General features: G+C 37.0%; 2 protein-coding genes and 1 long non-coding RNA gene across 3 annotated transcripts; all 3 read left to right on the top strand.

The window, feature by feature from the left end:
- The first annotated feature begins 7,961 nt into the window (after positions 1 to 7,961).
- On the top strand, positions 7,962 to 22,131 carry LOC105445025. The gene is made up of 9 exons (XM_030988341.1): positions 7,962 to 7,994; positions 11,800 to 11,945; positions 12,602 to 12,918; positions 13,900 to 15,497; positions 16,144 to 16,344; positions 16,674 to 16,844; positions 20,095 to 20,252; positions 21,046 to 21,270; positions 22,017 to 22,131. The coding sequence occupies exons 1-9, from the start codon at positions 7,962 to 7,964 to the stop codon at positions 22,129 to 22,131; spliced, it is 2,964 nt and encodes a 987-aa protein (XP_030844201.1).
- A 19,759-nt stretch (positions 22,132 to 41,890) lies between these two features.
- Positions 41,891 to 47,613, top strand: LOC115925065. Its single transcript, XR_004064546.1, has 3 exons — positions 41,891 to 42,275; positions 46,602 to 46,750; positions 47,265 to 47,613. It is a non-coding gene; the product is annotated as an uncharacterized LOC115925065 (long non-coding RNA).
- A 7,510-nt stretch (positions 47,614 to 55,123) lies between these two features.
- LOC105439094 (secreted acidic protein 1A-like) lies at positions 55,124 to 60,476 on the top strand. Its single transcript, XM_030988026.1, has 4 exons — positions 55,124 to 55,271; positions 57,427 to 57,648; positions 58,933 to 59,034; positions 59,394 to 60,476. The coding sequence occupies exons 1-4, from the start codon at positions 55,177 to 55,179 to the stop codon at positions 59,842 to 59,844; spliced, it is 870 nt and encodes a 289-aa protein (XP_030843886.1). The 5' UTR covers positions 55,124 to 55,176; the 3' UTR covers positions 59,845 to 60,476.
- Positions 60,477 to 68,558: the final 8,082 nt, after the last annotated feature.

The raw sequence follows: 68,558 nt of genomic DNA, 5'->3' as shown, positions 1-68,558 counted from the left end.
AATGTCCTTAGTGTAATATAATTGTGGTCTCTATGACGTCTTTACTCTGACTGTACTATAGCACGTTAATTTGTTATATTGTGAAAATAATGTGGTAAAACCATGCCATTATACTGATGGTGATTTTGCTGTAGCATTATCTTGGCCTGTTTTTTTATTTTTAAATCACTTTGACATATGTGTTATCTTTCCTTTGACGTTACTATGGTATTATCATGTCTTTATCATGTCACCGGAGTGTGGATCACAAAGTCCGTGGTTCAGGTCCCACCGCGGCACTAATGTCCTTTGGCAAGACATTGATCTACATTTGCCACTCTCCACCCAGGTGTTGAATGGGTACCCGGTAGGATGCGAAAGCTAATGTTCTTAGATTAGCAAGTGTGCGCTTGTAAAAATGACGCCTGGCTGGAATACTCCCCAGGGAGTGGAGAATGAGCATACATTGTGTGCGGGTAATCCTGAATCCGATGACCGGGGTAATAATATGATTGCAGGGCCCTCAGGAAGAACAGTATGAATACTGATGAGGCTACCCTGGGTAAACAAGACATATTATTATTATTATTATTAAAGGGACATCACTGTCAGTTGATCATGACTTTGCCATTATAGTCATGTCATATTCATGCTTTTTACTGCAATGTAATGTTGCAATACCCTAATTTTTATATTAATAATATCGTGGCATTACGTTTTTTTGTTCAAACAATGTAGTTTCCTTTTATATTATTATGTAATGCATTTTACTGGGCTTTGTTGGCTCTAACTATTGCGTGTTTTCTCTTTCCCTTTTAATGTGTCATGCACATGTATAGCTACGAAAAATTATTTGTGTAAATCTTTAATTATATACGTTTGTCATTTGTTATTCACAACCACTGTCCTTATTCTTATTTGTGATCCTAATACATGCAATCCGCGATTTCGTTTACATTAATTAATTACAAGTTTATTTCAAGTCGATGACATAGGCCTACTAGTTTATCTAGTTGTTTAATTTTTGACCTCCTATGTTCAATCACTCAACGAGTTTAACTATTTTTGATAGAAGTAAACCCTTAATAATATGCACCCCCCCCCCCCCCCAATTATTGGGACATATTCATTTCACAACCTCGTTCTTGTTGTTTTTTCTTTCTTGGCTGATGCTTGCCTAGTACAGGGTGTTGCTTTTAAGTGTAATTTTAGGATGTTGCCTTTAATACATTTTAAGGGTGAACTTAGGGTGTTACTTTTTGTACTTCAAATTTAATTGTAATATATGTATGTTTGTTTAATTATTAATTTGTGTTTAGTGACTTTCGATATCATATTTCTATATATTTGTATCATATTCTGGACCCCTTGGTGGAACAGCGCCACCATGTTGGTGTATGCTGAGTAGGGCCATCCAGCCGTTTATCCCTTTTTAGTATGTGTACATAATGTGTAATGTTTCGAATACTGTACTTCTTTTTATACGGAAATAAATTCGCTTCCAATTCAAATCAATAATGGCAATAATACATAGAGTGTATTGTATGTTTGTGCATAACCAATATATTAAACTGAAGTAAACCTGGCACGAAGCTGGTCTTTCAAAAACTACTAGTCAGCCCTGTGTTCATAATGATATTCACAGAGGTATGTGCACAATATGTATGTAATGGTTTGTCGCCCTCTAGAATTGTTGTTTATACCCGTTTGATTGCAAGCATCCAAGCAGAAGGAGCTCAATCCATGTCTGTGCACTCCCTTCTGTTGTGATCTTGATAGAATAAGTTCAATATATGTAAATTTGGTTAATGTTTAATGGGACACTACTTGAAATTGTTAGCGAATTGCAATATTGCTAATAAATAATGGCAACATTATTTAAGGAAGTACGACATCCTGCACTTCAGGTTTATATTGGAGTAGAAAGTGCGAGCTAGAGAGAAAGAGAGATAGAGAGAGTGAGAGGGAAATGGAGAGAGAGGGAGAGCAAGAGAGATATTATTATTTAAACTCAGTTTTATTTAAACAGTGGTGCTTTTTAATTTGAAAACTGCTGTCCTAGAGGGCCCTGGGTAATAACAACTGAATTAATATAAACAGAAGTAAGATACATAACATACAATCCTAATGTAGAATTTACAGTAGAGTGGAAATATTAACAATAAATGAAAGCACACATATATATTTAAAAGCAAGAGAGTAACATTCTTATAACTTATAAATAAAAAAAGTGAAATGGGGAGAGATACTGACAGCTGGAGAATATTGGGTAAGATATTTAGGAAAAATACAGAAATAAAAGGAAGAGATGAAGGTGAATGATGGTAAGGAGAATGGGAGAGGATGTAGGTAGAAAGTGAAACACGAAGCAAAGTGATTGAGAGGTAGAGGACAAATGAAAGGGAAGGATGAGGATAATTCAAGAATGAAGAATATGGAAGAAGAAAATAACTTATCAATAACAAATTTGATGTAAATTAGATAGAGAGAGAACGAAAGAGAGGGAAAGAGAGGGATATCATGGAAGACAGGGAGGAAGATAGAGAGCGCGTTTGAGAGAGTGTGCTTGAGAGAGAGAGAGGGGGGGGGGAGGAGAAAGAGGGAGGGAAAGCTTCAGGGCGAGACAAGGGAAATAAAGTAAACATAAGCATGAAGTGTGAAACGCGAAGTGCAAATCATGAAGGTTGATTGGACTAGAAACATGGTCTATAATGCTCCTCGATCATCTCTAGAGATGGATATGTTGCGCTTTATAAAATTATATTGTTATTATTATTATTATTAAATGTGAACAACGCACCTGTCACTAATCCTCCCAAGCAGTGAATGATGTGGGAGAGAGAGAGAAGGAGAAAGAGATAGAGAAGTAGAAAGAGAGAGAGAGAGAGAGAAAAGAAGAAAGAGAGAGAGAGGGGGGTGGAAGTGAAATTTGACGTTTATTTGTTCTACATTCACATAACTTTAATTCCTATTCATATGAAATTGTAGAGTAACAAAGCAAGACTGGAAGATAACCGAAGTAAAGTATTGTAAACGGTAACAAGCAGCTTGGCGTTCCGAGGGAAGTGTAGACACCCAGCCAATTCATGTGAAGTGAGGAGTTTTAATAAAAGACATATCCTGTACAAGATATATAGTGACAAGGGGAGATGAGAAAAGAAGAGAGAAACAGATAGGAGACAGGAAGATAGAAAGAGAAGAGAGGAGGAGTCGGATAAATAACAATAAAAGAAGGGCGAAGGGGGGGGGGGGGTCGTGACACGATGAAGAGGGGGAAATAACGTACAAATATAATTGCCAGAGAGACAAAGTGAGTGAGACACCACATAAATGAGAGAAAGAGGGAGGAGAGAAAATATAAAAAGCGGTAAGAAAAACAGGGAGACGAAGAAAGATGGATAGCTACATTTAGAGTTAGAGAGATAGAGGGGGTGGAGAACAAGATTTCCCGCGCAATTTAACGAGAATTAATTTATATCCATCCGAGGAATTTGTTTTAAAGAAGTGATGACAGCTCTGCGAAAACTACCCTCACCATGCATCAGTTATGTCTTTAAGGTGAGACCCTGATACTTGAGAGGTCTTTCAAAGAATATTGTTCCCTTGCTTCTCAACATATTTTCTTCTTTTCTTTTACTTTCGCGTTATATAAAATTCAAAGAGTTTGATGATTTATTACAACACAATCCCTTCACCTTCTAAAAGCCATGTGTCTGGACGTGGTGACGTGTATTTGTTCTGAATCTCACTCATTTTCTCTCTTTCGTTAACGTTAGAGATCATGGTGGGTTTCTTTAAAGTGAAATACATTTATCTCCATTTACCGATTCCCGAAATATATCCGCCCTTTAGTCTTGTGTGTGCGCGCCCTAGGATGTGGGTGTACGCGTGTGTGTGTTTTTGGTGTGCGTGTTCCGGCTGAGTGTGTGTAATTCAATATGTAACCAGGAGAGAGGTGATTCACTAGTAGGATCAATATTCTTCCTACGAGCGATTTCGGGGGTTGACATTAGTCCCGGCTTAATAATAATCCAAACTCACTGGTTCACTTAACTGCTATTAGGCTAAGGTCAATTTTACGTTCCGATGTATTAATATTCAAGTGCGCAATCCATTAACCAATCAGGAAAATGCAAGCCCGGTGCCTATAAATATCTTGAAGGCAATAAACAGTTTGTGAACGAGGATAATGTTTTTTTTTTAATTGACTTAGACTCTTTATTCGAAAGAAATTATGATCATATTATGTGATAAACCCTCCCCCTGTATACTGTACCTATATCAATTGGAAAGCACGTTTATCATATCATAAGTTCAGTTCATATTCCGGGCAGATGAGTGATCAAAAACAGGGGTTTCAATAGGCACCCCGTACGGTTACAAAGCAACAAATATGGGCTACACACAGAGATTTAAATCTGCTCTTTTAATGTTCGAGGGTGTTAAAGGTACACCTTCACAAGATTCAAAGTTGCACCGGCCATAAGGCTCGTTGAGATATGAATCGGTAAACTGCCACAAAATAAAACGCCGCGGTTTTCTTTTACGTGTAAATGAATGGGGCAATTGGGCGCAAGAAAATACGGAAATGTGAAAGGTATAACACTTTACGTCATCATGAAAAGCCGCATCGGTTTGTTCATAAAAAGCGCGGTAAACTGCCGCAAATAAAGCCGCCGCTGGTTATTTTTTAAATGTGTAAAAATAGTGCAACTGAGCCCCCCAAAAGGTCCTGCGCTTAAGTCCTTGGAGGTTAGTTGACTGGGGGTGGTTATCCGGGGGTGGATGTACAGGGGGTAGGTGTCCTAGAACACAGAAATGGGACGTATATTACACCCTACGCTATCCGAAATCGTCGCGATTTAGCCCCGTCATATCTGAACGATCGAGGCCTTATAGAAGTGTTGATATTGTTCCAGAACAAGCTACGCATTTTCACTGTGTAGGCTGCATAAAACACAACAATTTCCTTACACTAATGTATGGTAAATTCCATGATAAAGATGATACGTTGACGTGCGTGTGCTAAATATTTTACTTGTTTAAAGGTCTTAACAATACATGCGTAATGTCTGTCTTTCAGGGTGTACTTACTTCCCTTTGAATGTCCTAACTAGTTATGCCAAAAGTCTAGTTTACGACTGTTTAAAGTGTATAATTGAACTTTCAATGAGAGTGACTTCACTGAGAGTGAATTTTGTTAAAGATCTTCAAATGCTGCCATTTTCTCCATAAACAACACCACCAAAAACAATTACACAAACTATGAACATTAAACATACCCTCAGACCTCGGTTATTGGGGATGCTTGTCTGTGGCAAAGGGCAGGGGGGGAGAACAGTATAACACTAATAGGTGAACACGAAACCGAGCCTATGTGATATACAGGCGCGCCGGAAGCAGTTTGGGATGGGGGGGGGGGGGCAAACATTCCAGGGGGTTCATCGTCCAGGGGCAGTGACGTAATGAGCAAAATAAAATTGAAGTGGGGGGGGGGCAGAAGAAAAGTCTGCATCACCACCATTATTACACGTTACATGCAGGCCCCGCGGAACGTTTTTCAAAGTGGAGTATTAAAGATCAGGTAGAGCGTAAATTGGCGTGGGCTCCAGGGCCTGAGCCTCAGCAGGGGGTCAAGTAGCTGAGCCCCCGGAAGCTCAGAGGATTTAGGCATTTAATAACGGTTAGATGAGCATCCAGGGGCCGCCTTAGGGCCCTTGCTGGGTCCAGGGGGCACAGCCGGGGTTTTAGGCATTTAATTACGGTCAGATGAGCACATTTTGATACCTCATTTGTGACATTGGCAGGTCACATATTTTTTCTTTCTCTTTCTTTCTTTCTTTTTCTCTGTAACATACTTTTTCAAAAAGTGACGGGGGCTTCTAAAGGCTTCTAAATAAGCATTTTTTGTTTTGCCCGACTGTAAATTTGGACATTTCTAATTTTTCAACAAAAGCATAACAAGTTATGACTTACACAAAAATTGAGAAAAAAATACATTTGTAAATCACTGGTATCAAATAACAAATACCCCCCCCCCCCCCCCCATAAGTACGAGAGCGTTCAGGGGCTCGTGTATTCTCACCCCTATAACAAAAAACAGACACGCATTCCCATTCTATATGCGCGTATCGCTATCATAAAAAACCTACATTGATAAAATAATATAGGTGGCATGCGCAATGTTTAAGAAATTTAATTCCTGTTAACTTTCCCTTCCTTTGAATGGAATTTTATATGTGATATAATTCAGGTTTTTATTATTGTTATGTTCTTTTGGGTTAAAAAAAAAAATATATATTTTTTTTTTAGGGGGGGGGGGTCGTTCTTTTTTTTTGTTAGGGGGGGCAAAAATGCGTTTTGCCCCCCCCCCCCACTTTTTTGGTTGGGGGGGGGGGGCAACTGCCCCTCACTTCCGGTGCCTATGATGATATAAATGTTGAAATAACCTTCACAATTTATATACTCTGAAATTTGAGCTACAAAAAACCGACAAGAGAGCGCATAGGATAATTGCAGGAAATAATCATTCACAAGGTGGTTTTTCTACGAATTCTGTCCGTTTTTAAAATATTTTTTATTCTTCAAGCATTTTTGTCCTCGCCCTTTAAATATATCCCTCATAATTATAGATCACGCGACCCCCGAAAATAACACCCGTCGAAAGGGTAAGAATGAAGATTTGTGCAAATATGAATTCGAAACCCAAACTAAATAAATATACCTAACATTCAAATACTACAACTGCATAACCACAGACAATAAACCTGTACAATTGTGAGATATTTATGACATCAAATAGGTCAAATTAGTCAAATTCATGACATCAAATAGGTCAAATTATTTTTACACGTTTTTTTCCCGGGGCCGGACCCCCCCCCCCCCAGGCCCCCCCCCCCTGGATCCGCCACTGCAATATACGCTGAAATTTGAGCTACAACAAACTCACGCGACCCCCGAAAATAACACCCATCGAAAGGGTAGGAATAAAGAGTTGTGCAAATATTAATTCGAAACCCAAACTAAACAAATATATCTAACACTCAAATAATACAACTGCATAACCACAGACAATAAACCTGTACAATTGTGAGATATTTATGACATCCTTCTAGATGTTCCAAATAAAAGGCAACCTATTCTTAACCTATTCTAAAAGGCAAAGACTGTCTCTTATGTTAGCGTTGAGGGTGTGTTATTTTCTCACACGGAAACGGTCATTGTGCTACTTTTAGAGACCAATTAAAACCAATTGAATATGTTAAGTATTGGCTGAGATATTGCATATAGACAAACGGACAGAGGAATGTAGAAAACAGCCTTTCAAATCATGATTTCATGATGTGCTCTTTTGTCGGTTCAAGGCTGAACGGGGGGTGGGGGGTGGGGTGGGGAGTGAACACTCATTTTCCCCCTCAACATCCACCCCCCCCCTCCCCTTGAGCAAAAAAAAAAATGGTTTACTTTTGGGGGCAGGGAGCCATAATAAAACACAGATAAAGGGTGTCCTACAATTCTAAAACACCCCCCCCCCCCCCCTGGCAAAAGGGGGGGTGTTCTAGAATTTTAAAGACACCCTTTATAATTGTGTTCTATGTTTGAACACCCCCCCCCCCCTCCCCCCTTGATACGCCAATGTGTGAGAGTAAACAGCAACCCTTCAGATCAGCTCGAAATGGTGGTGGTCATTATTTAGGTTAATAAAGATAGGTTTTGTAAACATCAAAATATAATGTCTTACTCCTGTTGCCGGTACCGTCAGCCGACACGTGTACATTTTGATTGTACGATTTGGAGACACCATGACCCCCATTATTGGTGGCTAGCTTCATCCATATTGGTCTCGTGCTTTGAATGAAGGAGCGGAAGCTAACCAGCCAGCGCTAGCGCATTGCAATATTGGACTATGAATAGTGTATATAGCTCGGCATGTAGGCACCTGATTAATTGAGCTCCGATATCGACATTACTACAAGTAGAACATGGCGGGTTGCCGAAGGGAAGATCTTAAATGGGTAAGTTTCATGTTCTCTTTGAATCGTAAACTGCTATTCTTGTCCGTACGTCACCGACCACCTGACCATATGATGTTAGGGTCATTTGATTATTTGAAAAGGAGTGAACTGCTGATTATCTTCATAGATTAATGACATATAGGGGTTCTTCTTCGAAAGTCTAGTGCCCTAGTGGCCTATATGTTTCCCCTCCACATTTGTATTTAATGTTATCCTTTGTTTTCGAGTTGGCCTATGAATTTTTATGATTTAGCCTAATCATGTAATATAATTTTAGTATTGTTAAATGTTATAGATCTAGACCTAGTTGCATCTTTTTAGGCCACTTTTTATAATGATTGCTGCTTTTTGTGATACATTTTTTGTTATTGTGATTAGGGTTGAGGAAAATAAACTTAAACTTGAAGATACGTTTTCACAGGATCAACGCGATTTTTACCGGGGCATTTCGCTGATCCTCAATATACTTCGACTAAATCTAGACGTCATTTCGTACGTGTGCATCAACTATTTGTCAGCATCAGCAAACAGAGATTTTTCTCCATTTACTACCGGCGCGTGACCCTATTTAAATGGGGAATTCCCGAATGTACAATGTCATGCGGACGCGAGATGGCGCAAGGCCATGTGAATGAATTTATTGGACATAATGGAATTGGGACTTCTTCCGTAAATATGAAAAAAGGGTCATTTATACATTTGATCCTTGCATTATGATGTTTTCGCTGTTTTCGTTCATTGATGATTAAACCAACCAGTAAAATGTGAATATAGTCTACCCTGTATTCATTTTCATTATGGCTCTTAGGAAAGTTATTTGGTTGTCTCGTATGTTCTTGTTTTTATTGTAAAATACAGAATCATTATAATGATCACAAAACTTCAATATTCAGAGGACTCAGGCCTGACAGACATAGGAAAAAGAAAGATATACATGTACTAACTAACCTATGAGAGAGAGAGAGAGAGAGAGAGTGAGAGAAAGAGAAGGAGAGAGAAAAGGAGCTGGGAGAGGGAGGGGTATGCATACGACATATATTTTAGACACATTTAGCAATAGTAGGCTTACATTGGAAACATGCATGCATTTATAAGATTTGTTGTAAATCATCCCGGAGATTTTGTTGAGCAGACTTTTCTCTTTGAGACATATTCTGAAATATGCATAACGTGTTCCTTTTTTCAGGCATATAAATTTACGTAATGCGACATTAATTTGTTTTCTCTTATACTTGCATTTCAATATTTGTAGTATCTTGCTATTATGTACTATTTATTTTATGTCTAAAGACACATGGATTGAAGAAAAAAAAGAACGGGGTATACAGTGTATATACATGTATTTAGTTAATCTTTTGTTCCTGGCATCTATATTATTGTTGTTTTGCTTTCACTGTTTTCTTGAGTTTGTCTTTGCTAAATAAAATACTACTACTTCTACTGATGATAAGATAAATGATAATAATATTACTAATGATATAAATAATAATATAGATAATGATATCAAAAGTAATGATAGTAATAATAGTAAAGATGATAATGATAATGACTGTCACATGGTAACTTAAAATAATTGCAATTATATTCTACATACTAAGAATCTTGCTCTACGATTGGTCAAAAGTAAATCACGTGATGAAAGATAGTTCGCCCATTATTGATGGGAGAAGCAAAAAGTTCGTTACACTGTGTAGATAGTACTACTATCTACACAGTGCAATGCACTTTCACTAAAGATAGAGGTACTATCTACAGGGCAACGCACTTTCACAAGATTATCCAAAAGCGCACTAAAACAGGCGTAATTTAGCGCGCATTAGGCCTACCATTGAGCGCAATTAAAGAAAACACATGCGCGCACCGTACCCTCAAGGGGTTGGGTTAAACTTAAACTTTTTTGGTGTGAATTTGGGCATACACCCAAATTTGGGCATTAAATGCATACACGTCCTTTTCTTTGTGTAGTTAAAAAGTTTTAGATGTGGAATATAAAGCAAATAATCACCTTTTGGTTTCAGGCGATGGCAAACGATCACTTCCTCGTCGATCAGGATGTATACGCTATCTTTCCTCAGCTTCGCTTCGGAAAGATAGCTACATACAGATCGGAAGTGATAGTTTGTCCCATCACCTTCACCAACGGTAATTATTTGCTTACTACACACATGCCATTTACCATACTGCTATACCCTCACTTTATTCTGAAAATAAAACATTTACACCAGTCCCTGCTTTAAGAAAAGATAATAAGTTATGATATTTAAACACTAATACAAACAACCTTGGCACATTACATTCCTTATGAGCAATACAAACAAACTCTCAACATACATTAGGATTTTCAAACTGTCTAATATATCACTTCGCATCCTGTGTTCTTTAAACCTGTACAGACCCGAAGTAGATACACATCTCAATATCCAAAACTCTGTTCCTTCTTAGTATAATTTCTTTTCAATCCAATGCTTCTTTTGTTTCATATCAAAAGAAACCACAAATGTTGTACATTACGAAAGAAACAACAACAAAATTACCAACATCATTTTCAAAATAGAATTTAAGTCTACTCTGCTTCATGCAGAGAGCCCTCAATATAAGGCATGACTTCCATTAAATTATGTTCAATTCAGTTTCGCTTGTAGTTATAACTCATGTCGTCTTCACTGCTTTTCCAGGATTTCTTTCAAAAGTTTCTTTTGTAGTAAAAATCAATATGGTATGTCCCAAAGTCATTGCGGAAGACGCTGGAAAAAATGTCCGTTCGTATTGGTGAAAGGTAGAGCTCCACTTTACAGCCCCCTAAAACCTCTGGCTCTTGGTTCTCGAGGACGGACGTGGTTTTATAAACATCATGTGTTATCTAATCATAAGAATTCATGTATACTTTTTCTAGCCTGTGCACAAACACTTCACATTAAATTAACATGTATATACTCATTCATTTTATTCCATTAGAACGACTGAAATTAAACAAACTTTCACAATCCAGAACTACAAAATGTATATCCTTCCATTTCCATTTTTAGAGGACAAAACACTAAATCAAACTTCATTATTTTCACAGAGTTAACACTAAATTTCATAGCTTCATTTCCCTCACATATGCAATTTCACCATACAAGAATAACCAAGTGATATAATGTAAGTTGTTACTTTCAAATCACTTACCGATGGCTGCAGTAATACAAAACTAAAATATATCAGCCAATTTTGCTAACGAAAACCGCCTGGCTCTTGACTTTAAGAGAAAGTCAGCAATTTGTGTCCAGGAAGAAAATTATAAGAAAACCAGCAATGTCCGCAGAGCGAGCCAAATCCTGACCTGTATGCCTCTTGGCTTTAAAATCGAGATGTGGCAAAGTCTCAGACTGTACCCACGCTAACCCTCTAGACATCATGTACAGAACCTGAAATACGTGCTTAGTCATACTTTTCTATTTATCAACATAATACAGGGTCAACACAATAATCCCTGGCATAGCTGAATTAATCAACTCTCTACCATCAATGGCACATTTCAGACCTTCACTCTCCCTATTTCTTCACTTCAACACTCAGTACCAACTTATCTAATATATTTCTTTCTTCGATTAAACATTTATCTCTCTCAAGTGAGATACAAAGACAAATACACAAATATGAAATAAATGAAATAAATATGTATTTGCTTTTTCAAAGAGACAATGACGAAAATAATAAGAAAACAATGAAGTAGTAGGCCTTGTCGTAATAATATTAATAATTATAATGATATTTATCATAATAGTAGTAATGATAAAAATAAGAATGTTTTCTCCAATAGCAGGCAGCCATCAGAGGGGGAAATTCATCTGCCACTCAGCTTCCACAAAACCTCGACGTTAAAGAAGCCGATAAACCTCATATCACCCAAACTCTCCTAATGAGGGCTGGAGATGTGGAATCCAACCCTGGACCGAAAACCAAACATTCGTAAGTAATACTGATTATATTTCCATGTATTTGAAATATAATGATATTTTAACTTTTTATTCTTCTTATTCATGTTGATGTTGCTGATGTTCGTATTCTTGTTCTTCTGTTTTTGTTCTTGTTGATGTTGTTGTTCTTCTTCTCCTACTACTACTTCTTCTTTTTCTTCCTCATCTTCTTTGTCTTCTTGTCCGGCTTCGTCTTCTTCTGCTACGTCTTCTTCAACACCTTCCTCTTCCTCTGACTGTACTCTTCTAGTAATATTCTAAAGGCTCTGCAGCATTGTCACTAAGATGACATACGGCTACAAGTAATACAAGGATCATTAATGGAATTCGTTGAGCATCACATACAAATATAACATGTCTTCCATGTACTTCCTGAATTTTCTGAGGATTGCGGTATAAACCAAGATGATAATTATGATAACACTTTGGACCAGAATTGGTGCTTCTTGTTTGTCTTATTACATATTTGCATACATGTATCTATGTTAAAAGGCTTTTACTGTGTGTGATTCTTAGTAAGATATGGTCAATTTGTAAAATTGTAACTCGTATTGAGGCCTCTTCACTACCTAATCAACCATTAGTGTAAATAGAATAGTACAATACTCAGTTTACAAACTGAATAAAGTTATCGACATTTCTCTGAAGGAGTCATTCCGAACGGGAAGAGGATTTTGATGACATCTTGAAAGACGTTGCATGTTTCATCCGAGGCAACATGGCTATAGATACTCTCGGCAAGGCCCTTGGTTTTGATCCGGCCGAAATCGAGAGGTACATAGCCACAAACACCCGTTACCAGCATGTGACGTATGATGGTACATTGAAGATGCTCCGCGATTGGCGAGATAACCAGACAGAGGCGGAAGGACGACCAGCTCTTGCAGATGCTTTGAAGCTGGCACGGCTTGAACGACTTGCAGATATGTTCTTGGGGATTTCTAAGGTTCCAGATCTGCAAACCGGTGAGTTCTCTTAAAGAAAAATGTGTGTTATTTCGTCAAATTCTTGGGGGAAAATGGCCCCTTACAACACTTTTTCAATGCAATCATCTTGCCATACAAATGAAATTACATATAAAGTTTAACATATAATTATGTAGCCAAAATTGTAGGAGCCATTTTCCAGAATTTGGTATTTTCACTTGACATGTTAGTGAAATCATATATGTCTAAGAAAAACAGTCCATTGTTTTCCTATCAATAAGGTTTCAGGAAATTACGATCATGAGGAAGGTCAAGCATCCACCACTACTTTGATTTTCAAAAGTCTGACTTTTATAAGGAATTTAGGAAAGTAGTAAACTCTTCATTTGCCTTCAGTGCCAATTTTCACTCGTTGCAGAATGTACATTGTACAATGTGGCACTGGGAGATTATCTGTCTGGCGTGAGATATATGTTGCCACGATCAGCCATGCATCAAATCTTTCGTCTTCTTTGTGAATGTATCAAGTCTTTCATCTTCTTTGTGAATGAATGATAGTCAATGAAACGGAGTTAACTCTTTTGTCAAATTTTTTTGTTGCTACGGCAGGGAATCAAGTGGTAACGAATTCGTTTAATCAAATTATGGAAATGCAAGCATTACTTTAAACAAACAGAACTTTGTTATTCCTGGCTCACTTTTCCTGATTGAGGTGTCATGTGAAAGGGCAGAAAATAAACGTTCTAGAAATGTGATTTTCTTTTTGAAATTCAGATGCCGTCCGCCAAATGACTTTTTGGTACACTATCTTCAAATTGTTTTTAATCACTCATGCGTGAAATATGGATCGTATGATTTGCATCTAAGCTTCACAAACATGTGTCAATTATTAATTATAATTGTGATTAAGTTATGATAAAAACATCAATAATTCTCGGTTTTTATTTTTCTGAGACGCACTGCATGAAGATTCAGAGAAACAATATTCGATTTCTTTTTCTTATTTCCATTTCTTTATAGCTTCTGATGATATTTCACTAGAAGATGACCTATTGGAGAGTGTTGTGAATGACATTATGAAGTACTACATCTTCAATATGTGTACCATTCAAGCAGACCCAACCAATAATGACGTAATGTTCGAGTTCGACCATATCTACACCAATCCAACGTTGCTCGAAGAAGATAGAAATGACAAGAAGATCAGGAAACAGCTGCTCTTTCGCAACCTCCTCAAGACAAAAATCAACGGACTTTTTCCGAATCGAATACTAGTACAAGCTGAAGGTGGAGCAGGAAAGACGACGTTCTGTGCTAAGATAGCTTGGGATTGGGTTTTTGGTCTTGGCTTCCAGCAGTTCAAGTTAGTTGCTGTGATTCCCCTCCGCAAGGCTAAGGACAAGACAGTTGGTGAAGTTATCAAATCCTACCTATCTGACAACAATCCGGTTACAGCAGCGCAGATAGATAGCTACATCCTGTCCAATCCGAAACGCGTCTTGTTGGTGCTTGATAGTTTAGACGAACTTGCTGCAAAGTTTTCAGACCTTCATCAAATCGTTCAAATCATTCTCAACCGGCTGTTCATATCCGGAACGGTCTTGGTAACATCACGAAAGTCGAGGGTGGATGAAATCCGCAGCATCACTGAACTCAAGAAGGTCTATGCGTTCATATACCTAGAAGGGTTCTCAGTCGACAATGTTGCTGCGTACATCACGAAGTTCTTTAACCAAGACGCAACTCCCTCCCAAGAACTGATTGATTTCATCACCACCAACGATGTCATTGCCCAAAACATGGCACCTTTCCCGATCTACATTGCTATGCTGTGCATCATGTGGAGGGAGTACGACGGAGAAAGACGAGAGGCAATGTCTAAGTTGAAGACATTTTCGCAGCTGTTTGAAGAGATGGTCGACTTTCTGATAGACCATTGTGGATCCAAGGATGATTCCCAGACGGTTCCCACTGTGCTGGAGCTCCGTCAGATGATTCCCAATCATCTAATTGAGATTGGTGAAATTGCCTTTCAGGGGATTAAAGATAAATGTCTAGAGTTTCCTGAAGACACCTTTCAGAGTTGCAGAGAATCTATGGAAATCGGCTGCAAAGTTGGGGTCCTGACAAGAGAAAAGCATGCTACCCCGAGACGTGACAGACGGAAGAACCCTTGCTTACAAATGTCCATGGTGCAGTTTCCCCACAAGCTCTTCCAAGAATTTATGGCGGCCAAGTATGTGGCATCACTGCATTGTTCAGATGACGGCAGATATGAGAGGATCATGGCTGAAATCATTGAAAAGAAGGAGGAGTTTCGTTATCTACTGTATTTCACGTCTGCTCAAGGGAGTGAGCATGGCCTGGACATTGTGACGCGTCTCATACTGATTGTCCAAAGAGAGGTCTCCTTTGTTGGAAAACGCATTGATGAATATTCCCTAGATAGGGAATGGCGTTTCATCGTTGATGTAGCGTATGAGAGCCAACACCAATCAGTGGCCAAGAAAGTGGGGAATCAATTCATGATAAGTAAGAAAACCTTGCATATTCAGCATAGTTGGTCAGCACATACGATATCCGGATTGCTGTACATCAAGGACCATCTGGGTGAAGTGGTAATACAACTTTCCTCTCCATTCTTAGGCAAAGAGTACCTAAAACCTAATGTACATCTCATTGTATATCACAACAGTCCAAAGTTAGAATGATCTAGCTGACAAAGGCTCCAAATCTAATCACCCCCACTCCCCCAGTTTCTATATTTTCCTCATTATGTACGACAGAGGGTACTATACATGGACTACAGCATATAATGTCATCATTCTATTTTTAATCTAATTATAGGGGTGATGTTAAATGCTGAAATATGGCGCAATTTTTTTTCTCTCAATTAAATTTCTAGAATCCATTATAAAAAAATTGAATGTTATGGCGTGGTTGCAGCAAATTTCAGATGCACAAAAAACAATATTCTCTTTTTTCAAACCGCTTTAAAGTATTTCACAGTGTATTTCATTGGTGCTTAGCTACGATGATATAATAACACTCATGTGTTGAGGCCCACATCGTCATACATTTCATAATCAACAAACTATGCACTACCAGAAATGTTAACACATATCACGTTTCTTCTAAGCTGAACAAAGTCATCGAGGTCATCAGCAGCTTCGATGTCCATTATCACATATTGTATGTGTCACAGCACTGGTTCCTAATATGTCTCTATCGCGTCATAGAATTGTTTATTTCTCTACCTTGCAGGATTCCCTTGTCTTGCATAAGGAATGTGGCCGCATAGCTTCGCAGGACCTAGTAGAATTCATCCTGTCATCGGCATCACTGAGAACCATGAGGATTGGCGGACCCATTACTTCTGCCTTCTCACTTCCCATGCCTTCTGACATGATACCAAAGCATGCTGCCTTCTACTCAATCCTTGCTGATAAGGTACAGCAATGTCAGGTAGGTTCATTAATCTTATAACAAAATGCTCGTATCAATATTTTACTATGAATAGTGTGATTTTGGTGTTTGGTTGGTACAACCTACATACAATGCATTTGCCTTTAAATGTGACAGTTGAATAGAAGAGTTTAAGTATTTCCCTCCGTCCACTAGCTAGTTCATAAAAGACTAACAAAGATAAAAACAATGAAAATCCATATATTTGAATAACATTTTTATTAATGTAGAACATGAATAAATAAATAAATTTACCATATCTTTGAAGAAATATTATTTTCTGAATGGATTGTATATTTAATATTAAAATATTTTAATTTCCACGGCAGATTCAGAACCTGACGATTTACTACGCCAGCCTCCACTCCCAGCGACAGACATCACGTGACCTGGCAGAGTTCATCTGTCAGATTCCTCACTTAGAGAGTTTGGAATTGCGCGAGAATAAGCTACACAAAGACTTCTTTTCGAAATGGGCATCGACTATATCGTCGGCAAAGGTATGTCATAATAAGCCAATTCGGAGATGTTCATGGTCAGACATATGTCATTTGGACAAAACTCTAAAACCCATCGGGACGACTGCCGGATACATGTTTATAGAAGTTATTCATTTATGCACCGACGCTAAATTCTATTGGAAACAGGTGGGAGGATTTTTTTTTCAAGAGGGGATAATGAAGCACCTCGATCACTCTGGCAGTGATTATTCTAAAATGCACAACGTGAAAATATCTGTGTATATTTAGGGGTCATTAGAAGTGGCTTATAAACTACAATATCCTGAGCGAATCAAATATAACATTACAACAGTTATATTTTTAACAATCCTAACATGGCTCTCGTTTTTAATCCTTTTTCTTCTCCTTATTTCAGGATTATACTAAACACTTGGGTCACGGCCTAGCTGGACCAATTTGTTTGTAATGGTGTCTTCAAATTGGATTTATAAGGGAAAAAAGTTATTGAAGAAGAGATTTAAAATTATTTATGTATATCTTTATCTTTGATTCTTCTACCATCCATTTCTTGAATTCCTTCTGCCACAACGTCTTAATCATATTTTTGTCCTCTGTCGTAGTTTATATGTTTTTAATATTTTTTGTCCTTTCATTCCCTCTTCATTTTTAGTTTTTTTTGTATTCCATCATGTAATCTTTACGATATTCTTTCTTGGTTTCCCCTATCATCTTATGATTTATTTTGCCATTTGTTTTTATCGTTCTTCTACATCTTTAATTCTTTCACTTCCTTCAGTTTCCCCCTTCATTCCTCTCTTTTTTTTCTTTGCCTACAATGTAATTCTTTATTTTCTGCAATTCATCTTTCCCCATCTGTATGTACTTCCAACTTCTTTTTAAAGTAAATTTCCCCACGCACCCCATTGAAAATTGTTAAAAAACAGTCGCTAATTTAAAATAAGATTTTCACAGCGTGTAGGGCCGATTGAAGACACTGTTACAACAAAATGCAACAGTTATTCATCGCCTCCGCTTTGGGGTCATTGTACTTAATCAGGATCTCCTCAGATTGAGAATTCATGCTACTGGTCTTTGTAATAGATGCCATGAAATAGAGACAGTAAAACACTTTTTAGTATATTGCCCTAACTATATTATAGAAAGGGCTATGTTTTTAACAGAAATAAACGAATCTCAACCGGAAAAAATAATGGAATACTTAAAAAAAGAGTGAGTCCAGCATACAAAAAGCTGTTGTACGGTTCGTTCTCAGAACGAAACGGTTTCCTATCAGGAAGTAATACCTCCCTTGTATAGAGAACAATGAACAGTAAAACATAATACAATATTATAAATATGCTAAACCCATAAACCTATAAATGTATCCAGTACATTAAAAATATAACATCATAATGTAATAAGAAAAGAAAAAAAGAACAGTAAAACATAATACAATAATATAATATGCTAAATTACACTCATTACATTAAAAATATAGTAACATAATGTAATAAGAAATAAAATAAGAACAGTAAAACATAATACAATATTATAAATATGCTAAATTACACTCAGTACATTAAAATGTAATAACATAATGTAATAAGAAAAGAAAATAAGAAAAAGTAACAACAATGATAAATGGTAGGATAAGATTATTGAACATAGAGGCTTGTGTAGGTACTATCTTATTTATTTATGTTGTGTATGTGATATAACAAATAATCTGCACGTACTGTTAAGAAACACTAACAAAGCCCATGAATGTTTTGCTTACGATATTGTTTTTCGATACTATCTTAAAAGATAGATAAATATAAAACGAAATGAAAATATTTAACAAAATATTAAAAAACTAATACAAAAATGAGAGATATAACACGTGACGTAAAATATTTTGACGACAATAGTCAAATTACTGACTAATCGCCAATAAGCCAAAACACACCAACAACAACAACAACATTGGCCCAGCAAGCCGTGACCCGAGTGTTTTCCCGCGCGCCGCAACCCGAGTGTTTAGTTCAAGCCTTATTTAATCCTTCTTCCAACATTAATTCCTCTTTGAACATGTGGATAAGGGTATAACTCTTTCTTCCAAAAGGGTGTCAGTGTTTAGATATCCGTTATACACTGCTGCTAATAGAGTTGGAATAATTATTTCTTACCCCATTTCATGAAATGATTGTGAAAATATGATTTGTTCTTGATAGATGAATTATTCTATATTTTCTCCAGACTTAGAATGAACAATAAAGCGCTGAGGAGAGAATTTATCTACGAAAAAAAATCAAAATGTCACAAATAATTTCATGAAAATAAGTAAAACCAAAAAAAAGGTTCATAAGTTTTGTTGTATGTACATAGTATATGGATACACACATTAAACATATAGACTCATACAAAAAGACAAATTCAATAAAATAATTTCACAGAAAACAAAAACAAAAACAATAAATAATGAAACAAAGATATAGTCATTTATCAAAAACAATATACATGTATACCAAGTGAGGTAGAAAGATAATTGTTTAAAGGTAACAATAACGTATTGTAGTATTATAATTGCTTTATAGTCTCATTTATTATTATTATTAATATTATCACCATCGTTATTATATTTTATTATAGTCATCAGTATCACCCACATTCAACAACATATGTTTATCACGTCCATCGGTAACAATAATTCTAGAAGCACCAGAAATTTTCAGAACCGCTTTTCCGTGGAAAGCATTACCCATCCCTCCATCAATTACACCATGCCTGCCGTTGAAAAATGTAATAATATTAATAATAGTTGGTTCTTGTAATGCGCTCATGTCAGTCAGATTAAACCCTCCTGGCGCTCTTGGGTGGAGTGTGGCAAATGTAGATCAATGTCTTGCCAAAGGACATTAGTGCGGCGGCGGGACTCGAACCTCGGACCTTGTGATCGACAGTCCGGCGACGTATCCACTCGACCACAACACCTCTACCTATTTAAGACATAAAAACATGAATCAAGAGAGCAGCCCCTACCCCCCCCCCCCCCTCCACCCCTCCACCCCTGATTATTATTTAGGAGCGGTTTTGCCTATTGTACTATCCTAGTGTACCGTCCTATGTTTGTCATTGTACTATCCTATTTCGATATACATCTCTAAAGTTTAATTTGTGGCCTATTATCTTCTCGGCCTGTCTGATGATTCTATTCAGCATAGTGACTAGTGAGGTCTTCCAACTTTATTGACAACAGTGTGTACAATATAAATTATAAAAGGGCTTGTTCATATTTCTATTGATTTAGGGTAATATTCAGAGCACAACACCTCATACCTCTCTGCGTGAGTTGAGAGTAGACAACGACATGGTGATAGAATTGCTGTCATGTGGTGACATGTTTGACAGTGTGGAGAAGCTATCTATCTACATCTCGCGTAAATTCGGGTTTGACTTCATCAAAAGGTAATGGATTTCTTTCTTTCTTTTAGACTGATACATGTCCATTTGTTTGTGTATATTCATATTTTCATGTTATGCCCCCCCCCCCCGTCTCTGTCTCTCTGTCTCTATAATGGGTGTGTGTGTGTCAGTGAAAAGAAAATAATGAAGCAACCGTGGAGGATTTAAAATTGTACACTTATATATGCATATCTATGTGTGTGTTCATATATATATATATATATATATATGTAGAGAGACAGAGAGAGAAAGAGAGAGATACACGAACAGACGATAGTAATAACGAACACACTAATCCAGTTGCATTCTCTCCCTTATTCCCCTTTCTCTATTCAACCCATGTCGGTCCTTCTTAGCCTTCATAACATAATATTTGAATTGCCATATTGAAAGTTTTATTCAACTTTATGAATGAGATTATATGTAAATTAAATTAGTTTGGTCGTTAATGATCAAGTGGCAAGTTTAGAATTTGTGCAAGATGGATATTCAATACTTGATGATTTATTTATCTTAATTAGACAAAATTAATTAATTAAATCTTTTTCATGTAAATGGCTGCTCAGGTAGGCCAGTTTCCAGGTCATAGCCTATTGTATTGCCCCTAAAATTCCCTATTTCATGTTTTGTTTCAGGATATATGTTATAAAGCACATGTGGGACCCCAACATGTCGATATCTTTGCATGTCCACTTGTTCAAATCAACTGGTATATACATAGAGCTTCATATTTTAGATATTCTCATTACTTTCTTTTCTTATAATATCCGACACCTTCGAACATCAATAACAAAAGGATGCATGGGTTCCAAGGAGTTACAGAGCTATCCATCGATGGCAGACCCACTCACAATCCTTACCCGGTCAAAGATGTGCCCATCACAATGATCAAGAACCTCGAGAGGGTCTTTCCTCAACTAGTCAAGCTGACATTCAGAATTCCCCTGGGCATTGCAATCGTCAAACAGATCTTGGAATCACAGAGAGAGACTCGAGTCCTCAGAGAACTGAAGAGCGTAAGGTGAGGTTGTGTTTCTATTTTGTTATACCATGCTACGCATTATAATAGTCCTTTCCTACCACTAACCTATCCTCTCTCAACTGCTCTTTCATCCCAGCCCCTTTCTCTCCCTCTCTCTCTCTCTCTCTCTCTATGTCTCTCTTACACGCACACACACACACACACATACACATCTACTTTCTTTCTTTCTCTCTCTCTCTCTTTCTATTCCACTATAAACATACTGTATTTCATGCCATGCATATAAAGTATTCCCACATTTTTCTCCCCTACTCTTTTCCCCAGAATCTTATTATACCAGCTCTCACTCTATATCTTTTTTTAAAAGTGCGATGTCTTATACTTTGTCTTATGATTATCTAGATATAACATTTAAATAAATCCCCATGATTTGGTTAATTGTAGGTAAGACAAATGAATCAGAAATTTTCAACTAAAACAATGAACCATACACATGAGGAACACAATAGAAACTGAACAAAAAATGTTAGAGAGGAAGCTGGCAGCAACATACATTTCAACAAAGAGAGAGAGAAAACAAATTGATTGGGAAAGGGAGTGGATAGTGATTAAGTATCCTGCAAATGGGTAGTATTCAATTCAGTTCACTTCAACATTTACTGCTCATAGAAATCAATAGTTTGCCATTTCCATCATTCTTAAACTTATGTGAAATTGCGATGAAGACACAACAACGTCTAAGCAACTTAACTAGAATCACTTACAAGACTATATTTATCTCACAGAGTTCTGACGATTCGGTTGTCTAAGATGGATGATGACTGGGACGAACTGCTTGCCCTCAGAGACAAAATCAACAACGAGAAGGTCTTCAGAGTAGAGGTGGAGAGTGTGCTGTAAGCTATAAATATATAATATACACTCACGAAAGCTTTGGCAATGATTGGTATAATTTGAAGGGGCAGAAAGTAGATACCATTCTTAGCCCGTAAAAAAACTATAAAAGCTCGGACTGGAGTCCATGGAAAATGAATGTTGAATCTGGAAAAAGGAGAACAGCCATTAAAGAGCCCTCGAAAACCTTGGCCTGTATTTTGAAAACAATGTTTTTATATTTTATGGAACTGAAGTTGTGTTATTGTCAAAAAGGAAATTGCCCTGAATAGAGACACTTCTCATCGGTATTGACGCAGATGTGCCTTAAGTATTGATCCTGTCGTGTGTAATTGTACTGTATTCATGTTCGTGTGTACATTGACTGTATATTCAACAATGATGTGTAATCGTCCATGACCTAACATCGTTTTGCCATCCATGAATGAACCTGCATTTAATCAGTAGATGTACGAGATTTATTGTGTTATTACCAACGCTCCTTCTCTCCCCTTTCCTTTTCTTCTCTGCGAGTCAGTCTTTTCTATTTGTATTTGTTATTGTTGTTGTAAATAAGTTGAGGGCTGCGGGCACGTCAAGCTACTTTGCTTATTTCTGTAGCCCTCCTGCATCTAATGTATGTTAACTATGCATTCAATATATTTGAACTATGCATTCAATATATTTGTTTAAATTCGTTTATCTGTATAAAATTATATACACTTAAAATATTGTATCACACCATATTATGTTCATAAAAATGTATGATGAAAAAAGAAAAAAAGATGCAGAAACCAATAAATCAAATCAAATCAAATCAAATCAAATCAATAAAATAAAAACTGCATGAATACGCAGCCAGGTTTGCGCAGAAATTCACCAAGGAATTGCCATTTGTTTTTATCGTTCTTCTACATCTTTAATTCTTTCTCTTCCTTCAGTTTCCCCCTTCATTCCTCTGTTCTTTTTTTTGCCTACAATTTAATTTTTTATTTTCTGCAATTCATCTTTCCCCATCTGTATGTACTTCCAACTTCTTTTTAAAGTAAATTTCCCCACGCACCCCCATTGAAAAATTGTTAAAAAACAGTCGCTATTTTAAGATAAGATTTTCCCAGCGTGTAGGGCGGATTTAAGACACCATTACAACAAAATTGGCCCAGCAAGCCGTGACCCAAGTGTTTTCCAGCGCGCCGCAACCCGGGTGTTTAGTTCAAGCCTTATTTAATCCTTCTTCCAACATTAATCCCTCTTTGAACATGTGGATACGGATAACTCTTTCTTCTTAAATGGTGTCAGTGTTTAGATACCCGTTATATTCTGCTGCTCATAGAGTTGGAATAATTATTTCTTACCCCATTTCATGAAATGATTGTGACAATATGATTTGATCTTGATAGATGTATTATTCTATATTTTATCCGAACTTAGAATGAACAATAAAGCGCTGAGGAGATAATTTATCTACGAAAAAAAAAATCAAAATGTCACAAATAATTTCATGAAAATAAGTAAGAAAAAAAATACTCATAAGGTTCATAAGTTTCGTCGTATGTACATGGTATATGGATACACACATTAAACATATAAACTCATACAAAAAGACAAATTCAATAAAATAATTTTGGGTTGACAGAAAACAAAAACAAAAACATAATGAAACAAAGATATAGTCATTTATCAAAAACAATATACATGTATACCAAGTGAAGTAGAAAGATGATAATTGTTTACAGGTTACAATAATGAATTGTTTTATTATAATTACGTTATAGTCTCATTTATTATTATTAATATTATCATTATTATCACCATCATTATATTATTATTATTATTATTATAACTATTATTATGTACAGGTATAATCATTGTTATTTTATTATCGTCATCAGTATTAACCACATTCAACAACAAATGTTTATCACGTCCATCGGTAACAATAATTCTATCTATAATTATAGGTGAGCACCAGAACCGGTTTTCCGTGGAAAGCATTACCCATCCCTCCATCAATTACACCAGGATCGATTTTGCCTATTGTACTATCCTAGTATACTATCCTATGTGTGTCATTGTACTATCCTATTTCGATATAGATCTCTAAAGTTTAATCTGTGATCTATTATCTTCTCGGCCTGTCTGATGATTCTATTCAGCATAGTGACTATTGAGGTCTTCCAACTTTATTGACAACAGTGTGTACAATATAAATTATAAAAGGGCTTGTTCATATTTCTATTGATGTAGGGTAATAATGAGAGCACAACACATCATACCTCTCTGCGTGAGTTGATAGTAGACATCGACATGCTGATTGAATTGCAGTCATGTGGTGACATGTTTGGCAGTGTGGAGAAGCTATCTATCTACATCTCGTGTGAATTCGGGTTTGACTTCATCAAAAGGTAATGGATTTCTTTCTTTCTTTTAGACTGATACGTGTCCATTTGTTTGCGTTTATTCATATTTTCATGTTATGCCCCCCCCCCTCGTCTCTGTCTCTCTGTCTCTATAATGGGTGTGTGTCAGTGAAAAGGAAAATAATGAAACAACCGTGGGGGGTTAAAATTGTACACATATATGCATATCTATGCGTGTGTTCATATATATATATATATATATATATGTAGAGAGAGAGAGAGAGAGAAAGAGAGAGAGATACACGAACACACGATAAATAATAACGAACACACTAATCCAGTTGCATTCTCTCCCTTATTCCCCTTTCTCTATTCAACCCATGTAGGTCCTTCTTAGCCTTCATAACATAATATTCAAATTGCCATAAGATAAATAAATGGAACACACCTACACTAATGAACACGAATGCCAGATCGTTAATCCCGAAACTTGATGAGCTATCAGTTATTTTATTAAACAAGAAAGTGGATGTTTGCTGTATTACTGAAACCTGGTGTCAATCTATTATTCCAGACTGTTCGTTAACTATTGATAATTATCACCCCCCCCCCCCCGATTTATTGTAACAGGGACCATACCACTGGTGGTGGGGTCGCGTGTTATATCCATACATCTGTGCCCTTTAGTGTGCTTTCTGAATTGTCTGAAAATCAAGTAGAATCGATATGGATCAAGATGCAACCAAAGCGCTTACCAAGACGGTTTAACCCAATCATTCTAGGTACATTGTATTCTCCGCACAACTCGAAAATTGAACATGACCAAATGTTGCATCATATTTATTCTTCCTTGGACAGTGTTTTATGCAGATACCCTAACGAAGGGATCATCCTGATGGGTGATTTCAATCATATGCCTGATGTGTATTTGAAACGGAATTACAAATTAAAACAAATAGTGAAGAAGCCTACACGTCAGGGAGCAAAACTTGATCTAATCTACACCAATATGGCTGAATACTATAATGTCCCTGAAATAGAAGCTTCTCTTGGATTATCAGATCATAAGGTTGTGATTTGTTCACCTAAGCCATCATTCTCGGCACCGTCCGCAAGGAAACGGATAATGAAAATTAGATGTATTAGTGAAAATGCCAAAGCCTTGTTCGAGTCTGACCTTCAGAAGATAAATTGGAACCCATTGTACCGAGCTTTGACATGTCTTGATAAGTATGAGATATTCGATAACTTGCTTATCTCATTGATTGAAAAACATTTCCCATTCAAGACTGTTTCGAGGGTTGAAAGCGAACGACCGTGGGTAACTGACCATTTCCGTGAATTGGTCAGTAAGCGTCAACGAGCTTTGTTTTCCAATAATTTGAGTCTATACAATTTGCTGAGGAATAAAGTCAATCGCATGAGGAAAACCTTACGCAAAAAGTACTACCAAGCTAAAGTTGATCAGATAAATAATAAGCATCATCACAACTGGTGGGAAGAAATAAAGAACCTCACTGGTCAGAAATTTTCGTACGACCCCTTATCCAACCTTTTAAATGGCGTCGCAAACGGTGACAGAAGTATTTTAGCCAACATGATCAACTCCTTCTTTGCTTCGGTCTCGGAAGACCTTCCTCCGTTAGAAGCTACTGGTACGTCATCATTCCTCGAGCATAATATTTCACCTGATGCATATATCATTCCTCCCCATGACGTAGAAAGGCAGTTGAGATATATTAACGTGAGAAAAGCACCTGGTCCAGATGGGATTCCTTCCTGGATTCTCAGAGATTTCTCCCCTATTCTAGCGGAGCCGGTTTGCTCCATTTTCAACGCTTCCATTGCCGAAGGTTTTGTACCGTCTATTTGGAAATCTGCAGATATAATTGCCTTACCCAAGACAAACCCCCCTGTTTCAATTGAGAGCGATCTGAGACCGATCTCCCTAACACCAGTGTTAGCAAAAATATTAGAAAGTTATGTGTGTAAATGGGTTTGGAATGATTATCTCCCCCATGTTGATCCAAACCAGTATGGGAACATACCAGGGTCCTCAACTGTACTTGCCTTGATCAATCTCCTTAACAATTGGTCATTTGAAACAGATGCTAAGAGAAAGGCTGTGAGGATTGTGTTGGTAGATTACAAGAAAGCTTTTGATAGGATAAATCACGATTTACTTCTTAGAAATTTGCAGGTGAATCCTACACTTGTTAACTGGATAAGAGCATTCCTCTATCAAAGAAAGCAAAGAGTTAAAATCGATCAAATAAGATCTGAGTGGCTGACAGTTAATGGGGGTGTCCCACAAGGGACTAAAATGGGACCACTGTTGTTTATAATTATGATAACGGATTTGGGTTGTAATCTTCCCGTTGTCAAATATGTTGATGACACAACATTGTATGAGATATGTCCATATGGTGAAAATGGCACGATTCAGAATACCCTCAATGAACTTGCACACTGGTCTGACTTGAATGATATGCAGATAAATCCAATGAAGACCAAGGAAATGGTTGTTTGCTTCATGAAAGACGATCCAAACTTACCATATCTTACCATCGGTGGAAATCAAGTAGAGAGGGTTCAGGAAGTTAAAGTACTCGGTTTGTACCTCAATAACAGCCTTAACTGGGATACCCACGTGAAAGAAACCTACACTAAAGCAGCAAAACGCGTGTACCTTCTTGTTCAATTACGAAGGGCAGGTTTAAATCAGATTGATATGTGTAGATACTATGTGGCATGCATTAGATCGGTGTTAGAGTATGCTTGCCAAGTATTTCATGGAGGTCTGACCAAAGAACAATCCGAAATGTTAGAGTCCATCCCAAAAAGGGCAGTTAGAATTATTTCACCTGGACTATCATACTCTGACGCCCTTGTCTTTCTTAACCTCCAATCCCTTTCTGAACGTAGACAAAAACTATGCCTTAATTTGTTTACCCAAATTCGTAACCCCAGTCACATGCTAAACCATCTTCTTCCTGCTCCAAGAGAAACAAGATACTTTCTTCGGAACAGCAAAGACCTGTACCCTCCCAAATGCAAAACAAATAGATACAAAAATAGCTTCATACCCTGGTGTCTGTTTAATCTACAATGATCTTGCCAAATTTAATGTATTTTTATTGAGTATATTCTCGTTAATTAAATGTAATAAGTTTAATAAGAAGACATCAATCCTATTTTACATATTTGTGATTATCATACGACACCGTTTTATTAGTGTCTTCAAACTTTGTACAGGGTATTAAATTTAATTAATAATCATTATTGCCAATTTTATATTGAATCAAAGTACCGTTTAGACATTTTACTTAAATTACACACTTGTTCATTATATGAATTTTAAAATAATTGAGAATGTAACAAATTTGATATCAATTGAATTTGTCTGGATTAATTTTTACAAATAATGCATTATACCACCACTCAATTTGGGTTTACTGTCTTTTTTTTTTTTCTTTTTTTTCCTTCAAAATATTCCTCAATTGTAACTGTTCTGAACAATACGTTGATGTCAGTTGATATATGATTATTGGTCCTTATATTTGTTTAAATCTTATTTTACATATCTGTTATTATTATACGACACCGGTTTATTAGTATCAAACTTGGGGTACTTGTATTCAAGCTTTGTACATGGTATTACATTTAATTAATAATCATTATTGCCAATTTTATATTGAATTGAGGTGCCGTGTAGATGTTTTACTTAAAATTGCACACTTGTTTATTATATTTATTTTATAATAATTTAGAATGTAACAAATTTAATACCAATTGAATTTGACTGGATATATATATATATATATATTTACGGATAATGCATTATACCACCACTCAATTTGGGTTAACTCTCTCTCTCTTTCTTTCTCAAATTTAAATACTACCAGTTATTTGCCGTCTGATCATTCTGCTGTGATATGTAATTTGAATATTGCGCGACCAAAACCTGCAAAAATTAAAATCTCTTTTCGTAAATTTCGCGATATTGATATTAATGTCTTTCGCACTGATATATTAAATTCACCTCTGTATAAATCTCCCGCATCTGAATTGGACAACCTCGTTTGTCAATATGACTCTGTTTTAAATGACCTTAAAGACAAGCACGCACCTTTAATAACTCGCACAATCAGGTGTCGTCCTAACGCACCTTGGTTCAATGAAAAATTACATGAAATGAAACGGATCTTACGACGCCTTGAGCGACGTTGGATTGCTTCTAAATTAGAAGTTGACAGACAAATTTTCAAAAACCAATGTTATGAATATAATCGCATGATCAAAGAATTTAAACAAAACCATCATTCAAAACAATTTGAAGGCTGTAATTCAAAGCAGCTATTTCAAAAATTCAATAAATTGTGCACACCAAAAGTATCAAAGGTGTTACCTTCTGACGATTCTGATCTTTCACTTGCTGAACGTTTTTCTGACTTTTTTACAGACAAAATTCGGAGTATCAAAAATGTTCTTAAGGATTCATCAAAAACGGATGTTTCCATATCCATGCTTGATTCATGCAATTCTTCATTTCCTGAATTTTCTCCAGTATCAGAGGATACTGTCAGAGTTATAATAATGAAATCTCCATCAACTTCATGTAGTCTCGATCCAATGCCGACATGGCTGCTTAAAAACTGTTTAGATGAGCTTTTACCAGTCATTACCAAAATTATAAACATGTCTATTCAAAGTGGTCAATTTCCTGATGTTTTGAAATCGGCACAAATCACCCCTCTTTTGAAGAAACCAAATTTGGATTGTGAAATTTTGAAAAACTATCGGCCTGTTGCCAACCTTAAGTTTCTTGCTAAAACAATTGAACGTGCTTGTGCTTCTCAAATTCAGGGCTATCTATCATCAAACAATCTGTGTAGTAAAATGCAATCTGCTTATAGATCTTCTCATAGTGTTGAAACTGCTCTTTTACGTGTATATAATGATTTGTTGTTAGCTGTGGACCAAGGTGATGAAGCTGTTTTAATACTTTTAGACTATTCTGCGGCTTTCGATACTATCAGTCATGATGTTTTTCTTGATCGCTTACGTAATAGATATGGTGTATCAGGTACTGCCTTGAATTGGTTTAAAACATACTTTATGAATCGTTCACAATCTATTGTCATTAATGACTCATTATCCAAACCTCATGTTCCACTTGAAGGTGTTCCTCAAGGTTCCGTCATCGGACCTTTATCATTTACTCTGTACACTGCACCACTTGAAGATATTATTGAAGCGCATGGTTTGGGCCGAATGATATATGCAGATGATACCCAAGTTTATGTTGTTTTGAAACGTGATTCTGACCATTCTGTTATTACTAAACTTGAAAGATGTATAAATGATATCAAAGCTTGGTCCACTGATAATGATTTGAAGTTAAATGAGGATAAAACTGAGGTTATACATGTAACATCTCGATTCAGAAAGTCCTCCCATTTACCATCTGTCGAAATTGCTAATGTTCCGATACAACCTGTCAAAAGTGCACGTAACCTTGGTGTCATCTTTGAAAATGATCTTAGGATGGATGATTATATTAAAAATATTTGTCGCTCAGCTTCATATGCCTTGTACAAGATAGGTCGTATTAGAAATTTTCTTGATCAAAAATCTACCGAAACGCTTATACATGCATTTATTACATGCCGTCTTGATCAATGCAACAGCCTTCTTTATGGCCTTCCGGACTCGCACATTGCAAGACTCCAGAGAATCCAAAACTCTGCTGCCAGGCTTGTAACACGCATGCGTTCTAGTGAACACATCACCCCAGTACTTCGCGAATTGCATTGGTTGCCGGTGAGGTACCGCATTATGTACAAAATCTTAGTTTTAACTTATAAATGCATTCATGAATTGGCACCAATTTAACTGCAAGAATTAATCCAGGAATACAAACCCTCACGCAGTTTACGGTCATCTTCACAATTAAACCTCGTATCTACTTCTGTGTCAACTCTTTCTTATGGTAATCGCTCCTTTCGCAAAGCTTCTGCTGATCTTTGGAACAGATTACCTTTAAATGTAAAAAACTGTCAAACTGTTAACCTATTCAAAACTAGTCTCAAGACACATTTATTCAAAATTGCGTTTGATGATTAATTAACTCTGTTCACTTTGACGTGTATTCCATATGTATTGTAATTTTTATGTCTATTTGCATTTTTAGTTTTGTATAAGATGTAATTGTATATCATTCTATTTTGTGTGTATAGTGCTTAGAGACTTCGGTGGTAAGCGCTTTATAAGTAACGTTTTATTATTATTATTATTTTAAAATCTTTCTCAATTTTAATTGTTGGACAATACGTTGATGTCAGTTGATATATGATTATCGGTCCTGTGAAGTCCTATGTACCTTTTAATTATGTTTAAATGCGATTGCTCTTGAGTGTTTTTTTTTTCTTCTTTTCATATCTATGTATTTAAAGTGTCAATTTATACAGTTTTATTGTACAAAGTATATATACATATAACTATATTGTGAATCATTTATATGCCTGCCTTTTTTACTGTATGAAATCCAACTTATGGTTGCAATAAATGAATGATTTAATATATTGAAAGTTTTAATCAACTTTATGAATGAGATTATATGTAAATTAAATTAGTTTGGTCGTTTATGATCAAGTGGCAAGTTTAGAATTTGTGCAAGATGGATATTCACTACTTGATGATTTATTTATCTTAATTAGGCAAAATTAATTAATTCAATCTTTTTCATGTAAATGGCTGCTCAGGTAGGCCAGTTTCCAGGTCATAGCCTATTGTATTGCCCCTAAAATTCCCTATTTCATGTTTTGTTTCAGGATATATGTTATAAAGCACATGTGGGACCCCAACATGTCGATATCTTTGCATGTCCACTTGTTTAAATCAACTGGTACATACATAGAGCTTCATATTTTAGATATTCTCATTACTTTCTTTTCTTATAATATCCGACACCTTCGAACATCAATAACAAAAGGATGCATGGGTTCCAAGGAGTTACAGAGCTATCCATCAATAGCAGACCCATTCTCGAGCCTTACCCGGTCAAAGATGTGCCCATCACAATGATCAAGAACCTCGAGAGGGTCTTTCCTCAACTAGTCAAGCTGACATTCAGAATTCTCTTCGGCAATGCAATCGTCAAACAGATCTTGGAATCACTGAGAGAGACTCGAGTCCTCAGAGAATTGAAGAGCGTAAGGTGAGGTTGTGTTTCTATTTGTTTTACCATGTCACGCATTAATAGTCCTTTCCTACCACTAACCTATCCTCTCTCAACTGCTCTTTCACCCGAGCCCCTTTCTCTCTCTCTCTCTCTCTCTGTCTCTCTTACACTCACACACAAGCACACGCGCACGTACACACACACACACACACACATACACATCTATTTTCTTTCTTTTTCTCTCTCTTTCTATTCTACTATAAACATACTGTATTTCATGCCATGCATATAAAGTATTCCCACATTTTTCTCCCCTACTCTTTTCCCCAGAATCTTATTATACCAGCTCTCACTCTATATCTTTTTGAAAAAGTGCGATGTCTTATACTTTGTCTTATGATTATCTAGATATAACATTTAAATAAATCCCCATGATTTGGTTAATTGTATGTAAGACAAATGCATCAGAAGATTTCAACTAAAACAATGAACCATACACATGAGGAACACAATAGAAACTGGACAAAAAATGTTAGAGAGGAAGCTGGCAGCAACATACATTTCAACAAAGAGTGAGAGAAAACAAATTGATTGGGGAAGGGAGTGGATAGTGATTAAGTATCCTGCAAATGGGTAGTATTCAATTCAGTTCACTTCAACATTTACTGCCCATAGAAATGAATAGTTTGCCATTTCCATCATTCTTAAACTTATGTGAAATTGCGATGAAGACACAACAACGTCTAAGCAACTTAACTAGAATCACTTACAAGACTATATTTATCTCACAGAGTAGTGACGTGGGGGATGTTTACGATGGATGATGACTGGGACGAACTGCTTGCCGTCAGAGACAAAATCAACAACGAGAAGGTCTTCAGAGTAGAGGTGGAGAAGTTGTCGTAAGCTATATATAATATACACTCATGAAAGCTTTGGCAATGATTGGTATAATTTGAAGGGGCAGAAAGTAGATTCCATTCTTAGCCCGTAAAAAACTATAAAAGCTCGGACTGGAGTCCATGGAAAATGAATGTTGAATCTGGAAAAAGGAAAACAGCCCCTAAAGAGCCCTCGAACACCTTGGCCTGTATTTTGAAAACGATGTTTTTATATTTTATGGAACTGTAGTTATGTTATTGTCAAAAAGGAAATTGCCCTGAATAGAGACACTTCTCATCGGTATTGACGCAGATGTGCCTTAAGTATTGATCATGTCGTGTGTAATTGTACTGTATTCATGTTCGTGTGTACATTGACAGTATATTCAACAATGATGTGTAATCGTCCATCAGTGGCGGATCCAGAAGGGGGGGTGGCCGGGGGGTCCGCCCCCCCCCCAACCTTGAGAAAAAAAATCATGTAAAATCACGGCGCTCAAAGGGGGGGGGGGTGCAAGTGAATTTTTTTCCGAGGACCAAAAAAAAAATGTGCTCACTACCACAGAAAAAAAAGATGCAGAAACCAATAAATCAAATCAAATAAAAACTGCGTGAATACGCAGCCAGTTTTGCGCAGAAATTCACCAAGGAATTGCCCTATACTCATATTTGTTATGCTAGTTAACATAACTTCACCAACCTATTGAATAGTTTTCACGATACCACCACAGTCTTTTACAAGAAAAAAAATCATGATTGTCGTATTGAATTTTGAGGTTTTTCCTGTCGTTGTTTAATAAAAACCGACTTTCTTTTCTCCTTCTCTTTATGTACACTTTCTTACAGATTTGACCCAAACGAATTCTTCAACATTTGAAATTCAGACGAAGAGTCAGATGAGACACCAGAAGAGGAACCAGGCGATCTAAACCTGTCTGACTACGATGAAGGCGAAGATTGACATAAGGATGAAGAGCTTGGCGAAGATTCAGATTATGAAACATATAGTTGGATGAATATGGATGTCGGCACTATTAGGCTTGAGGGAGATGATGGCTCCGATGACGATGCCGAGTCTGAGGATGAAGGCAATATATGACTCTGATATCGAGTCAAATGAGCATTCAGTTGATGAATCTGGAGATGATTGCGATAAGGATTTCCACGACGATTCTCATAACGAGTCTGATGAGCATTCATTTCTTGAGTCAGGTGACGGGTTGGATGATGAGTCAGGTGACGGGTTGGATGGTGAGTCAGGTGACGCGTCGAAGAGCGAGATTTATGATAAATTCAATGACCAGCCTGGAATCCAAGGAATATTAACATATCATGTTTGATGATGAGTTCGATTATTATGATTTTATTTTTATTTTTCATTTCATTTATTTGTTACCAAAAGATGAAGATACATTATATTTCAAAGAATATATATATATATATTTGGTGCATGGTGCCAACAAATATCAAGAGCTACTCAATGTTTACTTCATTCTGTTCCATATATGACAATAAATCAATCATTAATAGTAATTATTGAACCATAGGAATATTATGGGGGGTTTGCATTAACGTTGAAGCAATTATGTTGTTATCGTATATGATATACAAAATATTTATATGGTAAGCTGAATGAATGTAGAATGCCAATATACAGGAATTACAAATATTTTCCCTTTCAGTATTGCATACAAGCAAATTAAAACCTAATTTGCCGCAGCTACGGTGACGACATAAAGTGTCATGTGGACCCCCATCTGCTCGCCTATATAGGCAATGAAGCTTTATTAATGCAAAATGATCGTTAATATGTTTACCCCACATACGATTATGTCATCAAGTCGATAGCTAGTGTTAGGTCGACAACTTCCGATTTTCAAAGCTTTAGATTTGTAGTTTTCAGAGAGCTGTTACTCCTCCGACAGATATCTAATAGGGGAATAACTCGTCAAGACCGCCTTGGTCTGTTATGGTTCACTTGATTCCATGTATAATGGTTTGTATATGTGCTGTATTTCTAATGTGTATGTGTACATACAATTGAACTTGAACTTGAACTATTACATGATACCCATGATTCCATGTATAATGGTTAGTATCTGTGCTGTATTTCTGATGTGTGTGTGTGTATGTGTACATACAATTGAACTTGAACTTGAACTTGAACAACTACATGATACCCATTATTCCATGTATAATGGTTTGTATCTGTGCTGTATTTATGATGTATATGTGTACATATAATTGAACTTGAACTTGAACTACTACATGATACCCATGATTCCATGTATAATGGTTTGTATCTGTGCTGTATTGCTGTTGTATATGTGTACATACAATTGAACTTGAACTTGAACTTGAACTACTACATGATACCCATGATTCGATGTATAATGATTTTCGCCTGTGCTGTATATATGTATTTATTGAAAATAAATTAAATTGAACTTGAACTTGAACTTGAATGTTAGGCTAAGGGTTACGTACATGTATAGTGTTAGATGGAGGGTTGACGAATTCAGTTAGTGTGGGATATTATCGTGGAGCCATTGTTGCAGGAGCATGTGTCTAGCAACTGCACATGTACTACGCATATAAATCACCACAGCCCATTACTTATGAAACACCTGCAACATTTGGGAATGATGATCATTTAGTATTATGTCTGTAGTAAGACAATACTGGGACACAACAACGTTCTTACTTTGATATCACGTTGGCATCTATAACATCTTTTCTGTGACAGTACTATAGCGCGGGGGTAAGAGGACACATTTTTTTTTTTTTTTGGTCTCGAAATTTGAAAATTTGACATTTTGCTCCGTTGGGGGGGGGGGTAAGGTCAGCTTTTATAGGTCAACCATGCGAATATTTTTTTTTTTTTTTTTTTAATTAAAAAAAAAAAAAAAAAAAAATCCCAAAGGGGGGGGGGGGGGTTTTAGGGGAATTTAGGGGGGGGGGGGGTTTACATACAAAAAATTACCAAAGGGGGGTTTGACCCCCAACACACCCCCCCCCCCCCTGTGTACGCGCCTGCATCACTGTAACGTATTTTTAAAATTTTCCTTGACAGTACTATGTCATTATTTCTTCATGTGGACATCACTGTCGATTGATCATGACTTTACCATTATAGTCGTGACATATTCATGCTTGTTACTGTAATGTAGGGTTGCAATTCACTAAGTTTATATTGATACAATATTGCGTATGTTTTGTGTAAACAATGTGGTTTCCTTTTCTGTGTAATGCATTCAACTGGGCTTTGTTGTCTCTAATTGTGGCGTTTTTTCTCTTTCCTGTTTACTTTGTCATGCACATGTATTGCTACGTACAATTATTTGTGTATGTCTTTTACATTTGTCATTTGTTAATCACATCCACTGTCCTTATTCTCATTTGTGATCCTATTTTAATACATGCTTATTTCTTTGTATGTTTATGGAAATAGACAGAGAATGGTTTTAATGCTAATTGTATTCAATGGGCAAATGGCTCAATAGTTCAGTTTATAATATTTCTCAATCTTTAGTAAAAAACAAAAAACAAAAAACAAACAGAGAGGGTTTTGAATAACGAACTTAAATATACTTACTAGTGTATCTATAGTTGTTTATTTTTAGACATCCTATGTCGTCTATTTCAATCACTCAACCACTTTTATCATGTCTGATATAAATAAACTTTAAATAATATGCGTTTCCCCAAATTATTGGAACATATATATTCACAACCTCGTTGTTGTTATGTGTTTTCCTTTGTTGATGCTTATACCTACTACACGGAGTTGTTTTTGTACTTTAAATTTAGTTGTAACATAATGTCTCTTTGTGTAATTATTAATTTGTGTACAATGACTTTCGATATCGTATTTTTATATATTTGTATCAAATTCTGGACCCCTCGGTGGAACAGCGCCACCATATGTTGGTGTGTGCTGAGTAGGGCCATCCAGCCGTTTATCTGTTTTAGTATGTGTACATACTGCGTAACTCATGTTTCGATTACTGTACTTACTTCTTTTTATATATTATAAATAAATTCAAATCAAACTATGACCATAATATGTACAGTGTATTTGTATGTTTGTGCATAACCAATATATTAAAGGTAATACAAAGTTTTGGGAAATTTTGAAAATTGGGCGGGTAGTGATTCTTTACAATTTTGATATATTTGGATGCCCCTGTGGATGTACTAGAAACACTAGAACAATTAGCCCCTAAAAACACTTCTGCTTTCGAGAAAAATTGAATATTAAAATTTACCTGTGCTCCCGGTAAATTTTGATAAATTTCAATTAGCGCCTACAGCCGTACATTGGTAGCTGCAACCATGAAAATATCAGAATATGTAGTTGTGATATATAATTTTCTAACGGGAATAGCGAATCGGTCGATTTTAGTCTTGACCTTGAGAGGGAGCTGTACAACATGAAGAGTTTATTATTTACAATTTCATAACTTCAGACTCGATTTCAACCGCGACAACGATCACGGAATATTGTAGGATCGCATATGTTTCCAATATGTTCATCTGAACTAAATTCATGACCCCATACCAAAACTTTGTAAACATGGCATGAAGTTGGTCTTCCACTAACTACTTTGATCCTAGTCAGCCCTGTGTTCATAATGATATTCACAATGGTATGTGCAAAATATGTTTGTAAGTGTATAACGCCCTCTGGAATTGTTTTTCCTACCCCTTTGTTTGCTAGCATCCAAGCAAAAGGAGCTTCATCCATGCCAAAAAATGTTATGCACAGCCTTTTATTATGCTCTTGATAGAATGAGTTCAAGATATGTAAATTTGATCTATTTTTAATTCGACAATTCTTGAAAAAAATTAAAACAATTATAATATGGCTAATAAATAATGACAAAATTATCAAAGAATTACGATAACCTCTACTTTAGGTTTATATTGGAGTGTGTATATATATATATATATATATATATTTATATTGCGAGATATAGAGAGAGAGAGAGAAAGAGAGAGAGAGAACGAGAGATAGAGCGCAAGAGAGATATGATTATTTTAATTCAGTTTTTTTTTTAAAGTGTAGGCTTTTTATTTAAACGAAACTGCTGTCCTTGAGGGCCAAGGGTAAAAACAATCTAAACAATATAAACAGAGGCAATAAACAGAATGTATACATAACGTACAATCATAATCAGAGAGGTGGTAGAGAAGGAGTGGAACCTAGCCGCTTTACTTTGACCCCATGCTCCAAGCAGCCGAAAAGTTAATCTGCAACGGTTGACGAGGGGGTGAAATAAAAGAGAGCATGAAATATCAGAAAATGGTATCCCGGCAAACGTTCGCTGTTCCTTTCGACGATTTCTCATTAATTGTTAAATGTGTAATGAGTTAGACAAGCGAACACAAACTTTTGTAATTTCATACTTTTTTCAACGGCAAAAGCACGCATTAGCAAACTTTAATAAAGTTATCGAAGATTGCAAATTATGGATTAAAGGGCGGGACATTAAAACATGCAAAATATTCGGGTTTTCCTAAAATATTAAGTTTTTTTCAGGATCTAATTTTTCTTTTTACCAACTCTGTCACACAAATTATAGGAAGGGCGGAGTACTTATATGAAGAAAAAAATTGTTTAACTCACTATTCCCAATACAATCCCCATATAAAGTTTATAATTTATATTGAAATTTTGCCGGTAATTCGATAAATGTGAAACTGGTGCCTGGTCTCAGACATTCCTCAGAAATTCCCCGCAGTGGAAGAGCGGCTCGGAGCATGGAACTTCAAAGCTAAGTGGAATGTCACGCTTCCCATTGTTACGCTATAGAACTCATGCATGCGTTTGAATAAATGACAAGAGTTTCCAGTTCTTCTCTATCACCTTCCTTTCATAATGTAGCATTTACAGCAGAATTGAAATATTTACAACAAATGAAATCACTCGTATACATCAATAAGCAAGAGAGTTACATTCATATAACTTATAAATAATAAGTAAAGTATAGAGAGAGATACTGACAGCTGGAGATGGTGATTCCTTATAATACGATTGTCTGTACATGATCAATAACATTTTGTTCACCTTATCGTGACCTAAAATGGCTCAGATTAGATTACAACCAAACTGGAAGCTAAAATTTCAATAACTTAAATGCTTTCATTTGATTTTATATTTGTTGTTAAATCATTGAAATGTGGTATTTATATAATTCAAATCGGTAACAGCCTTGCTGGTCACATCCACCACCAACTATATGACAAAACGGGCAGATTCTGATAGCTGAGTGCAGGCGCGTACGCAGGGTTTTTTCAAGGGGGGGGGGGGGGGGGGGGGGGGGGGAGGGGGGGGGGGGGGGGGGGGTAAGAGGACACTTTTTTTTTTTTGGTCTCGAAATTTGAAAATTTGACATTTTGCTTCGTTGGGGGGGGGGGGGGTATTACAGGTCAACCCTTTTTAGGTCAGCCATTGGTATAATTTTTTTTTTTTTTTTTCATTAAAAAAAAAAATCCTAAAGGGGGGGGGGTTCCTCCAAAATACACACATACAAATACAAAGGGGGGGTTTACCCCCCCCCCCCCCCCTCCTGCGTACGCGCCTGGCTGATGGTACTAGAAAACAACCATGTATCATTGTTTTGTCAGAGGTCATATCCACCATCACGAGCAGATTCTGATAGCTGAGGGTTCATGATAACAAACATGTAGAATTTGACATTGTCTGATAGAGGTCACAGCCACTATATATTAGAGGGAGGAGGGGTAGCTGGGTGGAAGTGAAGTATGAAGTGTATTTGTTCTACATTCACATACAAACAAAAATGATATTCTTACAAACTGTAGACAAACAAAGCAATACCGGAAGATAACTAATGTGATGTATTGTGTAGAGTGAAAGGCTCGGCGCTTCGAGTGAAGTTTAGGTACGACTGGCAATTCATGTAAAATGTGAGGAGTCTCAATGAAAAGCAAATGTTGCGTTGTACAAGATAAAGAGTGGGCAAGGGGAAAAGAGAAGAGGAGAGAGAAAAAAGAGGATTAGTAATATCATAGTATATATATATATATATACATATTCCTAGACCATTTTCTTCACGCCTTTATATATATATATATAGTCGTAAAGAAAATGGTCTAGGAACGTGAGACGTAGCTGTACTTTCTTTACGCCTACATATTCTGGAATACCCGTTGTCATGTCAGAGTTGAGAATTATCGCACTTTTATATATATGTATATTTTTCGAATTTTAAACGAAAACGTCGCCTTCACAATTTAAAAAAAATGGAAGAAAGGAATTAAATTTGTCACAAAAAGAATCGGGAAGTTGTGCCAAGATAACATTACCCACCGTGACCGACACATCAATAGGAGTAGCTCCATATCAATTGATATGTTTACGGATTCGCAGCCTCCATATTCTTTGTCCGCTTATTTTTGGTTTTCCCCCGAGTTCCCCGTGTTCTCTTTCTTCGTTTTGTTCTCCATAATGTTTAAGCATCATACCATACGGAGAGAAATATAGAGAGCCAAATGCAGAGGAAAAGAGAGAGATATAGAGAGAGGGGGAGCAAGAGAGACGAATACTGCAACAATAAACCAGTTTACGCCATCTAATTCATTTCAGTTCATTGGAAATTTACGGCAGAACCCCCTATCACCAATTTCACTTTAAAGTTCAATGTCACATACATGCATGTATATGGGCATAATCTACCATGTAATGTAATGTTAGCGTTGTTTAATATGCCGTGTACACCTCGGGCAAGTCTTTAAGTCATTTTGTTAACATGTGCCAACATGCTATCACTGAAAAGGTAAGTATACTGATTGCTGACGAACTGTCAAATGTAAGGTTAGCAAAGTTTCGTTGTTATGATTTAGGCAAAATTGAATCAATAGGACAAGAAATGAGTACATATAATAGTCATATTCGCATTTCTTACTTTATTAAAAAATGGATTTATATAACTGTAATAGGACTTTTTCGGGTAGGTGGTATGTTGGTGAGAATTAAAAAAATGTATAATATTATAGTATTATCTTATTTATTTTCAAGGTTAATGTAAAGTTAGTTGGTTCCAGTTTATTAAATCCTTTTAGGACAAGATCTTTATGAGGATTAAGTTAATGACACAAAGTACTTCAAATTGACAATTATATCAGTTTATTTTACTTCTACATTTTCATTTCTGAAATCAATACACAACTTGGCGCAAAAGTAGAAAAAAGGCAAACTTTGATCGAAAAAACAATGTCCGACAAAACAAGCTTCCCCAAACAAACTCATCTTCAGAATACATTTACAAGGACATGTTTTTCGTGCACGCTACAGAGATCTCTAACATTGATCATAATGATTAACTTTAGCATGAACCCAGCTGCGTCAACCACGTAACAATATGATTTCATGGTGTTGCGTTTCCCTTCTTTGAGATCCAGCCTACGAACGAAGGCACAAAGAAAGAAAAAAGGATGTGTACAGCTTCATATCATGGGAAATCATGTGCGTGTGCCTGTGTGTGAGTGTGCGTGTGTGTGCGTGTGTGCAGACTATTTGCTACACCTCGCCACCGTTTATAGACCCGGTGATTCTATCAAGTTGGCAGCCCTGCGAGAGCTTTGATAGGACCAGGGTATAAACACCTCCCTGATAGGACCAGGGACCAAAGAACATTGGCATTCACGATGCCCAATTATATTCATTCTATATTTATAATGTTTTGGACTGCGTTGCCCCTCTCCCCCCCCCCCCCCCCCCCCCCCCCCCCTCTCTCTCTCTCTCTTTCTCTCTCTCTCTCTCGCTCTTTCTCTGTCACTGTTAAGCTCCCTATTGTATGCAATACTCTCCCAGATAGCTAGCTCGGGTCTAGTATATGATTTGCATCACAAATAGTTGTTCCGACTGACTAAGCAATAAATATGAATTCAAATACATGCTGACATCGCTATAGCCTTTGAACAAGGCCACATGTCTGATAGACACCGAGCGACTAAAAAGAGACTAATCGCGAAAACCCGAATGAACGACAGAGGCAGAAGCACAGCTACCGCCACTCGATTGGGCGTTCACCATGGGTCTCTAGATTCATCTCAGCCGCTGATTTGGGTGGAAAACAGCCAGAGTCACGAGGCCTTGTCAAAAGGCTAACATCGCTATGACGACGACTTTACACATCATTTCATCTGGAAGGTTTCATTTTGGCGTACGCCATGAGAGAATACGCATACTCTTTACCACCTTACAGTACTAGGTCGATTTACGCACCCCTTTGGCTTTGCCTTTCGTTTTCTTAGCGCCTTATAATTAGCGCCTCGTTTCTAGCTCGCTTCGCTCGCCAGAATGTACGGACTCCAACAGCGCCAGGGCCATCGACAAGAGGCTACATGGGACTCGGATTATTGATAATAACATGTTTCTGCACACTGACATGGAATCTGTATTGAGATTGATTTCTGAGGCAATTGTGTTCCGAGCACTGCGTGTTTCGCTAATTTGCCAGTAATGGATTCGCCATTTAATGAACACCAACTCTCGCGTTTCTGATCGCGCTATACAAAAGTATCTTTCGAGAAAAATCGTTTCAAGTGAGTTGATAAACATGTTACTTTGACTGAAATTTGAACAAGATACGTGTGAATCCTTGGAAGCTGGGATGCATTTAGTTAACACAGTAAACACTGCTGATGAGGGGAAAGATTAAAGACCTCGTGTGATTCTTCGTTTGTATTGGACATTGCACAGACTTTAATAGACAAACGGTAAGCTTCCACTTGAAACTTCGCGTGATAATATTAAACATAACGATAACTCTTTTAAGAAGTAAGAAGGATAATTGCCAATACCAACATTTCCAAATGTAAATCGTCATTTCCTCTTTTTTTCGGATTGTACATAACATTCCAATATTAAATATGTTCAAATAATTAGATGAGATGATTCGATATATTTGAAAAAGCCCGTGGAAATTTTAATTGCAACAATTCATAAGATTGGCGATAGCTCAAAAAAAAAAACGGGCTACCATGGCAAATTAGTATCAAACTTGAAAAAAAAACTCAACGAGCTCTTCGATTATAGTGGTATGCCAATAAAGACATGATTGACTTTTTTTAAAAATCACGTTTGGGGCAAATTATGGCAACATTTTTTGCCCAAACCTCCTACATTTATGTTTAAGTATTTCATACCACAAGCGCTTCAGATTTGATCATTTGGTAGTAAATTATGATACAGAGATTACTGATAATGACTTGTCATAGCCCATCTAAGATGTTAAATCAAGGCGGACAAAATTATCACTTCCGTTACGTTACTTTTTAACACTGTGACACATCATCGGGAGTATATTTTGTTCAAGCCGATATTAGCTGTGACTCAACTTTGACCAGTCTCAGAGGACGGGCATGAATGTTGTACAACCTGCATCATATCCGTAGATACTCAGACCCCTTTCTCACTCACTTTCCTGGACCTTAACCAAAACAAAACGTGAGAGACCCTTCCGAGCACCATCAGGAGCCCGCAAGGGACCCGGAACGTTACCTACCGGCTTTTTACGGGCTTTCTACGGCCTAACGGTCAGTTCAAAACGCCGTGGGAATATAGGAGCAGCAAACTCAGCACCACGGCGCCCGTACGGCTTAAAAAACTGTCCAGGCGCCCGTAGGAACTTTACGGCAGCAGGCCGGACACTGGCCAAAAATTCCCAAAATGTCTGTTTTTACTCGCCGTACGGGCCCCGGAGTGTATAAGTGAAAGACACTTTATTATTTTTAAGTTAAAAAGAAATCTCACAGCGTCATGTTTAATTTCATCAAACAAGAACAAATAACCAAGTGATACAATGTAACATATTCCATTCAAATCACTCAACGATGGTTGCAGTATTAACAAACTAAAAAATGCCAGCAAAACCGAAACCGCCTGTCTCTCAGTATACCCAGCAATGTCTGCAGAGCAGAACCAAATCCTCTATGCATCTTGACAATGAATTGAGGTATGGCAAAGTCTCAGAATTTACCTGCAACACGCCAACCCTCGACACGTTGGCCCGAATCCACAAGGGAAGTTTGTCGACAAACCTAGGTTTATGTGCGTCATATGACGCATTTTTTTAAAAAAACGGGTTGAAACGCGTCATATGACCCACATAAACCTACGTTTGTCGACAAATCTCCATTGTGAATTCGGGCCATAGGCTCGAATCAGGTGTTTAGTAATACCTTCCTATTTATCAACATTATACTGGGCCAGCACAATAATCCCTGGTATTTGACTTATTGACTAATATGCCGTCCACGGGCAGGGGACCGTATGGTGATGGTAAGCCAGGTGTTTTTGTCTGCATCCAGTCTTGAGGCATCTGTCAGACTCGTTTGGGTGGACCGCCTCTGGGTCGATTTGTTGTGACGTTTCCTTCAACAACCATTTTTGGGTATCTTGTGGGTTTCATTCCTAGGACGTGACCAAAATATTTGAGTCTTTTAGCGGGAGACTTTGTCAAGAACATCTTAATCAAGGTTGAGGGATTCTTTGATGTGTGTTTTTAATTCTTGTCTAGTCTTGTCACTCCCATTATGAGACGGAGGTATGCCATTTCAAACATCTGAAGCCTGTTGCGATCTTCTTTTTTTAATGTCCAGGAATCTGCCGCGTGAAGCAGTATTGAGAGGATAAATGTTTGCAGTTGCATTTTCGTGTGGCTGCTGATGCTTTTTGATGTCCAGATGTTAGCATGACGAGACTATGTGTCTTTCCCGTGGCCCTCGGGGCCAATCGGGTATCTACGGACGACGCGACCGCAGTATTCACGTGCGTGCAACATACGTGAAACCGAAGCGTGAGAAGAACTTCGGTCTGTTTCGCGCCTTTTCGCGCACGCTAGTCAATCACTGACCTCTACATTAGTGCAGTTAAATGAAGTCCATTCGTTTACGTGCAGTTGTCCAAAAGAAGACGTAGATGGCATCAACCAGTATTTCCCATTGTACAGTCCGTTTAATGTCACTTGAGCTTGAGCCGTTCTTCCAACTGTTTTAGTATGTCGCTGCATATGTCAATGTTGATGTTGCGCTCCCTTTTGCTAATAACTTGCACTTCTGTCTTTGCTATGTTTACCTTGAGACCAAGGTCACAGCTTCATTTGTAGACTTGATCCACAAGTGTCTTCAGTATATCTTAGTGGGCCCTTCCTGTTAAACGATGTTGTCTGCAAAACGTAGGTAATTTATGCGTGTTCCTTAAATTTTGGCTTCCATTTGGACTTCACCCATTGCCTTGATCATAACTAGCTCGATGAGTATATGAAAAAGTTGTGGGGAGATGACACATCCCTGCTTGACTCTAACGGTTGTCTTGAACCACTCGGTCAGCTCTCCATTTACACTGACCTTACTCTTGGATTGCTCATGAAGTGCTTGTAGCAGTTGTATCAGCTTGCTAGGATAGTTAAAACATTCCATCGCCTTCCACATGCCCTTCTGTCACTCCAAGTCGAAAATCCATATTGTAGCAGTACAGGATTCTGTTATTTTCCAGGTATTGTTCAGCTATTTTTCTTAGAGTAAATATTTAGTCTGCCGTAACCCTTCCTGGTCTGAATTCTGCCTGGGATTCAGAAAAAGATTTCTTCCGTTCTTTTGAGAATTCTTCTTTATAGGATTATGTTCAGTATCTTGCCTGCATATAACATTAGGCTGATACCTCTGTAGCTCCCGCAGTCTAGTTTATTTTTCATCTTAACAATTTGGGTTATTATTGCTCTTCCCCAGTCCTCCGGGAATTTCTCAGATTCCCATAATATTTGGTTGCAGAGATAGTGAAAAAGTTATATTCCTGTTTCTTCCGCTGTTTGATATCTTCGGAACTGACTGTATCAAATCCTGGTGCCTTGCCCTCACTATTTTTTTTTTGGTATTGCACTGTTAATTTCCTCCTTTAGTATGTTTGGCTCTGGTAAATCTGAAAAGCTGTTGGGTAGACTGTTTGCTACTGTGTCATTTTTGGTTGTGTTTATAATATAGTTCGTTGTAGTTTTCTTTCTATCTCTTTTTTACTTCTGATTTTTCATTGAGAGTTCTCCCTGTCTTACTCTTAACTATTTACATTTTCTTTGATGCTGATTTGGTGTTTTTCTTAATTGTTGCATAAACCTCCTTTGAATTAGCAGCTCGGTGTGCATTTTCGACTTTACTGCAACGATTTTAGAGCCACGCACCTTTACAGCCCCTAGTCTTCCTCTTTATCTCTCTATTCAGAAAGCTGTACCTTGGTTTCAGTGAAGAGTCATCTTGTTTTGCTTGTTTGATTTTGCTGCATTCTTCGCTAAGATCTAGCACTTCTTGTGAGATCCATGCTTCCTGCGGTCTGTTCTTTTTTCATTCCCAGAACATACTTTGATGTGCTGTTAAATGTTTGTTTAATGTTTTCCCAGATACTATCTATGTCTAGGTGATCAAGTAGTGGTCTGAACTTCCCTCCGACTATGTCCGGGTAGTTTGTTTGATGTTGTTTCATCTTTCAGTTTTGACACATCACATCTCTTCATTTTGTTCTGTTTGGGTTTAGTTTGGAACCGTAGCTTGAAATCGCAAATAACCGCTTGGTGATCTGAGGCAACATCTTCACTTGGAAAACTTTTGGTTTTGCTGAATTAATTACTCTGTACCACCAATGGCACATTCCAGACATCCACTCTCCCTTTGTCTTCACTTCAACATTCAGTATCAACTTACATATTCTTTATTCTTCAACCAAACACTGAAATAAATATGTATGTGCGTTTTAAAAGTGACAATAATGACCATAATCATGAAGTCATAATAGTAGTAGTATTAGTAGTAGTAGTAGTAGTAGTAGTAGTAGTAATAATAATACTATTGATACTACTACTAATAATAATAATAATAATACTAATAGTAATCATAATGATATTAATAATAATGAGAAAATTAAAGAAGTAATTCGAATATCAATCGTAATAATGATTATAAAAGTACTATTAATAATGATATTAAAGGTCATAATAATAATAATAATAATAAAAACAAAAGTAATAATAACAATAATAACGTTATCTCTTCTAGCTGGCAACCATCATAATGATAAATTCATCTACCACTCAGCCCTCCCAAGACCTCAAATTTAAAGAAGCCGGTAAACCTCACATCACACAGACTATCCTCATGATGTCTGGAGATGTGGAATCCAACCCTGGACCAAAAAGCAAGCATTCGTAAGTGATACTGATTTATAATTTCTATCTATTTGAATTATACTGACATTCTGAGTTTTTATATTTCTTCTTCTTGTTCTTCTTATTGTTTTTCTTCTTTTTGTTGTTATTCTATACTTCTTCTTTCTTCTACACTTTCTTTGTTTCTTCTTGTTCTTGTTCTTCCTCTTCCTACTCCTCCTCTATTTCTCGACGACCTAAACCTTGACTAATTTAATTAAGTTAGTGTTCGATATCTTATAAGTAGTTCATGATAGTGATGGGGAGTGTCAGCATAAATTACAGCATTAAATATCCAAATTTGTCAGCCTCATTTGGTTCCTCATGTCTGTCTAGTTCAATTTTGGTCAATATAATCTAAGTCTTATTTACCAAGTCCTATTAGTCCTCACAATCAACTAAAAGATATAATCCTAACCTCCAGACAGTTTCATGATAGGATCAATACTGAATTTCATAACAAAGACTCGACATAGTGTACTATCATGATAATTGTATTTATATGTATTTTAAGGAGTCATTCCGAAAATGAAGAAGACTTTGATGACATCTTAAAAGACGTGGCGAGTCGCATCGGAGGCAACATGGCTATAGATAATCTCGGCAAGCCCTTGGTTTTGATCCGGCCGAAATTGAGAGGTACATAGCCACGAACACCCGTTATCAGCATGTGACGTATGATGGTACATTGAAGATGCTCCGCAATTGGCGAGATAGCCAAACAGAGGCAACGGAACGACCAGCTCTTGCAGATGCTTTGAAGCTAGCAGGACTTGTAAGAATTGCAAATATCTTCATCCGGACCCCGAAGGTTCAAAAACTCCAAACCGGTGTGTACTCACAGTTTAAATTAATGTTGTTTTGTTCAAAATAATTCGACAAAATTAGGAAAATAAAAAAGCCGTTTAGAGCACATTTTTAAGGTGGCAAGGATGGCCATCGGTTTCATATTGCTCCGATTGTCTCATTTTCGCTCGCGTGAACATTGCCAGCACAAAACACTGACCTCTACCTCCTGGACGGATCATCGCCCGTTCCCATTCACTATACGTTAGTACTAAAAGGCTGTATTGTCTGACCGTTCATGAATATTCGTGCTTTTGCTTAAAGGGATCGTTTAACAATATTAAATCTCAGATACACGGTCCTACATGTTACCAGTGTCTGTGATATGGTGTAATATTGAAGCCTTACAAAAATCGCGCTTCAAAATGATTAAGAAGTGCCTCAAAAAGTAAAAATCTTTGAGTGACCGGTTTTACCATACTCGTTTTCCCCAATAGACTGTAGTGCTATGAAAACCGTCAGGCGAACGGTTTTCAAAATTTGTAATTCCAATCATAAATATCTTAATAATCAGACAGGCGATCGGCTTGTAAAAGTCATGGGGTTTCTGACTGACCTAAAGGTTTATAATTATCATTGCAGCATGAGCTAAATCCAGAATTTTGGTTCAGAATCTGGGACAAATTTACTGAATCCCTTTAACTCGGCAAAATGTTTGCTTTTACTTAACAGAAAAATTACGGTGGGGGGTTGGATGAAATGGACATAATGAACATAGCAGAAGTGATAATTGATAATTCATGCTTCTTATCCTTCGTGTGCTTTACCTATAATCTTACAATCACTTGGCAGACTGAGTCCAAATTTCGACTTGTTTCACATGTGTATTATAGGCAATGGCGAGCTTGCAACCTATTTTGAAAAATTACGGTGGGTGAACTTTCAAAAGTCAATGAGACATGAAGGCTCCAATGAAAGAGCTAGTGATAACGTACGTCGGGGTGGATGTGCTTTTCGTTTAAACAAAAAATAAATTTTGAACGATTTTAAAAAAAACGTCCATAGGCTAACATGTATAGCTGCTGACTCTGACGATAGGGGGCGTTGTGAAATGAGACTAAACGGAGCTATATGTGGCTCCCTACACATGAAATGACATATAAATGTTAACATTATTATTATGCAGTCAAAATTGTAGGAGCCATTCTGTCGATCATGTTACTTTTCTTTAAATGTAGTTGAATCAAATTTGTTTTCCAATCATTCACGTCTAAGGGAAGTACAACCATGAAAAAGGTCACGAAGCATGAATCTATTATCTTGATAATGATTTGCCTGAAATGTATATAAGATATAATAGGAAAGTCGTAAACTTTTCATTTGCCATCAGTGCCGATTTGCACTCGTTTGTCATACGTGCAGATCGGCACAAAAGAATAGGGACCAATTTGTGATTGACAGAAGGATTACCTACTTTTTGCAAAACAATAGTTCTCCAAAATTGGGCACCTCCAGTTTTGATTAGCCCCATGGCAATCCTGAAAACACGTGTAGATTATTCTCGCATTGGAATCGGTTAAATGGTTTTTAAGGCTTTTGGCATATCTATCCCATGATAAAAACAATGTACAACGCGACACTGAGAGATTATCTGTGTTGCATGCATCGCCTATGTTAAGAAAATTCAGCAAACATTTAGGAATAGGTGCATGAACATTTAGAAGACAATATTACTTTTAGTTCTTCTTTTCATTTTATGTCTAGCTTCCGATGATCTTCCACAACATGACCTATTGAAGAGTGTTGTGAAAGACATCAAGAAGTACTACATACTCAATATGTGTACCATTGAAGCAGACCCAACCAATAATGACGTAATGTTCGAGTTCAACCATATCTACACCGATCCGACGTTGAGCGAAGAAGATAGAAACGACAAAACGATTAGGAATCCGCTGCTCTATTGCAACCTCCTCAAGACTAAAATCAAAGGACAATTGCCAAATCGATTACTAGTACAAGCTGGAGGTGGAGCAGGAAAGACGACATTCTGCTCCAAGATAGCTTGGGATTGGGCCCATGATCTTGGCTTTCAGCAGTTCAAGTTAGTTGCTGTGATTCCCCTCTGCGAGGCCAAGAATAAGACAGTTGGTGAAGTTATCAAATCCTACCTATCTGACAACAATCCGTTTACAGCAGCGCAGATAGATGAATACATCCTATCAAATCAGGAAAACGTCTTTCTGGTGTTTGATGGTCTACACGAGCTTTGGGGTAAGTTATCAGTCGATCATCAAATCGTTCAGATCATTTTCAACCGGCTGTTCATGTCCGGCACGGTCTTGGTAACATCGCGACAGTGGAGGGGGCATGCCATCTGCAGCAGCACTGAACTTAAGAAAGTATATGCGTTCATATATATAGAAGATCTCTCGGTTGACAATGGTACTGCGTACATCACGAAGTTCTTTAACGGAGACGCAGCTTCCTCACAAGAACTGATCGATTTAATCTACAGCAACGATGTCATTGCCGATTACATGGCACCCTTCCCGATCTACATCGCTTTGTTGTGCATCATGTGGAGGATGTCGGACGAGAAAGGACGAGAAGCACTGTCTAAGTTGATGACATTTTCACAACTGTTTGATGAGATGGTCAACTTTCTGGTAGACCATTGTGGATCCAAGGATGATTCTCAGACAGGTCCAACTGTGCAGGAGCTCCGTCAGATGATTCCCAATCATCTGAAAGTGATTGGCGAAATTGCTTATCAGGGGATTTTAGACAGACGTCTAGAGTTCCCTGAAGACACCTTCGAGGGTTGCAGAGATTCTATGGAATTGGGCTGTAAAGTTGGAGTCCTGACAAGAGAGAAGCCTGCTACCCTAACATGTGACGGACGGATGGACCCTAATTTGGACATTTCCATGGTGCAGTTTCCTCACAAGCTCTTCCAAGAGTTTATGGCGGCCAAGTATCTGGCATCACTACACAGTTCAGATCACGACAGATATGAGAGGATCATGACTGACATCATGACTGCAAAAAAAGAGGAGTGTCGTTATCTGCTCTACTTTACGTCTGCTCAAAGGGAGGAGCTTGGCCTGGACATTGTGACTCGTCTCATTGACCAAGAAGCGAAAGGTTATATGGATGAAGCGTATAAGAGCAATACAGAGTTGAGTCGATTCAATAGACGCCTCAATTTTTCGAAGGGAGTTGTAAGAAGTCTCATTCCCCAAGAAAGAAAAGAGGATTTTATCGTGGATGTAGCGTACGAGAGCCAACACAAATCAGTAGCCGAGAAAGTGGGGAATCAACTCATGAGAAGCAGGACAACCTTGAAGATCCATGAGCATTGTTCAGCACATACGGTCTCTGGATATCTGTTCATCAAGGACTATCTGAGTGAAGTGGTAATAAATTCTGTCTCTCCATTCTTAGGCAAAACATATCTAAACATAATGTAAATTTCGTGGTATATCACGAAAGCCTTAGTTAGAACGATCTAGCAGACAAAGGCTCCAAATGTAATCCCCTCTTAGAAGTATGGGTATTTCTATATTGTCCTTTTTATGTCCGATACAGGACTACAGCAAATATATTGTCATCGTTATAACTTTTCTAATTATAGGGGTAATGTTAAGCGCTGACATATTGCGTTTTCCTCAATTAAATGTCTAGAATCCATTAAAAGCGAATTATATGTTATGCCGCGATTGCACCAAATTTGTTTAGGTGCACAAAGAGCAATATTACTTTTTTTCAAACCGCTATAAAATATTTCACAGTGCATTTCGTCGGTGCTTAGCTATGATGATCAACAAGAAATACTGATGTGTTGAGGCGCTACATAGTCATACAGTTTCCGATCTACACATTATGCCCTACCAGAAATGTTAAAACATATCACGTTTTTTTTAAGCTGAACAAAGTCATCAAGCTGGTGCAAAGTATTAGGAAAAAGCTCTAGAGGCAACTACATGTGGTAGCTTTGGATATGTCACAGAGCTGGTTCCTAATATGTCTCTATCTCGTCATAGATATATTTATCTTTCTACTTGACAGGACTCCCTTGTGTTGCAAAAGACATGTGGCCACACAGCTTCGCAGGATCTAGCAGAATTTATCCTGTCATCGGCTTCATTAAAAATCATGACGATTAACTCAAGCTTGGATGCTGTCTTCTACTCAATGCTTGCTGATAAGGTACAACAATGTCGGGTAGGTTCTTCAATGTAATTACAATATGCTCGTATCGATATTTTACAGTGCATAATGTAGTTTAGTAGTAGAGGTGTCATAGTTTAACGGATACGTCACTTGACTATGGATCACATGGTGCGCGGTTCGAGTCCCGCCGCGATAATTAATGTCCTTTGGCTAGACATTGAAATATATTTGCCACTCTCCACCCAGGTGAAGTAAATGGGCACCTGGTAGGAAGAAATTCATCAAATGCTTTAGCGCCTTATTATGGCAGGTCAGCTACAGCCGGGGTGCGCATATTTTTTTGTACACAACTGTTTAGCCATTGTTACGAAAATATTCCTAGAAGTGCTTTGGTGAAAGAGTCTAAGTCGTCAGCGCACTATTGTACATGTGCAAGCACTTACACCCAGGGTAGGGAAGATGATAGAAAAGAGAAAACAATGAAATACATAAGGAAAGAGAAGAGGAAGTCAAAGGAAGAACATAGAAATGCATAACGGAAGAGCTAAGAGGATTATAAATTCGGGTATAGACTAAGGCAAAACAACGAAAAACATAAAGAAGGTCGAGAAAAGGATAGATTGAAGGAAAGAAATAAATGACGAAGGGGAAAAGTATATATTGAAGGAGAAACACAGAAATACATAAACAAAAGAGAAGAGGATAGAATAAAGGAGAAAAAACAAATACATAAACGAAGGACAACTGAATAAATTGAAGGAAAAAATAAAGAACAACGATTGAAGGAGAAACAAAGAAATACATAACGAAGAAAAAAAGACATAACGAGTATGTACACATGTACAGCTCCTGCAATCCAAAAATACTGCCAAGGGTAATGTTAGACTCTGTCTCTAGTCGTTTGCACAGTTTATTTGACTGACCTGGCTAAACAATAATTGTGTAAAAAAAATATGCGCAGCCGGGGTAATAATATGATACCTTGTATTGAGCGCAGTAGAATATATTCATATAGTAGCTGCGCTATATAAATTGACCTATTATTACATTATACATTACTACTACTACTACTACTACTTATACTACTACTACTACTACTACTACTACTACTACTACTACTACTAATGTTACTAATATTACTAGTACTACTACTACTTCTACTACCGGCTGTAAGATTCATGAACATTTCTACTCCGCTGTAGCTTCACTAGCACCATCTCAAAAGGTAAATGAGTATAACAGGTTAGAAAATAGAGTCATCTACCATGTTTGAAAGGTATTAGGCGTCGCTGAAAAGTCCAACCATTTGCTCGTATTCCCTTTCTCAAAAAAACAAAACGAAGAAATTATTCCCCCAAAAATATCATACAAAACGGCACAGATGTTTTAGAAAAGATATTTTATTTCCAATCTAATTTCCTTTATGAATGTTGTCGAATGAAGACACCTTTTTATGTTCTTTTTTTTTATTTGTATATCCTTTTTTTTTTAATGAATTTATTTCATACTATGTGAACATTTAATGCTCTTTCAAAAATACTTTAAAGTAATAACAAAATAACTATACAACGATATCATGACACTGGTTGTAGATTGAGAAGCTAATGATCTTAAACGCTGACCTCAGAAAGCAACCATCGGAGTCACGTGATCTTGCCCAATTCATTTGCAAGTTGCCTCAACTTCAAGCCTTGAGATTGGGCTCCAGCAAGCTTCATAACGATTTCTACAAAACAGCCCAGTCAATGGCATCTTCAGATAAGGTATTTCTAAAAATCGTTTAAAAGCACTCGTTCCGGTGAATGTATAATATGTGAGAATATGGTTATTTCAAGGTTATTACATAATAAATGTGATGTTTTTCTCCTTCTTATCAGTGATATATTTACTGGATATAATTATTTTTCAATCCTAATAATCTTCATTTAGAATTCATATGGATACAATAATAGGCCTATATAATATTTTTAATTTAATTATATAATCTTCCATTGAATTCATACTGTTCTGATCTTATGTAAAATATTTATTTCCAAACACTGTAAACAGCCTACGCTGGGATTCAATATTTCTTAAGAAATACCTTTATTTATTTCATTGAAATAGTATATTGATGGCAGCACAGTAATTTGCGTATTACTTTCCTTTTAATGTGACAGATGAATGGAAGAGTTTTAAGCATTTTCTTCCCGTCCAGTGGCTTATTTGTGAAAGACTAACCATGATAAAAATATATAAACAATGAAAATCCATATATTTGAAAATTATAATATCAATACAGTACATGAATATAATGAATAAATATATCATATCTTAGAGGAAAAATGGTTCTCTGAATGGATTGTGTAGTTTAAATATTTAAATATTTCATATTTTTATGGCAGATTCAGAACCTGAAGATTTGCTTCGCTGACCTCCATGACCAGCCACTACCATCACGTGCACTGGCTGAGTTCATCTGTCAGATGCCTCACTTAGAGAGTTTGGAATTGTGCAACAATATGCTACACGAAGAGTTCTTTTCGAAATGGGCATCGATTGTATCGTCGGCAAAGGTATATAATAAGCCACTTCTGAGATCTTTACATGACCAGACAAAGGTCACTTGGGCAAATCTCTAAAAACCCAGCGACGGTACATTCCATGATACCAGGCGCGTACGCAGGGGGAGGGGGTCGAACCCTTCCTCCCCCCCCCCCTCAATTTTTTGTTGGTGTGTTTTGGAGGAAACCCCCCTCTCATTTTTGTTATAAAATTTAATTATAAACATAAAAATAAAATATGCTAATGGGTGACCTTACCCCCCCCCCCCCCCCCCCCCCAACGGAACGAAATGTTCGATTGGTCAAATTTTCAAATTTCGGGGGGGGGAATGTGCCCGCCCCCCCCCCTCCCCCCTGATATTTTTACATATGAGTTTTTTTTCTTGGGAACATCTTTTTTATGATAAAATGGATCCCAATGAACAAAATGACACCCAAGAAGTAGATGGTGTGTGTATTGGGTTTTTACAGACGTGAATCAATCAGATATGATTATTTACGTCTGGGGACCGACCTTTAAACGTCACCATCCGAAAGACGTGACTCAGTTTCGAACCTGCGTCCTCAGCTCAGTCAGCTGAATCAGTTTGTAACTTCCACTTTTAGCTGGATTACAGGCGCACGCTACAACGCCTAGTAGGATCATAGTACCAATGAATTTTTGTTCAAGGGGTGCTGATTATTCTTTAGGATCGGTTTTGCCTTTTGTACTATCCTATTTCTAAATTTTTCGGCCTATTGCCTTCTCGACCTGTCTGATGATGCTATTCAACAGAGTGAGGTCTTCCAACTTTATTGATAATAGTATACAATAAATTTAAAAAGGGCTTGATCCTTTTTATTATTTGTATGATTAAGGTTAATAATCAGAGCACAGCACCTCATACCTCTCTACGTGAGTTGATAGTAGACGACTGCACGATGCTTGCATGGCAGTCGTGTGGTGACATGTTTAACAGTGTGGAGAAGTTGTCCATCTGCTTTCGGCGTGATTTCGAGTGTGACTTCATCCAAAGGTAATGGATTTCTTTCTTTCTTTTAGATTGATACGTGTGCATTTGTTTGCATATACATGTATATGAAGAGTTTCATTCCAAAAGGAGCTTAATCCACTTCGGGTACTTCTCAGTAAATCGCCTTTTTTTATTATTTCTCCACTTTCCCTTGAGCCATTATACCTTCATTTTGTTATATATGTTAAATGTTTCATCATGGACCTCTAATATACGATTAAAACAAATCTACAAGTTATTTCTGTTTGTTGATAAATTTGTAGATTTTTTCTTCTTCGTGGATTTAGCTCCTTTTGCAATGAAATAATGATTTAGCCCCTTTTGGAATTAAACGGATCAAGCTCCTTTTCGAATGAAACTGTAATATGTTGTTTACCTTCTTTCGGAAGGTTTTTTTTAGTTGTGATCTCATTATTATTATTTAAAAGGAAAGGTTTGCTACTAAATTTGAATAAATTTCAGTGACTTTATTGAAGAAGAACAAATCTTTTATACAGACATTATCCTATCGCGCAACCTGTTAACTTTCGAGAATATTCTCTCTCACCATTTTTTCACCACAAAGAACATTTCGTGCAGTCCATAAATAAATGTAACAATTAGACAAAAATATTATGATTCAAAGTTTTCATTTGAAAACCAATAATCATCATGACTCGAAGAGTAAAAAGCACTATCAATGTTTAAACAAAATCAAAACTGCATTGAGAGTGGATTTACAGTGATCTCTTTTCTCTTCTTCTAAACTGGATAAATTAATTTCAGTTGCACCAGTCAAGTATTAAACAAAAATATGCATAATGTTTCCTATACAATCAATGTTGCAACTTTTTTTTAGATTGTAATTCTGAGCTTGAAACCTCCATCTATTGGAAACGACCCAATTTCAAAAAATTAAATGGAAGCTCTTTATTACCAATCATGTGAAAGAATATGTTATGACTAATACATGATGGTAACAATTTTGCCGGGAAACCGCCTACTAATTGATATATTTGGTAAATTAGCTTATCTATTGGACTGTGAGAGATAAACGCACGTGTCGCGCACGTGTGCGTAGTCCCATATACATCTTTCTGTGTACAGTGCTTGTAACTTTATGAAGACTGGGCCAAATTTCTTATCATTTTAATGATTCCAGAACCTTGCAGTACACACCAATACTTATATGCTAGATGATAAACCTTTTTTGATCGATTCCACAACGTTTCTTTCACAATGCAATCGCATGACCATAACTGGTCTTTATCTTTAAACTGGTTTTGTTAAACTTCAGATAAAAATGAACTAAAATGGAAATTCAACATAAACTGATTGGTCAATTGGATTTCACTCCTTCTGGAATGAAACCGATTTTGAATTTATTTGGAATCAAGCTCTTCATATGTACATTCATTTTATCCCCCCCCCCCCGTCTGTGACTCTCTGTATATAAATAGTGTGGGATGTGTGTGTGTGTGTGTGTGTGTGTGTGCGTGTGCGTGCGTGTGTGTGTGTAAGTGAAGAAGAAAATAAATGAAACCGTACGTAGTATATTTAAAACGGTTGACATATATAAATATATATATACATAAAGTGTGAGTTTTCATATAAATTTGCACACATTTGTGTGTTCATATATATTTACACATACAGAGAGAGAGAGAGACAGACAGAGACAGAGAGAGATGCACGAACACACGATAAATATGAACGAGCACACGAATCTAATTCAACCCATCTCTTTCCTTTTAGCCTTCATAACATAACATTTCAATTACCATATTGAAAGTTTTTTTCACCTTTCTGTATGAGATTTTGTATTAATTTGTATTAGTTTTATGATCGACTGACAAGTTAAGAATTTGTGCAAAGTGTATATATTCAATACTTGATGATATTTATCTTGATTAAAGCCTCGATCACAAATGCCATTACGAACTGCTACTAACGCCGTACGAACGATTTTTCAGACAATGGAAATTCGGGATGACAATGGAAAAACAGGGAGATTCGTACGAAATTATCGTTTGTACGAAACTTTGTGACCGTAGCATAAGACAAGTGAATAAAAAGAATATTTGTATTGTAAATACATTGAACTGCACATTGTAGTTATACTCATTAATTTTCTTCTTTATACATAATATCCGACACCTTCTAACAACAACAACAAAAGGGTACACGGGTTCCAAGGAGTTACAGAGCTATCCATTCTTGGCAGTGTCAAAATCACGCCTTGTGAGGTCAAGGGTGAGCCCAGCACAATGTTCCGGCAACTCGTGAGGTTTTTCCCTCAACTAATCAAGATGACATTCAGAATTCAAGTGGGCAATGCAATCCTCGACCAGATCTCACAATCAATGAACGAGACTCGAGACCTCCCATTAAAGAGTGCCAGGTGAGGTGGTGCTCTATATATGTTTATACCGTGCCACGCATTATTAGACACTTGTTGATTCCTTACCTACTACTACCCTACCCTCTATTGACTGCCCCCCCCTGTCTTTCTATCTCTCTCTCTCTCTCTCTCTCTCTCTCTCTCTCTCGCACACACACATACACATACAATTTCACTTCCACTATCTCTCTCTCTCAAATTCCAGAGTAAAATATTAATAATTATAAATTCTCTTAACTTTGCTAAGTATTAGCTGGACAAGTGCATCCTAAATGTTTAAGTAAAACGATGAACCACGCATATGAAGAACACATTTGAAACTAAACATAACATTTTGCTACTTGTCTTTGATATAACATTGTTGTATTATTTTTCACTTGAAGTCAATTCAAATGGATAGTAAAATTAAAAATAATTTGTTATATTATAATCTTTTTCATGTGTTGTTAACTCCAGTGAATTGTGAAAGTGTGAACATGCATCAATAAATAAATAAATAAAAGAAAGCTGGAAGCAAGATAAGTTTACATTTCAACAGAGAGAGATACACAAATATTTATGAAAGGGAAATGGAGTGTAAAATAGAGTTTAAGTAACCTGTAAATTGATAATATTCAGTAAAGTTCACTACAACGTACACTGTCGCTCATATAGCTGGAATATTTTGTTTTTACCCCAATTTATGGAATTATTTTGACAATGATTTATTCCTAATAGATCTAGATAATAGTATACATTTTCAGATGTTATTGAATAATAATTTGCCAGTATTTTTTTTGCGTGACTGCTAAAGCAAGTGTATGCTACTATTCTTATCAACTAGGGGACATACGCCCTTAAGTCATAAATGACAGTAATGAGGATTAATGCCCCACAAAAGGGCACTAATATAGCACATCGACATGGTTTTGATCCTGGGGCATCACAGTTACGAGGCCATTGCTTTGCCACTGAACCATGACTGTACGCAACAGGGCCGGCTTGGGTAGGGGACAGTTCCCACAAATAAAAAACAACAAAGAAAATGCAATAAATTATCAATAATTCATTGAATTTTACCCGGTCCCCAACATAACAAATCCTCTATAAGACCGTGCATTATGGCTCAAGGCATGGGCATGAGGTAAACAAAAATATTCCAACTATATGAGCGACAGTGTATTATACTGCCCATAAAATCAACAGTTAGCACCATTCATAAACTCATATAAAATTGCCATAAAGACATAACAACGTCTAGGTAAGTTAAATAGAATCACTTACCAGGCTGAATTTATCTTACAGTGTACCAACGCGTAGGGTGTGTGATGGCCTGGACGAACTGAGTGCCCTCATTAACAGAATCGCTGACGAGAACGTCCTGAGAGAAGAGGTGAAGCCCAAAGGGTAAGCTATATACAATGTATAATCATGAAAGCATTGAGGTAATAGGAGGGGGATGAAAAGTACATTTCCATTTTTGACCAGTTAAAAACTATAAAAGCCCGGGCTGGAGTCCATGGAAGTTCATGTTGAAGGAGGAAAGAGGAGCAAAACCGCTAAAGAGCTCCCGAACGCACTGGCCCGATTAGAACGACTCGTCCTACTTATTCCCACTTGTTATGAAAATTAAAATAACTTTATTAACATATGAAATACTTTTTACGAGAGAAAACAAATTTTCGTATGAAATTTCCAGGTTTGATCTATCATTGTCCTCCCCTTTCTATTTTGTTATTCTTCTCTTTATCTACACTTTCTTACAGAGATAAGACACGAGAAGAGCTTGGCAAAGATACTCGGCTGGATTATTTGTCTGAGATAGGTGAAGGCTTCGATAACGATGACGAGTTAAATGACGGGTCCGATAACAATTCATTTCATGACCCAGATAATGAGTTCATTGACGAGCTTGACGATGACGATTTTGATGACGGGGGGCCCGATGACGAGCCCAACGATGACGAGTTAAATGACGGGTCCGATGACCATTCATTTCATGATCAAGATAATGGGTTCAATGACGAGCTCGACGATGACGATTTTGATGACTGGGGGCCCGATGACGAGCCCAACGATGACGAGTTAAATGACGGGTCTGATGACCATTCATTTCATGATCAAGATAACGAGTTCATTGACGAGCTCGACGATGACGATTTTGATGACGGGGGGCCCGATGACGAGTCCAATGAGGAATCATATTTAGATTATTAGATGGAAGGTTGAAGAATTCAGCTCGTGTAGGAAACTATCGTGGAGTTCAGTGTTGCATGAGCATGTGTCTCATAACCGCAAATGTAATAAGCATATAACCACAGCCCTGGTTTCATTCATATTTCATGAAATTTACATCTGCAACATTTGGAAAAAGTTAGGATTTATTATCGTGTCTGTAGTGAGACAATACTTTGGCAACATAATGTCCGTACTTCAATATCACTGTGGCCACTATAACGTCTTTCCTGTGACGGTACTTATAGCACTGTAATATTTCGTATTGTGACAATATATGGTAAAACCATGTCCATTATACTGATGGTGATTTTACTGTGGCCTTATCTTGGCATGTCTTTATTTTCAAATCACTGTGACGTATTTGTATCTTTTCATTGACAGTAGTAGGACAGATAAACAATCCCCCTCCTCTACAAAGGTCTTGTTCGAAGGAGCAAGGAGAAGGAGCAAGATAATTCACCCTTCTCCTGTTAGACATTCCATAAACAATTACAATCTTGTCATGACCAGAGAGGTGAAAGAATGGAGTGGATTTAAGCCGCTTTCCTTTGACCCCATGCTCCAAGCCGCCGAAAAGTTATGTGCTAATCTGCAACTGTTGACCAGGTGGTGAGATAAAAGAGCGCATGAAATTTTAGGATTTAGAATTCCTACAGCTCCCTCGCCGCTGACGCCTCGCTCCATCGTTTTTCATATATTTCACCCCATGCGATTTTGTGCCCCCCCCCCCCCCGGTAAGAGATTCCTGGATCCGCCACTGATTCGTATTTGCTTTTCATTTTTGCGATTTTGTTTCGACTTCTTTATTTGACACTTTGTATTTTGATGATTGTTTTTTGTTTTAATTGCATTTTTGTTTGTGTGCATGACCGCTATTTTAACCTGTAACTGAAACTGAAATAAGCCTGGTATGAAGTTGGTCTTCCACTAACAACTTTGATCCTAGTCAGCCCTGTGTTCATAATAATATTCACAATAGTATGTGCACAATATGTATGTAATGGTATGTCGCCCTCTATAATAATTCTTTTCTACCCGTTTGCTTGCGAGCATGCAAGCAGAAGGAGCTCCATTCATGTCAACAAATCGTATGTACAGCTTGTTATAACGTTGTAGATAAAATAAGTTCAATTTTATGTCAATTTGATTTATTTTTAATGTGACACTACTTGAAATCGTAAACAAATTGTATTATTGCTGATTAATAATGACAACATTATTAAAGAAAGTACGACAATCTCCACTTCACGTTAATATTTGAGCAGAAAGTACGAAATAGAGGGAAAGAGGAAGAGAGAGAGAGAGAAAGAGTAAGGGCGAAAGAGCAACAGAGATATTATTATTATTATTATTTTAATTCAGTTTCATTTAAACAGTTTTGCCTTTTTATTAACAATACCTGCTGTCCTTGAGGGACATGGGTAAAAACAACCCAAACGATATAAACAGAAGTAATATATACAATATACATAACATGAAATCATAATGTAGACTCTATAGCGGAGTAAATATATTTACAACAAAGTAAAACACACATATACATCAGTCAAAGCGAGAGAGTTATACTCATATAACTAGGAAATAAGATTAATTGGGGAAAGGACAGCTGGAGAAGAAGAAGACCAATAGAAAAGGAAGAGATAGAGGTGAATGATGGGAAAGGAGAATGGAAGAGGATGAAATTGAAAAGTGAAACACGAAGCAAAGTGATTGAGGGGTAGAGGACAAATTAAAAGGAAGGGTGAGAATTATTCAAGAATGGAGAATATGGAAGAAGAACAAAAAACTTATCAATAACAAAGTGGATTTAAAATACATATATCGAGAGAAACAGAGAACGAAAGAGGGGAGAGAGACAGACAGACAGACAGAGAGAGAGAGAGGATTAACGAGAGAAGGGAAATAACGTTAACGTAAGCATGAAGGATGATTGGATTGGGAACATGAGCTAATAAAATGTTGTGAGGTATGTGTTCCTGGATAGACAACATTTTGGTTATGACGTCGCTGCTCTTGCTAAACAACTGGCTTATGCCTGTATAAAGGTGAGGTGTAGTCATATATCCTGAACATCTATAAATATTCTGAATATTTCACGCAGATTCCAATGAGGTAAAGGCCTGGACACCTAAGTTCTTTGGGGAATAACCCCTTTGTTTAATGGCTAAACATGGGGGTTGTCCCCTTGTCCCCCCCCCCCACACACACACACCCACACACATCCAGCAGCTACTCCAATGAATACAGTGCACATCAATAAACATGCCTTCAACAAACATGGTTCAAGGGAGCACTTCCTCATTGCAATCTGCGTGAAATATTCAGAATATTTGTAAATGTTCATGATATATGAAATATGATAGATAATCATCGTTTATATATAAACGGTGATAATGTGGCTATTATTACTACTACTATAATTATATTGTTCTTGATATTTTTCCGCTGGCCTCTTATGCGGCATTAGACATTGCAAGTGTATGCGTGTATAAGACGATATGTGCAGGGGAGAACATGAAACGTGAAATGGGGGCAAGAACCTTCAAATACAAACAAAAAAATGAAATAAGTTATCAATAATTCATTGCATTTCCCCCCAGTCCCAAACAGGAAAAAACATTGTGTAGGGCCATGCATTATGGTTGAAGGCAAGGCCACACAGTGGATTTTTTCTGTTGGGGATCGGGGCAAAATGCAATTGTATTTTCTTTGTGTTTTTTTTTTTTTTTTTTGTATTTGTGGGGGCGGCCCCACACTCTAGCTCCCGCTGCGTATAGTCATGTTTCAGTGGCAAAGCAATGGCCTTGTTACTGTGAGCCTCCAGGATCTAAACCGTGTCGATCAGCTATATTAGTGCCATTTTGTGAGGCATTAATCCTCATTACTGTCATTTATGACTTCAGGACGTAGGTCCCGTAGTTGATTAGCATAGTAGCACACACTTACCTCAGTAGTCACGCAAAACAAACACTCACAAATTATCATCAATATAATCTGATAATGTATACTATCATTCAGATATATTAGGAATAAATCATTGTGAAAATCATTCCATGAATTGGAGTACTAATAATTATTCCATTATCATGACCAACAGTGTACTAAAACAAAAAACAAGGAAGAAAGATCACATAAACGGACTGGTGAACGTTTGAACAAAATCAGACAGAAAATGTGAAAATTATGAATATTCGAAGCTAGTAATAACTATACGTATGGGCCCTTATGAATTATTGAAAACAAATTGTATTTTCTTTAAATTGGCTGAATTCTTTTTTTAAAACGGTATATTCCATTAATCAAGCTAGGAGAGGTGTTTTTATTTGTAACTATTTAGATGAGCACATATCCACAAAATAGCACAGTTTTGGCTCAAAATCTATATTATACACGCTACATATCTCATCGAAATTGATATGACACGAAAACCATGGTGATTTGAGGTTTAGCTCAAATGTTATCTATAAAACTCGATTTAAAGACTCCAAAATAGGTCCTCAATTTACAAATACACGTATTTGCATATAGTTAATAGGCATAATTATGTGCAAAAATTTCGTTTTTGTAGAAGTCAAGCCTATAACTTTGGGTTGCTGTAACATTACCACAACAAGATATAAGCCTCTCTTTTACACAAGATATTGTCCTGGTATATGGAAAGAGTTCTGGAAAGTTACAAATAAATAAATAAAGAAACCGCTCCGATTCGGATTTATGGACAATTATTTATTTTGATTAAAATTACCTCTTTTTCTTTTAATCACACAAAATCATGTTTTTTTACTTAAAGTTGCGATGTTAGTTAATCAAAACTCCATTAAAATTAGTATCAAATTGTATTCGATTTTATTTTCTTCCATATGATACTAAATTAATTATGGTTCAAGGTTTTTTTTAAATATCATTCATAAAATACTATATTTTGACAAAAGGGCCGCTTTTTTGGAAGCCCCCTCCGATTTAGAGGGGACCGTTAGAAAAAGAAGAACAAAAACCTTTGCAATAATGTGTATTATGATAAAATAAAAGGCGTAGTAAGTTTGTGTGGTGGTGGCAGGAAACTCTAAAACTAAGCATGATATTTGACTTTCGCACTCCGCCTAAAGCCATCGTCAAGCCTGTTAAAAGCAGGTGGAGAGTCTTTGCTTTTAAGTGCAGATCTGACCAGCGATTGGTGTATTAATACTGTGCGATCTTTTGCTATAATATTGGTAATATAAATATGGGTGTCACTGCCTTTTCCATTAAAAAATAATAATAATGATAATAATAATTTGATTTATATAGCGCCTTCTAAAGGTTACAAGGCGCTGCTCTCTTAGACACTCAACAATTTAAGAGCAGTTGTACAGATAAGTTTTCAGTTGTTTTTTGAAGAAATCTAGTGAAGTACTGTTTCTTAAGAAGGAGGGGAGTTTGTTCCAGAGACTGAAAGGATTTGAAACCAGCCTGTTTACGGGATTTGGGAATGACAAAGGTAGGAGCTGATGAAGACCTAAGAGAATAGGATGTTCTCTGTTGCTGAAAGAGTGAGGAAATGTATACAGGAAGGGTGGTCGACATAGATTTGAAAGTTTGAACGAGTATCTGGTATTGTATTCTATCAGCAACTTCCATATGATACTAAATTCATTATAGATCAAGGTTTTTGTAAATATCATTCACAAAATACTACTCGGCTGATAGCCAGGGGGGGGATGGGGGCGGTCGCCCCCCCCCCCCCCCAAAAAAAAAAAAAACGCCGGCCAAAAAAAAAAGAGAGAGAAAGAGAAGAAGAAAAGTAAAAGGACGTAGGAAGAAAAAGGAAAAGGAGTCGAGAAGGGTACAACGAATCGTTTTCTTTCTCTAATAATTAAATTACACGTCAAAGCTTCCACGCTTCGCGCGGAACGGGGAAAATTTAGTTCAAATTAAGGATTAAGAGTCGAGAACGGAACAAAGAATCGTCTTCTTTCTCTAATAATTTAATGAAACGTCAAAGCTTCCCCGTTTAGAAAGAGGGGGACTGCATACAGATAAGGATTAAGGGTCGGGAAAGGTACAACGAATCGTCTTCTTTGTCTAATAATACGTCAAAGCTTCCGCGCTTCGCGAGGGAGGAGGGGGGAGGAGGGGACTGATTTCCGACAAGGATTAAGAGTCGAGAACGGTACTTCGAGTCGTCTTCTTTCTCTAATAATTTAATGAAAATTCAAAGTTTCCGCGCTTTACGCGGGAGGGGAGGAAACTGAATTTAGATAAGGATTAAGAGTCGTGAACGGTACATCGAATCGTTCTCTTTCTCTAATAAATTAATGAAACGTCATAACTTCCGCGCTTCGCGCGTGAGGGGGACTAAATACAGATAATAATTAAGGGTCGAGAAAGGTACAACGAATCGTCTTCTTTGTTTAATAATACGTCAAAGCTTCCGCGCTATGCGCAGAAGGGTCGGACTGAATTCAGACAAGGATTATGAGTCGAGAAAGGTACAACGAATCGTTTTCTTTCAAAGCTTCCGCTCCCTGCACCCACCCCCCCCCCCCCCCCACTAGGGAGCGCGCTACGCGCGCTCTTTAAGTGATTCGCGTGCTCACTACCGCCCCCCCCCCTAAAATGAAATCCTGGCTATGCGCTTGCCTCGTTGTTCATATTTGCATTAGCTTTATTCAAATAGACTTTTGAACGGGACAAACAAAACTAAACTTGTTAACGGTTTTCCCCTTCTATGGCAAATTGCCATAGTCTTTATTTGATTTGCTATGGATGAAGCCATAAACCTTAGATTAAGTGATTGGTGTTGTTCGAAACTACATTGCATATCCTCTTCAAATAGTTGTATGTACTTGTATAGATTTAGAGTCGTATAGAGACTTACAATAAGATGAAGTATCAAGGAGACATACATGTATAACATCCTCCACTGAATACGCGTTGGTTTACAGCACTTGATCAATGTTGGCCGAGCAGAATGGAATGAAATTGATACACCCACGTTATAAAAAAGACGGCTACATTGATAAACAAACATGACAAACCGTGACCATTTTTGTTTGCAAGGGTATTAAAATAAAATGAAAGAAATGAAAAGTAGGTGGTGCTAAATAAAAAGAAAGTTATTTACATTTTATGCATGGAGCAAATTAAAGAGATGCTCAAAAGATGCGTCACAGTGTTGCCAACCTCAGGTTTATTGATCGCAACTTCAAAAAATAATTAGTTTCTTATTTTTAATCGGAATTTGCTCAAACTTTCAGTGATCTGTTTCTCTCATTGTTTTGCTTCTTTTAAATATCAGGGTGGACTTCCCCTTGAAAGCCCTTTCAGGTGATGCCAAAGTCTATTTCACGACTGTTTAAAAGTGTATTTTTGAATTTGTAATGAGAGTCAGTTCATTGGACGTGTGTAATCTTGTACTCACAGTTACTAAATTTGAAAATCAAACAGACGCAAAATCTTAAAATGCTGCAATTTTTCTTCCATAAACAATACTACCACCAAAATTACATAAACAAATTACGTTAAACATTTTAAAAGATATTTAGAATGTTTGCTTCATGCTCTGAGCACTTATCGTTTTATTAAAAAAAAACGTAGTTTATGATAGCATACTCTTTAACAATATTTGCAAATAGCTGTAGGTACCTTTCAAATCAATGTAATATTCTCACTGGTGGGCTCTGCCGCCCTCAGTGTCAACATGATTTTGATATCAATGGGATAATTATATCATTTCTGTTTGTCAAGCGCGAAGTATCCTAAAGGGAAAACCCAAATAGGACCGTTAGGATTTCAAAAGAATAATCGACGTCACAAAGTATTGTCTACCGAGGCGTCGCCATTTTTTTTTCATAGCTAAATCGCTACACAGAAAATCTCCAATCTCTATTTCATTGCTTTGATCTAAAATGGGTGACTAATGGTTCAACGGCTCTACCTTTACCCTTTGACGGTTATTTTGAGTGTTTTACTTTGTGCCATGATGCTGTAATAGGCAATAACTTTAAGCTGTACCCTTAGTTATTGCGGGTGCTTGTCTGCGGCATTGATTCTCGTGAGAGCAGTACAACAGGTGTATCTGAAACCGGGTTGCGGTCAACTTTTCATCAGTGTTACCATCTGTTCAAATCTATGTGATGATATAAATGTTGAAATAACCTTTACAATATACCCTGAAATTTGAGGTACAACGAACCAAAGATAGGAAGCATTGGGTACTTGCAAGAAATCATGAGTCACAAGGTTGTCTTCTACAAATAGGCCTTCGACAGCTACGGTGTTAACTATTACCACAGATATTGAGATATTAACATGGCGGGTTACCGAAAGGAAGATCTTAAATGGGTAAGTTTCACGATATTTGTAATAGGCAAAAACTTAATAAGCTGTAGGCCTACCCTTACTTCTATTCTATTCCATAAAGTGCCGATCACATATATGATGTGAGTAGTCAATATGGAACCGAAGCTTCTTTTCAGACCGAACATGAGTGAAATTTCCAAAAAGAAAGACTTGTTGTAACTCACTAACTTGTCCAGTTGTACCAATTGATTAAAGGTAATAAAGCTAACCTGTAACACTGGGCTGGAAATTGAAATGGGATAATTGCCAGTTGAGCCAGATCACTTGAGATTTAACTAGACCAGTCGAACCAGTTGAAATTCGACTGGACCATTAACATGATTAAACACTTCTGGGGCAGATAAAATACAAGTGGACAGTTGGATTTCAACTAGCCAAGTGGGACTGGCTATAATTCAACAGGACCAGTTGTATCCCCTACCAAACCGGTACAAATTAAAATTAAACTGAACCAGCTCAATTTTTCTGGACCAGTTGTAAATCTTCTACGCCAGTTATAATTTTTTGCCGGATCGACAAGATTAAATGTATTTTAAAATTGCACAAAATAATGCAGCATAGCATTCCTATTTAAAACACACACTCGCACATACATGTACATGTGTAAGCATTTTTGTGTAAAGTTCATGCAAATATTGAATAGATGTTGACCCATGACAGTACTACAATTTATTATAATATAAGGTAATTCTGCATTATATAGATACACTTAATGTGAAAAAACAACAAAAATAAAAACCTTGAAAAAACCCACCAATATTAAACGAGGAGACTACATAATATCAAGTCATATTAGAACTTACTGATACTGATCAATGGAATTCACTGAAGTACATGTATAAAGTATTTGACATTAAAATCGATCTACATGTATACGCACTGGTAGTCTTGTACCCTAGAATGGATACCATATGTTGCTTAAGAGTTATACTGCATTCCTTACATGTAATACTGGTATGAGGTAAACTTATCAGCTCATAAATAAACTAGAGGTAGTCATATTTGCATACATGTAAGAAGTCAAAACTTATGAATGAATAACAAATCCATACACTAGTGTTACTATATCATCTTTGGAAATGTTATACATCGTGTACATGTATTTTTAAGATGGTTTAATACATGCCACTTATAAGAAAAGATGAAAGAATACGCGAGTTGATACGACAGCTTTACATAGTACATAACCAATCCAAGATGTACTCAAACAAACACGTGCATTACATGCACATGTACAATATGTTGTAGAACAACAGTTCTACAAAATATACGTCAGTAAATGAAAATAAAAAGATCTCTGTCAAGGTAATATTTTTCATGGAGGCAAAAATTAGCAATACACTAAAATCGTA

The sequence above is a fragment of the Strongylocentrotus purpuratus genome, unplaced genomic scaffold, assembly GCF_000002235.5.
Source record: "Strongylocentrotus purpuratus isolate Spur 01 unplaced genomic scaffold, Spur_5.0 spur5_scaffold_17, whole genome shotgun sequence".
In the NCBI taxonomy this organism is placed as follows: domain Eukaryota; kingdom Metazoa; phylum Echinodermata; class Echinoidea; order Camarodonta; family Strongylocentrotidae; genus Strongylocentrotus; species Strongylocentrotus purpuratus.
The sequence above is the reverse complement of the archived record's forward strand: the minus strand, read 5'-3'. Positions and strand labels throughout refer to the sequence as shown.

Bases quoted from the DNA above. Each gene is read 5' to 3' on its own strand.
- LOC105445025 (XM_030988341.1), top strand. From the start codon at position 7,962: ATGGCGGGTTGCCGAAGGGAAGATCTTAAATGG. The intron at 11,946-12,601 runs GTAAGTAATACT...ATTTCTCTGAAG, and splicing joins GGACCGAAAACCAAACATTC to GAGTCATTCCGAACGGGAAG. The intron at 16,845-20,094 runs GTATGTCATAAT...CTATTGATTTAG, and splicing joins CGACTATATCGTCGGCAAAG to GGTAATATTCAGAGCACAAC.
- LOC105439094 (XM_030988026.1), top strand. From the start codon at position 55,177: ATGCTTGCATGGCAGTCGTGTGGTGACATGTTTAACAGTGTGGAGAAG. The intron at 57,649-58,932 runs GTGAGGTGGTGC...TTTATCTTACAG, and splicing joins CTCCCATTAAAGAGTGCCAG to TGTACCAACGCGTAGGGTGT. The intron at 59,035-59,393 runs GTAAGCTATATA...ACTTTCTTACAG, and splicing joins GAAGAGGTGAAGCCCAAAGG to AGATAAGACACGAGAAGAGC.